The sequence below is a fragment of the Azolla caroliniana genome, unplaced genomic scaffold (genome assembly GCF_043228905.1).
Source record: "Azolla caroliniana isolate FFs.n. ecotype wild unplaced genomic scaffold, voAzoCaro1.0.p SCAF_13, whole genome shotgun sequence".
Classification (NCBI taxonomy): domain Eukaryota; kingdom Viridiplantae; phylum Streptophyta; class Polypodiopsida; order Salviniales; family Salviniaceae; genus Azolla; species Azolla caroliniana.
In genome coordinates this window covers 15,354,962-15,407,096 of record NW_028230448.1, presented here as the reverse complement: position 1 = coordinate 15,407,096, position 52,135 = coordinate 15,354,962, and the positions used below count along the sequence as shown (strand labels likewise).

Below are 52,135 nucleotides of genomic sequence, written 5' to 3'. Positions count from 1 at the left end.
AGGAAAAGGAAAAGGAAAGGGATGTCTCTCTGTCTGTCTTGTCTGTTGGGCGAATGAGAAGCAGGGCAGCCGTTTTTTCAGTTGGAGGAAAAAAAGGGGCAGAGAGAAGAAGCACACACACACACACACACACACATGAATGCCCCATGGCCACCATCCTTTGTCCTCGATCAGACTCTTACCTCTGCATTAGCTGCCTCGTCATTCCGCTGTTCCTGGACTAGGCAGCGCCATGGTGGCGGCAGCTTCTGGAAGGGAGGAGACTACGATGATGATCCTCGATTCCGGATGGGTAGCTGCCAGAGCGAGTGACTTGCCCTTCCGCTCCGGGATCCAACTCACCACCACGCACCCCCCGCCGTCCTCTGCTGCTGCGGAGCTCCCATGGATGCAAGCAGATGTGCCAGGAACGTATGCACCCTACATTTCTCTCTCTCTCTCTATATATATCTATCTATCTATCTATCTATATATTTAACTCCGTTAAAAGTTTTCTGCTAATCCTATTAGTGTTGTCCATGTTACATAAATAATCACCTACATACATTAACATATATTGGCATACATATCCATACAACAGACATTGACTTATTGTTGTAGATACATTGATATATAAGTAGTACACATTGATAGACGTATAGATACATTGATATTATATGCATGCATCTCCTTAAATTTTTGTTTAATCACTCGGATAAAGTAGGGTATGTTAAATTGGTACGTACAATGCATCGAAAGAAAGAAACATGGAACCCCGAACACAGAAAAGACACGTTTTTCTGTTTAATGGCACTGATTAAACCTTCCAACCTACAAAACCCTAGAAATGAAACCCCAATGATACCCTAAAACAGGATACTCTGAAATAGAAAACCCTAACATAATCTAGTGCCGCTTTGTGGATAATTCATGTCTTTTCTCCTGACACATGACACACATAATTTTATCTGCTATATTGGCACTAGCTGACATTGCTTACCTCTTATTTCTTCAAACAGTACCACACATTTTCAAGTAATGTCCACAATTCAAAGTGTACATTGCGGAGAGCTTTCAGAAATCTTCACCACATCTATTTTATTGTGTGCTATCATTGCCTCTGGAAAAATAAGATACTCCAAATAGTATATTTTCACACTCGTACTCTAATCAATCGATATGATATTCATAGTTCTGGTCTAACTTGAATGCGAGTCTCTCCCTCTCTCTCTCTAATTGGTTTCTAAAATTTAATTTATCATAACATACAAAATAGAGGCAAGGCATCAAATTGCGCTTTGCATATATCAATGGCTTGTTTGCAGAGTTTTGGGAACCCTTTTGAAAAACAACATAATCCCAGATCCCTTTTATGGAATGGAAAATGAAAACATTATTGATATTGCGGATTCTGGACGAGAGTATTACACTTTTTGGTTCTGTAAAGAGTTCGATTTACTGCTGGTAAGCTTCTCTTTTTTGTGAAAATCATTAGGTTTATTGGGAATCAAAATAAAAGGTCAATAGTATTATAAATGGAGCATGCTTTTCTCTCACAAAAAATCAATAATGATTTTGTTTTTCAACCTCTCAAGTTTCCATTAAAGAACATGTTTCTGATTTCCTGAATTTTTTTCACTAAGAAACATGATTGCTATGGGAATTTCAGGGAACAAATGAACATGCTTGGATTCAGTTTAGAGGGATTAATTACCAAGGTGATGTGTTTCTAAATGGGCATCGAAAACAGCTGCAAAAGGGCATGTTTTTGCGTCATATATTGGATGTTACCGATTGGATCAATCCAGATGGACACAATTATCTGGCTGTGTGCGTGCATCCACCAGATCATCCTGGCCAAATTCCTCCTCAAGGTGGGCAAGGAGGAGACCATGAAGTAAGCAGAGCTTTCAGTTGTGTGTTACTTATAGTTATATAGGCTCCTAAACTCTTCAACATCTCATGTAAATTGTTATCACTTTATGCTAGTATTTTGAGGTATAGGAGTAGGATGTGTACATGAACTACACCCTAGGAACTTGAAACATATGTGTATGAGTATCTGTGAAAATCTAAATGAAGTGTGGAGTGGGGCCTTCCCTCTAAATAGAGGGTGAGAACTGAGGAAGTCCCATTTGCTAGATGAACACTATACAAGCAATATCTTATACACATGAAGTATTTGTTTACACCCATGTGCATTTCCTTCTGTTACTCTCTGGTACAGTAGGATGTGCATGTGAACCACACCCTAGGAACTTGAGGCTTACGTGTGAATCTTTGAAACTTAAAATGAGGTGTGGAGTGGAGCCTTGTATCTTAACTATAAATGAAGGCTGAAGACTGACGAGGTTCCGTTTGCAAAATGAACTCTATATGAGAAATATCTAATAAATATGAAATATTTGGTTACATCAATGTGCATTCCCTTCTGTCTGTTACTCGCCGCTCATTGTCACTCGATGCCTCATACATAAATGAAGGATGAGGACTGAGGAGGTTCTGTTTGCAAGATGAACACTATATGAGAAATACCTATTAAATATGAAATAGTTGGTTACATCAATGTGCATTCCCTTCTGTCTGTTACTCTCCGCTCATTGTCACTCGATGCCTCATACAAGGATGGTCTTCATCTATGCTCGTCATTATCCTTTTTAAAAGAACTTAGCCCAACCAATAATTCCATTAAACTAAAATAAGTTTGCATCCGATAGTTTGGCCCAGAACACTTTGCACTCTAGAACTTAGCCGATAAGAATTTGCTCTGATGTGAAAATTGGAGTCTCTCCCAAGCATATCTGTTCTTATAAATAGATAGTTAGATATTAATCATAGAATAGGTTGTGAAGATGTAATTATATGTACAAACGTCAATTCTTAATGTATGTGCCATGTAAGCTTACGATTTGAAGATCCTACTATAATTTAAAAAAATTTGCAGTGATCTTTTGCATTAGATGATTAGAAAATATACATCAGTTTTTTGTAGTTGTGAAGTTTTAAAGCTACCTGGCACAGATTGCAAAGGATGTGGCAACACAGTATGTAGAAGGCTGGGACTGGATGGTACCTGTAAGGTGTCTATTTCCTTCTTTCATGCATTCTCTCTACTCTCCAAGACAATAATAAATGAAAATTGTTATGCAAATGCATATTTACAATATATTTATGGAAACATCCCCACAACATACATTTATACATGTTGACACATATTCAAATGATGTCCTATTGATGTATACTAAAGTTTTCATTTTAAATGGTTTATACATCTGTTATGTGTGTTCTGAAATGCATTTAGCTAATTTTTTCAGGGATAGGAATACAGGAATTTGGGATGAAGTTTCTATCACAACAACTGGAGTGAGTTCATTCGACAGTAGTTGGAATTTCTCAATATAGATAACTTCATTAAAATTCTAAATAGAGTCTAACTTTGTTCCACATGCCAATAGCCAGTAAAGATATCTGATCCACATTTGGTGAGCACCTTTGAGACCTATGAGAGGGTATATCTACACTCCACTGTGGAACTTACAAATGCAAGCGACCAGCCAAAGCAATGCACTATCAAGCTCATTGTTCAAGAAGAGTCTGAGAAGTCTCCCAATCAAGTAAATGAGCAGAATCTGATAGTACCTGGAGCAGAAACTATTTCATTCACATTCTCTCCAGTAATAAAAACTTCCCATTCATTTTTGAACTTAGTAGCTCAACACATCATCACAATGATTATACATTACTTTAACTGAACATAGTTAACATTCTCCTACAGATTTTCTTCTACAGACCTGAATTATGGTGGCCTAATGGTATGGGGCAACAAACGTTACACAAAGTTGACATAATCATTGATGTGGAGGACTTTGGGGAATCTGATTCATGGACACATCTTTTTGGATTTCGGAAAATCGAGAGCCACGTTGATCAAGCCACTGGTGGAAGGTATGATGGAAGCCTTGAAAATAATGTCAAAAGCCACAGGTGGAAGGTATGTTGAAAGCCTTGAAAATAATGTTAAAAGCCACAAGTGGAAGGTACTATGGGTGTAGTCAGCATTTGATACAGATTTAAATTTCCATTATTTCATACCCTTGCTTACATTAGTAATTCTTTGTGCAACTTCTTGATGTTGTGACCTATATCTGGAAATGGTTCACTCTTACATGGCAGGTTATTCAAAGTGAATGGAGAACCAGTCTTTATCCGTGGTGGGAACTGGATTGTTTCAGATGGTTTGCTCAGATTGTCTGAAAAGAGATACAAATCAGACATTGATTTTCATGGTGACATGAATCTTAACATGATTCGCTGCTGGGCTGGTGGAATAACAGAAAGACCCGAATTCTATAAGAATTGTGATCGTCGGGGTATATTGGTTAGTTCCTCTACATTCTCAGAGTTCTCTGCTTCAATGCTTCAAATGTTAACAGAAAGAATGAAGAATGATTGTCTTTGCAACTGCAGGTATGGCAAGAGTTCTGGATAACTGGAGATAATAATGGGCGAGGTACCGATCCGCCATCAAATCCTGACTGGCCTCTGGATCACCCCCTTTTCTTAGAGTGTGCTAGAGATACAATCAAACTTCTCCGCAACTTTGCAAGTTTAGCTTTATGGGTAGGGGGTAATGAACAACATCCTGCAGATGATCTCAATGCAACCCTGAAAGATTACTTACAGCTCCATCCACATTTTCAGTTTCCACCCAAAATAACAGATTTAGGTTCACATTCTAAATCAATAGATCCTAGTTGTTACTTAGATGGAAGTCGCATTTATATTGAAGGCTCCCTTTGGGATGGATTCGCCAAAGGAAACGGGGATTTAAGTGATGGACCATATGGAATACAAAATCCTGAAGATTTCTTCAAAGAGACATTTTATTCCTATGGTTTTAACCCGGAAGTTGGGTCAGTTGGCGTTCCCGTAGCAGCTACCATGAAGATAACTTTGCCCCATGAAGCATGGAAAATACCTGACTTTGTCAAGCAAGAAAATGGTTTTATTGCTGAAGTACCTAATCCTACATGGAAATACCATAAATTCTTGGCTTATTCAAACCCTGGGAAGGTCCATGATCAGATAGAATCATATGGAGAACCTACAAATCTCGATGACTTTTGTCTAAAGGTACTATTGGGTTTTTTCCTTCTTCAGCGGAGCATGTGCAATAATTGAACATTGTTAAGATTTAGTTTTAACACTTCTACAGGCACAGCTTGTGAACTATGTGCAATATCGTGCTCTAATGGAAGGGTGGACATCACATATGTGGACGAAGTATACAGGGGTTCTCATTTGGAAGAACCAGAATCCATGGACAGGGTTACGTGGCCAACTTTACGATCATCTACATGATCAAACAGGTGGTTTTTTCGGAGTTCGCATAGCATGTGAACCTATACATGTTCAGTTGAATCTCAACACTTACTTTGTGGAGGCAAGTCCTTCTGTTTTAGTAGTATAAGCTGTGTTGATGGTGTGCATGGTGGCACATCACTACACACAATTACTAATGTTATGTTTATTACAAACAAACTTGCCTCGCTCAAAAATATGCATTTCAGGTGGTTAACACTACGGCACATAACTTGGAAAGTATGAGTGTGGAAGCGAGTGTATGGGACTTGGATGGTAATGTTCAATATCACCATCTTGAACATGGTATTTGTGTCACTTCAAAGAAAACTCAAACTACTTTCCAAATGACCTATCCAACATTAAAGAATGCTCAACCGGTATATTTTCTTCTCCTCAAGCTTATAGATACTTCAAGGAAAACTTTGTCTAGGAACTTCTATTGGCTCCATCTTCGTGGTGAAAATTACAAACTATTGGAAAGTTTAAGGTCCAAAAAAGCAGCAATTCACATGGAGGTGAAGAGCAGTTTGACAGGCAGAGATTGGCGATTAAAGGTCCTTGTTGAGAATAAATTGACAGGGCTATGCAATACAAGTATCTCTAAAGAAGGGGAATGCTGTTACAAGAAAGATAAAGATGTCATATCTTCTTCATTCATATGGTCAAGAATTTGTCCTTGTCTTACATCAAAAGAAGTGTCAAAGCTTTTCCCAGATGAAGATAAACAAAATGTCAGAAAAAACCCCAAGCGTGTTCCTATAGCTTTCTGGCTGCAATTATCGGTCATTTACCGGGGTGATGATGATCAGGAGATACGCATTCTTCCAGTAAATTATTCAGAAAACTACTTTTCTCTCACACCAGGAGAGAAAATGGAGATAGATGTATCATTTGAAAATCCAGAGAAAGCAAGCTCTAATCCTACTCTAGTACTTTCAGGATGGAACATCAATCAGAGAAACATTATCTTGTCATTTCCATAACAGTATTTCTTTGCCACTACAAATGATTTTCCTACACACAGAAAAAAGCTTGTTGTGATCGTAAATTTGATGTTATTGTAGTATATGTTTCTCTCTTTGGGAATGGTCTTGCTTTTAGTTTTCTACATGGCTTCATGCCTGTTTGTTAATTTTAACTTTTGTAATATATCTTCATCTGGAGGGGATATTTTTGCTTTTACGTTTTTTGCGGTGGAAAGAACATGAATCAATGGTTCATCCAAAATTTGATCTCTGTATGAGAGGGCATTTGGTTTGGTGTTCTAATAGTGGATTATATACAAGAAAATGTATAGTTTTGAGTTTGATAGAATGGGCGTTTACAACCACCTTAGTGTTTTGTTTGCTGAAATCATACAAGAAACGTTGAATAAATGACCAACTCGTCTGGCTCACAACTTGGAGAGTGCAAGATAGGTAATTGACATGTGATAATGTAACCTCTTGAAAGTCATGAAAGTTTACTTCTTGCATTGAGGCTGCAATATTTATCCATGACATCTTTGTGAGATCCGTTCATGCTTCAATTTCATACAATTGCAATAACAATAAATATTGTTTTGATACACGTCATTGGCCAAGCAATTGGTGTCTTTCAATCTTTAAAAATGTTCGTGACTTTCTTATTTTCATGATGTTTACAATCATTACATGCTTATAGTATTTGATCACCTATTGAATGATCCAATAATGAAGCCAATGCGAAATATTATTGTCATCGCTAATGAAGAAACTTCAGGAAGAAAAATGGTAAAGTTAAACTTTTACTTGGAGTACTCTTTTGAGATGTGATATTTATTCGATGAATAGAATGTGACAAATAAATATGCAAAGTGTGACAGTGCCGACTTTATATTGTCTGTTAGAAATTATAATTACAAATTTTAAATGTGTACACGTAATGATTATGTTGCAGAGAGGTAGAGATGATGATGTTTAACGTCCTATAAAGCCTCCTGGAAACATCACCTATGCCCCCCCCAAAACAGCGTTACAGGAGTGCTACAATAGAGCTGATGGTAACATATTAACGTCCACAACATAAGACAATCGTTACAAAAAGAACATAGAAATCATTGAGACCAAAATAACCATACCACCCAATGGCACCACTCTTTCCAGATGTCTTGTAATTACTACTAAATGTGTTGAACATTGAATTTTTGCTCCATAAACATTTTGTTATGCACATCAATGTCGGGTATTTTCATACTGGAAATTAGGGAGATTTGTGAATGTTATCTGTACATTTGAGATCCTAGTAAATTGTCACATAATGGTAGCCATAATTGTGATTTAGTAGGGAGGAATATCAGAAGGTAGATTTAGAAATGAATCATGGTTGCATTATTCTTCCATCAAAGCTTGAAGGTAATTGATGTTGGGTCTCCACAGTGTTTTTGGCTTGTTTTATCTACGACATATCGAGACAATGATTCAAAATGCAATAATAAACTGCTAATAATGAGAAACAAAGAAATAAAAGGATTTAAGTGTATTATAGAAGTCCACATATATATGTTCAAAAGTACAATAATTTATTTGCGTATGTTCTATAAATGCCAAACATATGGTTTTCTTCCTCGTATACCTTTTTAACCATTCACAATTAACGTAAGTCTTGTTTCAGATTTCACCACAACACTGAAGCATTGCTTTCGAACATGATTTTCAGCACAAAATAGAGTGGAAAACACAATGATTCATTTCAATAATACAATGTATTCGCACCTTAATTACACTAAAATTTACAAATCATATAAATACTCAAGGCTGATTTACTCAAGCCATAATTTGATTCCTTTGAAGGATGTCATCATCCTACTCTTTACCTAAATTTAGCTCATGTGGATGCACTAGAATAGAACTAAATATACATTCATGATGACAAATCTTTGTTACTTCATGATAGAATATATATTTGACAGGGCTACTTACATGTTAAAGAGCATTGATTTTCTTCAGGCTAGGACACCAGGAGCCAACCATCACCATCCTCAATATCCGAATGATTAGTATCCTTGGTTGACTTATCAAGCGCTATTAAATGTTCTCCCACATCCAACCACTCACCCTTACCATCGACGATAAGATCCCCCATAGCTTCTAGGCGTACATCATCATTCTCAAAATCATCACAAGCTGCAATAACTATCAATGAACCATGAAGTGGTGACAATGGTGGTGCAATGACCTCATAATCTTGTGTATTTGTACAAGGTACAACACCTTGATTACTAGGAGAAGGGGATGGGCATTGTGCAATAATACGGCTTGGTAAAATTGGAATGCAAGATAATTTGGCAGCAAGTGTAGGAGGATCTCTGTATTCTTGGTCATCACCGCAGTGGACATAGCTCTCCATCTCATTGGCATACTTAATCTCATCATAATCTTCATCATTTCGATACATTGAATCATAGCTGCATTCAATCAGAGTCTTCTTCGGTCTTGGAAGCGATTGTGTTATATTGATGTGATATGTTCGGTGAGGCGGATGGCGAGCATGGAGAACCCAATCATCGAGGGCATTGTCAATCATGCCACGGCCCTTGTGTTTGCCTTTGTTTCCTTTCGATTTTCTCGTGCGGTTCTTTTGGACATTCACATTCGGTGTTTTTGCGACACAACCACCTGATCCACGAAGGGCCCATACGGATGTCATCCGACACTTGTCATCTTTTCGACTCCTCTGTCGATCCAGATAGCAACTGGTATTGCTAATCAAGTCTGTATTTCGCTGCCTACTACTAATCTTATATTCAAGACAACTAGTATTGCTAATCAGGTCTGTATTTCGCTGCCTACTACTAATCTTATATTCGCGACGCCGTTTTCTTGTACTCCGGTCATTATCGGATGGTTGCATTATGGTTGCATAAGTTTGCAATCCCTTGGTACAACTACTACTATTACTATAATGATGCTTTTTATGAACATATTTCTTCTCATGTTGCTTATGTCCATGGCTAGATTGAAACATGTTCGTGGCTTTCACCTCATTTCTCCTCATAGCAACAGCCCTTCCACCCAACATAAGATGACAATCTATAGTTTGCCTTTCCTTTACTGTCTTCAGGGCTCTGCTCTGTTTGCAAGGGCCTGCCAAAAAAGAGATAGAGAAGTGAGTGTATGAACCAACACAGCAGATTGACAAAAAAGACGCAGAGAAGGGGGAGAGAGAGAGAGAGAGAATCTGAGAGAGAGACCTTGTGGTTGGTCTGTCGTCGTCATGGTGGTGTGTAATATGGGAGGATTTTATGACAGAGCAGAGGACGAGGAGGTAACCGGAAAGAGGCGTCCCTTCACACCCCCTCGGCCCCTTTCACACTTGTCCGGACACTCCCTTTCATACTTTGTCTCATGCATACATATATATATACATATCATACATACATACATATATAAATACATACATATCATACATACATACATATATAAATACATACATACATATATACATACATATCATACATACATACATATATACATACATATCATACATACATACATATATACATACACACGTATACACCGATGTGTCTACTTGCTACCAAATAATAAAGAGGGTTGGCGAGGGAATCATGGCCACGGACAGTGTAGGTCGCTTGGCTGAGGGCACATGCGATCTGTACCGTCCGATGTGGATAAAAGAAAAGCACGCTAGTGAAAATGCACACTAGAGACCCGACCCGTTACTATTAGTATCCAGACACCATGCTCATAATTGTTAGACACCTTGCTCATAATTGTCAGATACTCTGCTCATAATTGTCATACACCTTGCTCATCATTGTTAGACACCCTTCTCAAATAAGACACCTGACGTAGAAGGGTTTAGGGTGTAAAAGCAAGTGCTTGTCGATTTTTTGACATTTTTCAAATCGAAGGTTGAGCTATTTGGAGGAATTTCCAAATCAGAGATTTTTTGACATTACATTCAAATTCACCACCTACATTACGATCAACAACACCACCTGCAAATCATTCAGGTATGTATTTTATTGTAACCTATTGGTTTTTTCTATTTGTAAAAGTGTGTTTTTGAATAAGGGTTTAGGGTTTTCCGAAAAATGGGACCATAATGCTAAAATGAATAAGGGTTTTGTACATATTGTATATGACTCGGGGTTTTGTGTATTCAGAATCGAAGAATGGGATTGTAGTTTCTTAATAATGTTAATATGGATTGTAAAAATGGGTTTAGGGTTTTTGGAATAAAAAAAATGGGATCACAATGTTAAAATGAATCAAGGTCATGTAAAGATTTGTATATGTCTCCGGGTTTTGTGTTTTCATGATTTGTAGTTTCTTAATAATGTTAATATGGATTGTTAAAATTGGTTTAGGGTTTACATATTTGGTTATATATTGCTTTTCAAAGATGGTTACGAAGTCCAAACACTTTGAAACAAAAGATGTTGACTGGGGTGATGCATATCACTCTTAAGGGAGGTATGTCACTTTTGAATACTTTCTTTTGAATAACAATTCTACATGTGTGCTAACCTTTGTTTTGAATGCAAGGTTTTTGTTAGAAGGGGTGACTCATACATTTAAGGAAACAACCACGAAGATGGAGGCTCAAAACAACATGGGCACGACAATACTGGACCCTATACCGGAACAGACCCCAATAGAGGAAGATGCTCTTCCTAAAGGTGAGCCATATTCCTAGTTTAGTAGTTGTTTATATACCATCATATAATGATTCTAATGCATTGGTCCTATAAGATGTACTTCACCCACTCTCGCTCTTTAAGTGTGGGCGAGATTCAACGGGCATCAAACCTCGATCATGTATAGTGCATGATGCATGCCGATGACAAGAACAATGGTTTAGGAAGAAATAACAGATGGAGGCACACTTGTGGAAGGTTCATGGCATTGATGTAGCGCTTCCAAGAGGCTTTCAAACAGAGGACAACGAGTAGGAAACTTTGGGGAAGTTAAGTGAAGTGATGTGACATGGTTTAGCAACTATGAGCGTCTGTGGTCAATAAAGCGGTTTAGGGACCGTTGTCGTGAGGATTTTCGGCCATGTGAGAAAACCCGAGCGGAACGAATAAAACGAGATGTGCAACATTGCACATATACTTAGGAAAATTGTAACATATGAGTAAATAAACAAATGTAAGAAGGAAAAGTAAAGTGTGGGGTGTAAATGTGATGTGCACTTTGTAGACTAGAGGAAAGTACATGAAGAATGGGTGTAGGGAGTAGTGGGCATTGAGTGTGAATGTGAGAGGAGAGAGAGTTAAAGGCCCACCTATTTAAGATCAAGGAAAAATATTCCCCATTGAAAGAAGGGGATTTTACCTCTCCTTTTGTAATGTGCCTCACCCCTTACTACTATAAAAGGGAGTGAGGGGTCTCTTTTGAAGGGGTTGCCTATTTTGAGTGAGGAGGGGCTTCCACTTTTGGGGTTTTCTTTGGGGAGTCACCATTTTGTTGTTTCGGGGTAAGACCATTAGGGTTTTAATGATCCCTATTTTGTTTTAGGGTTTGGGGTTTGGGGTTTTAGGATCTCGTTTTAGGGTTTCATTCATTCTTCTTCTTCTTTTTTACCTATCCGGTTAGGGTTTCTTCTAGGGTTTTGATTTGGCCTATGCGGCCATGGTTGTAATCATATAGTGGGTTCTTAATATAGTTTGTTGATGTATCTTGTCTCTATTTTCTCTACCATGCTAACCTCTTATTCTTTCTCCTTTCATCTTGACCTCAAAGGTCGACAGTTAAGCTCCCATTCCCCCTCTACAACCTAGTCTAAGACACCCGTGGTCCCGCCTAAGATCCTACACGTACCCGCGGAATTCCGCGACATCGTGAGGTCAAATACATCAGAAATCGGCAAGAATTCATGAGGAGGCTTACGATATAGGTGGTCACACGCTTCCAATGGACTCCACTAGAACTCTGAAGGTGCACGAAGTCAAAATTTGTGGCGTGGTTCATTGCGGGCAAGATGGCCATATATGACTCGATGCACGAAGAATGGATGGAGAAGTTGAAGACCCACGCTGCAGCTAGATATGAGTTGTATCAGTATGTAAGTACACATCCTGAAAGATTGGTTGGATTGTGGCTGATAAAATCTCATGTATTTGTAATATGGGTGGATTTGACTTTAGTAGTGTGAAATGTATGAAAAATGGTATGATCTAGATCATGCATAACAACCATTTGATCAAAACTTAGTATGACATATATTATGCACAACAAACATTTGATCACAAGTATGAAAAAATGTATGACATAGATCATGCACAACAAACATTTGATCACATTCAATACATATATGGACCTCATAGTGGTCATGTACTAGGTAGTAGACCGGATGTGTACCATTTGCCGACACACCCAAATGTCATAAATTGTTGCAAAGATGACCTATTTGATGTTGGGTGTGTAAGGCATGTTGCATGAATGAGCATGCACAAAGAGGCATATTACAAGTCCAAGGTTAGTCTATTAGAACTTGTTAGTTATATTTCTTTATGTCAGGTCGGTTTCTGGTGACAACTTTTTCACTGGCCCGCTTTTTTTATCCACATCACAAGGTGCGGATCGCGCCTCGGCCAAGTGTCCTACACCATCCGTGGCCACGATTCCCTTGCCATCTCTCTTTATTATTTGGTAGCAATTAGACATGAACCTCACACATACACATACACACACAATGAATGCCACATAAACACAATTTACCAACCCACTTGTCCTCCCGCCTGACCGAAACACAATTTACCAATCCACTTGCCCGCCCAACCGGCCGAAAGAAATTTAGCAATCCGCTTGCTTGACCAACCGTTACATTCTCACGACATTGGATTGCCCGAGTCGACATTCTCACTTCCCCTTCTAATCACACTTGCTTCCCGTGATTGAAACTAGAACTGGATTGAGCACCACCAACCATACTCTGTGACATCAAGAAAACGGAACTCCTCTCTCTCCCCCCCCCCCCCCCCCCCTCTTCCCCTCTTTCCCTTCAGGTTTCAGTTCCTTTGAAAACATTCACCCCCTACTATTGCCCCTTGGTTACAAAAACTCCTTCCCTACCAAATTCCCCTCTTCACAAATACTCTCTCCCAATGTTTGCCTCCACAAACTCGTTGAAAACATCCTCATAGAAACTCCTTTCCTACAAAATTCTTTCTTCCCCATCCCTCTTTCACAAATACTCTCTCCCAATATCAACCTCCACAAACTCTTTGGCTAGAAATTGTAGCAAGAGAGACATCCAAATGCACAAAGATGGAGAATTTTTTTAGCTTGACAGACATGAATACTTTGAGATTTGTGTATCAATGCCTTACAACAATAGTAATATCACAGACTTCTTGATGGTGGAAAAAACTACCAATGACTTCTAGCTAACCATTAAAAGTTGTGCAGTTGAAACAGGACAAATGTACAAGCCATGCTACCTTTTATCATCAAGGACAAATATTTTTGGTTTCACATCACAATGTCCCAAATATAAGAAGATTTTTAAGGAGTAAAGAGCTTGGCGCTTTCTTCATTAAATATGCAGTTCCCTAAACTACCTAGTATAACAAGTAAAACAAAAGGCTGTGCAAGTGAATCTAACAGTATGGCATAACCTAAATGTGAACTTGAATATGCCTAGTGAACACAAAGAAACATCATATTGTTAAGATCCACAACGAGAGTTGGACAACTAGGTATGATAAATGCTGACCATTTAGCAAATCAGGAATGACCTGTCTCTTTCCCCATCAGGCAAGTGAAAACAGAGCTCCATAGATCAAAATCGTACATTTTAGAAACAAAAACCCCTCAATTTGCTTTCCCTGATATGCTCTATTTAATGCTTTTTCTAATAAGACATCTTTCCTTAAATTATAATATGTACAGCAAACATGAATATGACGTAATCCTCATTGGAAAAAATATCCTTCAAACAAACTAGCTTTGCAATAGAACATTGTGAAAATCCAAAATTCTCAAATTGTTCTTCCACCAATTGTTTAATAATTTTCTTTAAAAAGAAGTGAGATGAGACACCAAATTCATGCACAAACAGTCAACATGGAGTATGATGTATAACCCTCACTGAGAAAAACATTAATGACTCCTATGCCATGCACATCCAAATGACACCTTTGCAATCAGCGTAATTGACAACAATTAAATTTATGCATCCTACACCTAGTTAAATCAAAGAACTTATAGTGAGGATGAAATATGAAGTGAATGAAAGCATGAAGATGGAAACAGTGATAGTGACCATTTCTGTGAGAAAACAAGTATGGCTTTTGTTACAGCTAATAGCTTCAGACCTGCCAGTCTGGATGTTATAATCATGTACATGAAAACTACATCATATTGATTTAATGTATATATACCGAACCATTAGAAAAGAATATGACAGCTCTGTCCTCGCTCTTTGGTCTAGAGATTGATGAGCAGAAATCACACCAAAACAAGAAGCCTTGAAACAATACAACTTTCACAGAGTAAGGAGTCCTCTCCCTAGGTAATAAAATGGAGAGGTGAAAGGACTCTTCTAAGCATTTAACACCCTCAAGCCTTTCTTAGGTCAAGTCATCTTCAATTTCCTTAGCTTTCAAAGCATTCTTTGCTCGGAGTAGAAGAGTAGTTTTCCACTGATCCTGCAGAAAGGAAGAAAGACAAGTTAATGTCTTTGAAGAGGCCAAAATGGCATCTTACCAAACACTATTTATAGTTAGAATGCATTATATCCATTCAGCTAGTGATGGAAATTTTTAAATGCATTACTGAGTTTTGCTGGCGATTCAATAGCTACAGACAAAGAGTTGAAAAATAGATTCAGTTTAAATACAACAAATAAGAAACTTCATTAGCATACTTATCAGGCAAAATATGAAGTATACTTCAGTTTTGTCTAGGCAAGTTTGAAAACTTCCCCTCTATAAAGAAGTCCACATCCATATTTGGGTCTACATTAAAGTAATCAGCTGCATCTATAAATGGTTTCATATGTAATACAGGCTATGTTTTATATGATGCAAGTTCAAGGGGGATTTGTTGGATAAACTCTGGACGTAAGTTGCAAATTCCACTTGTATGTAGCTAACGTGATAAAAAACCAGCATTAAGGAAACAAATTACAGGATTAAAGAAAATACTAAAATGGAAAAGTCAAAAGCTAAGCATTACAAGGACTTTTTGATATAGTGTGCCCGTCCATTACATCCAATATAGCAGCTTTCAATGTCAAATAGATGTCAAATTCCAAAAACAGAAACAATTCCTTTTTGTATCAATGAAACTCAGATATCCTAACATTGTATGTAAACAACTTGATGTAACTTTATTCTGTCTTCAAATCCTACTTGGATGGTGCAGCTAGAATAGCAGATATTCATGGGTCTAAAAGGCACGACAGTTACTGAAAGTGATATGTTGACTGGCAATGTGGCAAACTGCAAGTCCAAAATGTCAACCCATTCACAATGCAATTCTAGATAAGCCTGTATTTTCCTGTAAAAAGTTATATTATTTGGTTTTGATTTGGTTTAGTAAAAGTTTAGCATATTCTAACATTGCAATGTTGAGACTTCCAACCTGTCATAACTGTCTTGGTTTTTAACATTGTTTTGGCATTCATCCTTCTGTCCATTTCATTCTGGTCATTTTTGGATTGCACACACATTTGAAATTGTGGTATTGTCCAAGGAGCAAGGTCGAAACTATAAAATGATCCATTTCTGCCATTATTAGCATTGACCACATGGTCTGGATGAACAATCCTCCCGTGCGAGAAGTTGCATGATGGGAGAAGCTAGAACATGGGTGGTCATTAATATCTTCTCTAGGACTATCAAAATTACCAATTAGATCAGTTCCAAGACTCAAAGCATGAAGTTTCAAAGAGAGATGCATCTTCCAACGGAGAGTCAGGTGAGAATGGAGTCAAAGTTACCAGTTCAGCGCATCAAAGTTACCAACAAAATCAGTTCCAAACTCAAATGCTTAGATATATGACGAGGGGTACATCCTAATCAGGATTCAAAGTGGGGTACATCCTCCTCACTTTAAGCATATGTAGACTAGATACACAAATAGAACAAAACGGGGTCAAGAGAAATTATATGCTATGGTGTTCTATTTATACTAGAATTCCTATCAAACAGCTACCTTCTATTTAAATGTCTACTTATTTCCAAATAAGAAAATACATACCAAACGAGTCATACTATCAAACTCCTTGACAGCATCAGTAAACTTCACTGTATCCTCTTCCTCAATAGCCACTGCCAAGTCCTGAATGATAACATGCAGGATTAATACCAAAATGTTTCCCGTTTTCTTATTAACAATGTGTTTAAATGTTACCGATAAAAGTTTGCATTCTCGACTGCCTGAGAAAGATGGATCCAGTTCCTGAAGTATTAAAAATTTATCAAATCCATCCAAGAAAAAGAACAAATCACAGTTTGAAAGCAAGCCTTTATACATCCCCACTGCCCAGCAGAGGACAATAGAAAACACACCTGATACTTTTCAAGAGCATTTGATATAGCTACACTGTCACACCCACACAAATGACAGAGACCTGCATTAAGTAGGTGCCCTTTAACGCCATATCTTAAAAGGTTGTTTCCAATAGACTGGTTTGCAACCAGCTCAAATATTCCAATGGCTTTTGGATATCTATAAACAGAAAAGAAAAGATGGCACGCCCATAAGCACAGGATTTTGTGCATTAGTTGGGAAGTTCAGGATAACATAACATACTGTTCGAGTACACCGGCAAACTGAGCTACTTTCAACTTGCATTGATTCCCCTGACTTGTGGCTTCTTCCCCCTCGTACAGTTCGGCAGCTTTCTCATAGAACTCCATGGACTCTGCGATCTCTTCTTCTTTCTCATATATTTCTGCAATTTCCTGATAAGAACATCAAAATGACACTGAATCACATAAAAAACAACTACATTGAAATACTGTAATTTTAATGTGAAAGAAAGTCAATAGATGACTTGACATAGATGGACAGGTATGGTGACATTTAGAAACATTTCTGATGATTGAGATAAAAAAAATTATACAGTTGAAAGAAAATTTATGGAAATAATAGGATGACTATATTGTTCTCTGTCAATCCAATTAGCCATGGGAACAATTTTAGTCACAAAGATTTAAAGTGGAAATAATTACTATTGTTCCAATGACGATGTAAACCCCTTAGTTAAGATGCATACAACCTTATAAGGCACTTTATGGTTGATTCTAGAGGTATACCTAGTGGTTTGTGCAGTTAAGTTGTTTTAGTAACACAGCTATAAACTACTAACTGACATAACAGTTAAAACTACTTCGGGAAATTTCATAGATTACATTTTACCACAAATCATTCACCACCAAGTGGTATTAAAAGTGTTTCTGTCGGTCTCATATATGTGAAACGGCTGGCTGAAACATTGCAGGCCAGCCAGCTGCTTTGGGATTTCTCAAATGTTTCAGCCAAATGGTCAAATCATTATCCAATGAAGAAATTTCCCCATTCCTGACCACCATGGATTCCCTTTCCAGTAACTTGGACCAGGGAAATTCATCTCAATGAATATTGATTTTGACAGACACTTTTTAGCAATATTATAATGAAAATAAAGAAAGACCTTTCAACCATGACACCACTGACTTTTGTGAGGGATCATCCTCCTCAAACTGCCGTTTACCCTAAAAATTCTGATCACATGAATGGCATGCTCTATATCGACTACCCTACAATCTAGACATTATAAACAAGAAGCTTTACCACCACTTTGAGAACTATTTCTATTACATGGAAAATGTATTGTGTATTTGAACCCAAATAACATAATCAACAAAATGCAAATAAATAATACAGCCTAGCATATATCAATTTTTCACAACTAACTAATGTGAAGTTCACAACCAACTTGCTGAGTGACAAGTTACTCCCAAATAGCTATTATATATATGAAAGCTGCTCGTGTATAGATACAGAAGTGATCTCCATGGAGTGCATATTTCCATTACTATTATATAATTATACATATGATAATATTGAAACTTGAAGAATTACAGACCTTGTAATACTTGGCAGCCATTGATAACCTTCCAATGTCCATGAACATTTGGACTGCTTGATTCAGATATGTGACCGCTTCTATACACACAATCCACCTTCAGCCTGTTTTCACACATATATTATAAGGATGATCAATGCAACTATACCTTTGGCATTGAACTTCTTGAAACAATTTGCAGCATCAACAAATGCAGAGGCTGCTTCATGTTTGCTTTCAAGCTGGAAATAACCACAGATTTGGATGTCAAATCAAATTCCTATAATGTACATTTTATATTTTCTTTACGTGTGTACATGTTTATACAGGTGCAAATGCACATATAGAGATCCAAAGATAACAGAATGAAGAAGAAACATTACAATGTCATATAAAGAACACAATGCGAAATTAAATGTATGTATAAATGAATTTCTTGGCCAGAAAAAACATGCAAATTTGACGTGCATGAATTTTTTTTAAGAGATATATTATCAGGAATGGCAAAAGAAATACCTTTAAATGGCAGTTTGCAAGTTGGAGATATGCATTTGCTGCTTTATCCCCTGAAATGAAACTTGGATCTCAACATGATTTAAAGATCGGTAACCATATAATCAATGAACAAAATATACAGTGGCATCTAAATCTCCCTTTCCAACTCAATAGCAGATGATGGCAGATGATCTTCTCTATGTGGAAAAATTGAAGAAAACGTGAATAATTTTACAGATAAAATACTGAAATTGAAGCATATGTGGCTACCCTTACAGCTAGTGTGATGGCATTTAAGAAAATTAATTACCTCTATAGATAACTGTGACAAAATGAACAAAAACACATGGTTACCTTTGTAAATATATGTGAAGAAATTGAAGCAAAACGGCCAAAGCTAGATAAATGTGATAAATCAAAGCAAAGGATTCTACTTTGAGACAACAATATTTGAAGCATTGATCAATGGTTATTTTTATTACAGTCAAATTTTTTATATAAAGATGTTCTTCAGTGTTAACAGTGATAAAATTGAAGCGAAATTAGAATCAGATGTCAGTTCTTTTCAGATTAAAAAATGATAGAATGTCCTACCGATCCTTTTACTTTCAACATATGGATCATTAATCTGTGTTAAATGACTATCAACCTTTTATCCGTATTCAGTAAAAACACTATTTTTTTCTATTTTGTTGTCCGCTTTGTTTCATTTTCTATTTTTCCTGAAAATAGCTAAGAAATACAAGCACGCGTTTACAGAAAAGTAAGAGATCTACAATAATTATTTCGAAAAACACAGAAAAAAGGCTTACATGATTTCGCGAGTTTGTAGCAATTCGAAGCTTTATCATAAAGCTCGGCTGCATCGTCGTACTTGGAGCCGAAGATCCCCCATCCTTTCAGTTTCTTCTCTGCTTTCTTCTCGAATTCTTCTCCTTTGGCTACCTGATCGGCCATGGCGCGAGCAGAGGGGGGGAGACGTTTCTCTGCTGAGAGGAAATAGAATCAACACGTTCTATATGTTTCAAAGAAGATACATACATACACTGCAGCGTTATGGAAATGAGCCTCTAGTTCCACAAATTTGCAAAAATGCCCTACATTTTAAACCATGCCATGGTATGGAAACCCAACATCTATCTATTTATCTATCTATCTCTCATAACTCTTAGTGGTATTGATTAGTATGTTATACAAATGTCATTATAGAACTAGTGTTCCCCAAGCATTGATTCTATTGGTTAACAAGCTTTGATAACCATGTTCGGCAAACTAAAGAGATGATAACAAGCTTTGATTCAATTGGTTAAAGTCAAATGTTTGTTGCAATAAAGGTTGTAGGTTTCATGTTCCAATTTGGCCAAGGGTGTCCATTAGAGTGAAAGGGGTGGTGGCCCGTGGGGGCAAAATTAAGACATTAGATTACACCATCGACTCTCTCTATCTTTTTTTATTATTGTAATTAGCTTACCGTAGTGGTAAGTTGTTACACTAATTGCACTACATTTTGGGTTAAAACCCCAATTTTCTCACTTCTCTATTATTTCAAATATATCTCTTAATTCACTAGATGCCACTGTGGAATGTAACCCGTGACCTCCTTGTCTCCATTGGGCAACCTTCAAACCCCAATTTTCTCACTTCTCTATTACTTCAAATATCACTAGATGCCAATGTGGAATATGGGGATTGAACGCATGTCTCAACCCATGACCTCCTTGTCTCCATTGGCAACCTTACCAATTGAGTTACATCCATTTAGGCTCTTCGTCTTTCTTTCTCTCTTATAATGAAAACATGGACTTATATTAATAAATGTGTGTGAAAAACACTACTTACAGTGGATGCCACAATGGATTATGGTCACCCACTTACTTCATGGGTAGTGGAACATGTTGAATTGCCAATAGGAAAGACAAACACTCCACTGAGGAAAGAATTTCCTCTTGCTCCAATAAAGAAAATTGTCACATTAGTACTCCTTTCAACTTTCATAGATATGCTTTGACCCCATTGCCTACCATCAAATATAAAAGCATTGCGGATATCCCAATTATGATACAAACTCCAATGCCTAAAAAATAAGAAAATGATATCCATCTCTGATTTTTGGTCAACGTGTGTGAATTGTACAAACACCCATTGTATAGGCATCAAATAACAACATGAACTTGCCAATTTTGAGAAATATAACTCCAAATATGACAAGCAATCGGAAATTATATGAAATGATGAGTATTATTTCCATTAAAATAGTGTAAAAGAATCAAGTGTTGTTGCTAGTCCACGTCACTTTAGAGAAACTCCCAAAGGCAAACCCCCAATCAAAAGTCTTCGAATGAAGACCTTCGCTACAAGTGGCAATTTAGAATGCCAACTATGTTTTAAGATTTGTCACCATCCATGATTAGAGTTATGTATTTTCCATTCTTCTTCAACCTTAGATGATAGCTATCCAAGAGGTTCAACAGAGCAATGCCACAAAATATTAGTAGACACTTGTAAAAATGATATCTAACCCCATAAACACCAATCAATCCACAATTGTTCTTTCATTTGTAAAGGTAAAGGACCTTGCATCAAGGCAATATTTTTTAGTTGTTGCCAGATAAACCCATAATTAGGTGGGATGTGTACAATTTGCCGCGCTTCAACAAACTCTAAAATTCGTTGAGATGAAGCCTCAACTATATATCCTCTCTCTTTGAGCCCCAAACAATTAAACTGAGAGCGCAATCTTTCCTTTCCATACCAACATAATAACTGAAAAGGCAAAAGTAACTCTTTTTGCAATGAATTACAATGCTCTGTATTAGATGATGGTTTCCATACACATAACAAGAGTGTGTCTCACCATGAGATAAGGAAGTGTTGAACACATGAAGAGCTAGGAATCTTAAGTGAAATACATTTGTTCAAATTTGCCACCATGAAGCCTTAATCGTTGTCCTCCCATGTGTTGAACCCTTGTTCTCAATGAAATATTGAACAATAGAAATCCATGGTTGTGAGTCTGAACACATGTCTTGTAATTATGAAAATCCATGACTCATCATACGGATAGATAAGTCCAATATTTCAGCCCCCAACAACCCCCCTCCACCCAAGTGCTTTGGGTTGGTAGATGGTTCCACACAAACCATGTGATTCCCATCTTATCCCTCTTCCTCCACAACAAATATCGAAGAGGTTGCAAAACATAATGCAAAGCCTTCTTTGTCCATGGCAACAATGGCAACTAATATAATGTCATGGGTTCCATAATACAGTGTACAACCTTTAAGTGACACCCAAATTGGGCATTCTTGTTTCAACAAAGCATGATAGTCCACTACGGGTTGCATTAAATGCACTAATCGTTTATAAAAAAATATGGGAACTTTATCCAACTATTATCTCTTCTTTCGGAGATACACCTTCGATTACTTCCTCGTGTAATCGGGTCAAGAGGTCGTGGTTACTTAGGAGAGAATTATAGGGTTGATCAAGCCGGTAAGTTACGAAGTGGCCGGCCACAACCGGTCTTATGACTTACGATTTATGCACAAGAATAGAACCCAACCGTACAAATGAATATTGAAGGACATTGGAATTTGACCCGAAACAAAGTATGTATTATAGAATTACTTTATAGATCGGTTACACGAATCATGACCGAAATTTCTATTCACTTTCTTACAACAACAGACATACATATAAAATCCTCTCTTTCTAGCATAACAATTATAACTCTTTATCCCCGCCCCCCCCTCCTATTTTGTTGTTGCTCCCCACTTTATATAGCTTATGAATCCCCTTGACGCGCTTCCAATCGCTCCTCTGATTTTCGGCCTCTATTCTCTGTTGCACATATTACGTTCAGCTACTCCTTCACACTCGATCATTTCTCCTTTTCACCTACTTTACCTACTCGTCTCTTTAGGTTTGTTTCACACCTCGTGCCTTTTGGCCCACAGATAAGACCAACAATGTACTTCGATGTTCAAGGGAACAAAATACTACATCATAAAACCCTTGTGTCCTGCATAAATATTCTCAACACAATTTAGTGACACGATTGTGTTCAACCATTGTTTAATCCAATTTATGTACGAGAGTTTCCTAGTAAAAAATAATATAGTCGCACGATCATAAAATACATCAAAAGATTGCAAAAACTGCCTTAGCATCAACTTCCACATCATGCAAATCCTCATGGATGCATTCTTTTGTTGCATTTTCATTTCATCCCCATAAATTATCCCAATTATGATTATCATTGTCAACCTCATCTACATTTATTGCCTTAGCATGTCAATTTCTTCTCATTGAATTCCTCAATACCCTAAACCCTCTCTCTCTCTCTCTCTCTCTCTCTCATAATTGTTAACGGTATTGATTAGTTGTTCAACAAAGAAACCTAAGAGACGATACCATACAAAGGAGTCGAAACATCCTTCGTAATGAGAGTTGCATAGGTGATGGTAATCTCAATCAACTTATATGATTATGCACTCCCAAATGGGAATCCAAAGATGAATGCATTTGTAATGGTCTGACATCCCCAATAATACAAAAGTGGAAGACAATCTTCACATGTTGTTGCAAAAAATGAATCTCATGAATATGTCTCCCTCTCTCTAAGTCCACTTGGAAAGAGTTTGAAAATATTGTGAAATGCACATAAATGGAATCCAAACCAGCTTGCTTAGCTTCTTACTTCCTATTCAATTCATAGTTCTACAAAGGTACCCATTTGGGTTGGCTTTACTTAGCTACATGCGGCCTAACAAGGGTATGCTAAAAGGGTGGTTCAACGGAACACATGTACACCATAGCAGGAAGGCATGCATGCTAAACAAGGGTATGCTAAAAGGGGCACAAAGGAACACATGCACACCCAACATGAAGGCATGCACTTGCATCCAAGGGACACCACATTTCCCCCCTGAGAGAAACAAGGAGTTTAACGACATGGGGAAAGGACGAGCGCTAGTAGATGGGCTTGATGCGGACAACATGGGCGGAGGTGAATCGACCATTGGAATCGCGTTGGAGCCAGTAAGTCGTGGATTTGATTGCACAAACCACGATGAATGGGCCGATCCATCGGTGCATGAGTGATTTGCAGAGACCGCGCCACCGGACCGGGAAGTAAACAAGGACTTTGGTTCCATCATCATAAGTCGGGGTAATTCGACCCACGTCGTAGTGTCGCTTTTGGTGTTGTTGTGCGACTTGTAGGTTTCAAGAGCTTGCTTGTCGAAGGAGAGGTAGCAGTTGTTGGAGATAGAGCCCCTAAGTGGCGCCATCCATGTTGGTAGGTTTGGAATGGACGTCAATGGACGATTCTGGTGGGAGCCGAGGGTCACGCCCATAGAGTGCTCGAAAAGTGTTGATTCGTGTTGACTCCTGAACGGATGTATTGTAGGCGTGGGTGACGAAAGGCAAGATTTGATCCCAGGTTTTGTGGCATGGATCGATGTAAGCGGCAATCTCTTGCTTGAGGGTCTTGTTGAGGCGTTCGGTGTGGCCATTTGTTTGCGGATGGTACGGGGATGTAAACACCTGCTGGACACCTAGTTGAGTTGCAACCGCGTTGAGGACGCCCCCATGGAACTGGCGGGCCTGATCAGATAAGAGTTGGACAGGGAAACCATGCTCAAAAATTACCTTGTGCAAAAGTTGGGATGCGATTGTTGGCGCAGTGACGTCAGGGATGGCAACAGTTTCAGCCCATCTGGTGAGGTATTCTATTATGACCAGGATATACTTGTTGCCACTGGGGGTTTCGAGAAAAGGTCCCATGAAATCCCATCTGACGAGCTCGAAAGGCGATGTGATGGTGATGGGTTGGAGCGTTCTGGCGGCCTTGCTCTCGGGTTTGATGTGTTGACACAAAGCACATTGGTTGATGTAGGTAGAGACAGAGTGTCACATGTTGGGCCAATAATACTTGAGACGTAATTTTTCAAGAACCCTGTGGAAACCCAGATGGCCCGACAATGGGTGGTCATGATAAAATTGGAGATACGTCTATTGTAGGGCATGAGGGATGTAGAGACCCGGCTCGTGATGCGCCTGAATGAAGAACACCAAGTTATCGCAGAGCATGAACTGTCGTTGTGAGGGAAATGGTTGGAGAGAGCGCAACTGATGGGTTATCTCTCGGATGGTGGGGTCGTGTTGCTGAAGTGTAGCGAGTTTTGGTAGTGGCAATGGAAGGTCAGACATCGCAGGTAGAAATTGGACAGCTTGGAAATCGGAGCGAGAGAGACTATCGGCAACCAAATTGGTTACACCTTTTCAATAGGAGAGGGTAAGCTGATAATCTTGAAGTGCCAACATCCATCGCAACAAGCAGCCCAGGGGGTGAGGGCAATGAATAAGAGAAAGTAAGGGTTGGTGGTCAATCTCAACCGTAACCTGCCCGCCATGAAGGTATGGGTGAAGACGTTGGAAAGACCAGGCGATCGCAAGTAGTTCCTTCTCAGTGGTTGAGTAGTTCCGTTCAGTTGGCGTGAGAGTTCGGCTAATGAAGGCGACCACCTTCTCTTGCCCGTGGCAATCGGTTTGCAGGAGGACGGCTCCTAACCCATGGTTAGAGGCATCTGTCTGCAACGTAAACGGTTGGTCAAAGTTAGGATGGGCGAGCAACCCTGATTCTTGGACCATTGTTTTGAAGTGACAAAAGTTGTCTTCGTAAGCAAGATCCCAAACGAATGACACACCTTTCTTCAGGAGATGACGAAGGGGGAAAGTGACCAAGGCGAGGTTCGGGATGAAGCGAAGGGAAAAGGTGATCATGCCCAAAAAACATTGCAATGTTTTTATTGAGGTGGGGCGGAGGTAGTTGGTGATGGCAACTACCTTTGCAGGGTCCATACAGATTCCATTGCCAAAGATGATGAAGCCGAGAAAACGGAGGTTGGTGCTTCCCCATCGACACTTTTTCCATTGGAGTTGCAAGTTATGCTTAGTTATGCAAGTGAGGACTTCAGCGAGAGTTTGTAGATGATCCTCCCAAGTGGTAGTGTAGATAAGGATGTCGTCGAGATTAACGAGGAGGACGCCTTTACTGATAAGGCCGACAAAGATGGAGTTTGCCATGCGTTGGAATGTACTACCGGCATCAGACAGGCCAAACGGCATGCGGGTGAATTGGAACAGCCCGCGTCGTGTGCGGAATGTGTTCTTGTGGGCATCAGACGGCTTTAAGGGGATTTGCCAATATCCTGAGGCCAAGTCAAGGGAGGTGAAATAAATAGGAGCCCCCGAGCTGGTCCAAGAGGTTGTCCACGCGAGGGAGTGGGTAGCGGTCATGGATCGTCACTTTGTTGAGAGGCCTAAAGTCGATGCAGAAGCGAAGGTGCCATCATCCTTCTCAACGAGGTGGGGTTCCAAAACCCAATCGTTGGTGGAAGGAATGATAATACCTTTGGTGAGCATATCGGTGACAGCAGCATCGATGCGATCGTGGTCGAGGGGGGAACGTCAGTGTGTAGCCATGCGGATGGGAGCGACGTCCCCGGTATGAATGACATGTTGTACCAGGAAAGAGACAGTAGCGGCATGCGTGGGTTGGGGGGCTAGTGACAGAAAACGAGCTAACAATTGGCAGACGGAGATTAACCGCTCCTTTGGACTGAGGGCCACCTGGACTTGGCTGAGGTGGGGGACATGGGGGCTATCGTGTAGGAGGGGGATAGGGGGAGCTCGTGGGACAATCAGTTTGTGAGCATCGAAATCAATCATAGTGTGACGCTTGAGGAGCCAATCGCAACCTAAGGTGAGGGGGAAGAGTTGGTGGGGCAAGACATAAAAGTGGTGTGAGAATGTGAGAGTGCCTAAGGTAACGGTGCAGTGGGCTTGTGTGCGAAAGTGGTATAGATGTTGGTGATCACCAAAAAGGACTTGGATGGAAGGAGCGGTGGTTGTGGGGAGGCCTAATTGGTGAACTAAGGCGGTGCTAATTGAAGAGATACTACTACCAAAGTCTAATAGGATGGTGTGTGTGGAGTGATTAATGGTGGCGAGAGCGGTGCATACCTATGAACTAGAAGAGGCGGATGCTTGGACGTGGGGGGTTGGCTCTTCCATCAGTACCCCGGAAGTGAGTTTCCCGGAAGCTCAGCCAACAATGTTGCGTCAGCCATGGTTATCTAGGCTTGCTACTTGTGAGATTGTTGTTGCAATTTCCGGCAATAACGTCGGACGTGTCCATAATTGTGGTAGTAGAAACACTTTGGGCATCCTTGCGCATCACGATTAGGAAGGTTTCAACGAGTCTGCATCTGCACGTTTTGGACGTCAATGTCCATGGGGGTCGCTCCTTAGTACTGCGCGCACAAGTCGGTCGATGGTGGAGGGGGCCATCGTGGTTGGGAGTCAGATAGCGTACAAGCTTCGATGTGTTGGGCAATGAGTATCGCATCAATGAAGGTCTTGGGACCTTGGTCCAGGGCACGACGAATGGTGTCAAGTCGCAGACGGGGCCATAAGAAGAAAAGCTTGAGATGCTCGGGCATGGTTGGATCGGCATGGATGAGGAGTTGATTTAGGCGAACACCAAATTGGCCTACTGGTTCGTGTGCTTGTTGTTGCAACGTCTCGAGTTGTTGCAATGCCGTATGGGCCGAATTTTGATGGGCGAAGTTTTGCACGAGGAGATCCCAGAGGATCACCCAGTTCTCTATCACTTTGCTGGCTTGTTGTACGTACCAAGTGGTGGAGACATTTTCGAGCAAGGTGCGAACTTCCAAATCCTTGCGCTCGTCAGACCATCTGTGGTAACTTGAGATCATCTCAAAGTGATCCAACCATGCTAAGACATCCTCAGAGGGCAAGCCAAAGAAGGACTTTGGGCAAACCTTGGAATCTGGCCAATCTAGAGACCGATCGTTGGTAGCGGAGAGGAAGGAGAGCATAGTTTGGTTCGTGTGGCTGATTTGAAGCATGGCGTTGGAGAGGACTTGTAGGAGTTGCTCCATTTGGAAGGGGGGTGGCCTCTCATGAGGTTGCGGTAACTCAAATTGCATAGGGGTATCGACTTCAACGACGACGGGAGGGAATTGGGACGCCATGAACGAGGTGATAGTGGCTAAAACTTTACGCCGCTTCTCCACCAATTATGTGAAATGCACATAAATGGAATCCAAACCAGCTTGCTTAACTTCTTACTTCCTATTCAATTTATAGTCGTACAATGGTACCCATTTGGGTTGGCTTTACTTAGCTACATGCGTCCTAACAAGGGTATGCTAAAAGGGTGGCTCAACGGAACACATATACACCATAGCATGAAGGCATGCATGCTAAACAAGGGTATGCTAAAAGGGGCACAAAGGAACACATGCACACCCAACATGAAGGCATGCACTTGCATCCAAGGGACACCACAATATCATAAAAGCAAATTTTTGTTACAAAAAATAAATAAATCAAGAAACAAACACTAGACAAACTCATCTATTTTGAGAATGGATCACTTTCCATTGAGATCATGGCCATGGAAAGTTTATGAGTATATATGCTTAAGGTTCAAAAAAGTCCCTCATATGGACTTCCTGTAATCTCATGGGAAACAAGCAAAAAGATATAAAGGCACATAAAAGGAAATTTGTGTGTTTTGGTTCAATGCAAGATGTGGAAAATTGATTTGGAAGATGGGATACAACACATGTGCTTCATGATACATCAAAATTCAACAACTAGATTTATGAAAGAGGTCATTTTGCAATGCCAATATATGATAATATGGGTAAAATGCGGAGGTTCAATAAACTACATATATTGCATCTAACAATAGAACCATCTTGTCAACCAAACGAGTAAGCTACAACACTAGTACACTTTAAAAGTCATTCTCGTTGTCATCACATTTAATCCAACTAGTTGACGGTTCACATTTTCCCTAAAAAAGTTTGGGAGTTTAAGTATCAAGCTTTGATACAATGCTCTCCTTTTGATCAAATTTGACTATTCATTCCACTCATCTTCAATCAAACCCAATCCTTGTACAAATTTCTCTCAATTGTGTTGTTTATAAGTAAAATTATTGAACATTGAGAGTTGTCATTCATTTTCTTATGTACATTAAAATGTTATATTTTTTGTCTTAAAGGTCCTTTTTTAACCTTTAAAGACGATAATAAAATTTATATATCTCATGAAACAGTAATATAAGTATTAAAACTACATAACAATATAAAAACCCATGTTAACAATCCTCTTCTAGAAGCTAGAATATTTAAGGTTAAACAATATAAGATGTTGTAAGACTTAGTTGTGATAAATGTAACTATTTTGTGTACAATGTACATATAAAAGTCACTTCCAAGAATCACCAATCAATTTTCCTTTCGACTTAAGTACATGTTGTGGACTCCATGAAGCCCAACACCTAAGGAGTCAAACACTACCTTTTACAGTTGGGGACGTAAATCTTAAACTTTCAAAGTAAAGACCCATTGAAAGGGGAACAAGAACTATCCAAGTTCATAATGCTCACAATTATCGCATACAACCCAAGGCGTTTCATTACTCATACTAAATATGACAGTCTTTAAAACCTATGAATGGAAACACACCCAATTTGCCCATCAAACAATGGAATTTAGGATTTCTAGCAATCGAGTGAAGTTATTTAGATTTGTTATTAATTCTAACTACATAAATTTGATGAATTTTATCAAATTATAAGTTCATTAAATCACAAGATTCAAAGATTATGAGAGAGGGGGGAGGGAGATTATTAAGGAATACAAATAGCCAAAAGCATTCCTCCAAATTGGATTAGTTTACACAGTTCCCAATTTCACAAATCTCTCTCGGAACCCTATTTTTTTTATTTCTCTTTTTTCTACTATTCTCACTTCTTTTGTGATTTGGAATATTCCCTTTTGGAAGCTCAATTCCCCTTTCTTAAGAGAAGAAATTTGATGTTTTTCAATCATTTGTTTTTTTCTCTATTTCATAATGACTCTATTTAGTTGTTTTTATTCTTTTTCTTTCTAATTTTCTTGTTTCTCTTTATTGTCATCAAATTTCTCTAACTTTACCTTGTGACCTTAATCTAGTGAGAAGAGATGTCAACGTTGGACGACGTTGCATACACGTGGCAATGCCCGAGGATTTCATTAGATCTATCACCATTTTACATCCAATGCATGATGACACCATTTGTACAAATAAGGTAATGTGGCATGTAACTCACAATTCACCACCACCCAATTTATGTCTTTAATAAATAAAAATGCCATGTGTGCACAATGAATATATTGTTTTGCTACAATAACCAAACTTTACATGGTTCCTCTATTAATAAATTTGGAATAGAGAACCGAACAAATAATGAGTTGCAAATATGATCACATCTAAGAGGTAAATGAAATTGATCCCATGTGGTTCTCATCAATGCAATGATCTACGTGTCAAGAAATAAAACAACAATATATATATTTATCAAACCAAGTTTCATCATGCATATCACAACTTGAGAGAGATGGCAAAGCTCTTGCTTCAGGCATTATATACACTTTATTTGAATTTTCTTTTCCCACATATTCAACGATGAGCTAACCCCACACACATTTCTCTCATATTCACAATGTGCACTATCATGTACAATTTTCATTTGGAAAAGTCTCAAATATATAAACACCAACAAAATGGCCAAAATAAGGAGGACGGATGAAGTATTGAAAGTCGTAGATAACGAAAGATATAGATCTATCCAAACACAAGCAATTGTCATGGAACAAATATAAATGATTATGAGGACAAGCCATCCATTGGGCTTCCTCTAAATACCAATGCAAGTTTTCATCATAGCCAACCCATGACATTGATCAATGTGAATAAATAGATTGACATTTTTTAAGATCACAAGAGATCAATTGTGATCTATGAGATAGGATCCAACCTATGGCATGGATAAGACTAGAGATCTCTCAAAATGATGACTTTGATGCTACATATTGGGAACCCAAAGTAGAAAGAACTAGACGTGACAAGAATGTAGCTATCCAAACCAAAGCAATCGCCTTGAGCATACCCTAAATAAAACATACGCCTATAACAACGTAATATGTCTTCAAGACCAAATAAAAAAACTAGTTATTAACAAGCACACCATGCCACTCAAGATCAATTGTGAGAAGATCACCTTAGAACTAGTGGACAAGTGTACATAAGCATGCATGCCTTTTTAGCACAAATATGCATTCAAGACAACAACATCGTAATTGTGCTTGAGAGGCAATCCCATTCTATGAGTTTTGTGTCTATTAATTGTGTGTGCATATTAATGTCTCCTTAGCAAAAGACATGTCAATGACACAAACAATTACCATGAAGTACTTGCTACTCCAATGGATATTGGCCAACCATCTTTCTAGCCAACATCTCATCCTTATAAACCCCAATCTATGGATAGAAGAAATGGCCATTGCATTTAGTGATAATTATTGTTCTATTAGTTTGCAAGTACAAGTGATTAACACCTACATGGTCGTCACTAGTAAAAACAACACTCGTTTATTGCAGTGTTAAGTTTAAGTGTTTACTACCATTGTTAAGGGTTTATTCCTATGTACATGGTCAAGCAAAGGTTATTGACATTATCATGAAATAAAATACTAACCACTAACGAAAAACAACTTTGGACAAAAGTAGAAACCATAATGACCCTCAGATTCTACAATTGTGTTGGTAGTGCATGAATTTTTTATGCAAAGGGGTTTGAATGTTAGTGAGTTGTAAGTAGTAACTTCGTTATGGTAAATATTCATCCAACATGAGTTCAACTATATTCAAATGAATGAACATTAAGGATGATAGCAAGAATGATTATAAAGCATGGACTGCAATCATAAGATGGGAAAGGACAAAAAGCTAATGGACATCCTTTTGATTTACAGAGCTAAGATGGTTGAATGAACCAACTCAATTAGAGGATGACACATGTGATTTTGTTACTTATTCTAGATTGGACATTGTTTATTACCAGACATTGAAAATGACCATATGGGAGTGGTCTATCCTCTTTAGGAACTCTAGTCATTTCAAAACATCTACATTGCTTTGAATGATTGGCCTAAAAAAGTATTTGTGTCTTCTCTAAAGATGTTTGGAAAACGGGAGTACTCATGACTATGAAATTTAAGAAGTTAGAGCAAAGTGCCAATAATTTTCATGCTAACACAAATGCAAACTTTTTTTTCCCTCTAGTCTTAAAGTAGTGAAATTATTTTCGATTGGAACAACTTTGGATAAAGAGGCTATAATAATGCAAAAGACATTCTTTACAAAATATGCTAATGTTTTCTAAACAATGAATTTCACAAAAAGATGAGGAACCCAACACATATCAATCGGTTTTATGTCACCTAACTATAGTACATCGATGTTAGAGACACACGAGGGAATGAAATCTAGACTATTGCAAAGAGATGTTGTGGACACCATATTTTACATTTTATGTAGTCTAGTATTCATTTTTCACACACAATTCTTACTCTTCTATATTGAATGCAAGTCGTGGATACCATCTTAATCTTACCTCTGAACGATGCATTAGTCAGATTTTTGAGTGTGCTTACTAGTTTAATATGTTTTAATATGTGGTTGTAGGTAGTATCCAAAGTAATTTCTGATTCCAAACAATTTAAGTAATTAATATTAGAATAATATTCCACAACGAAATTACAACTATGTACTCATTCCAAAATATGAACATTATATGCATATTTAAGAAATCAAAGAAAGATCCTTGTGGGCACATAATTCATTTCCTTTTCTAAGACAAGCCCATTGTTTCTTTTATTTTTTTCCAAACAAGCCCATTGTTTCCTATATTAGTCGTGGATACCATCTTAATCGTACTTTTGTAAGACACGTTACTTAGCGTGTGCTTATAAGTTAAATATGTTTTGATATGTGGTTTGTAGTTAATATCCAAACAAATATAAAGATTTAATAGTAAAATATTCCACAACGAAATTACAGCTAATGATTCCAAAATATGAGCATTATTTGCATACTTTAGAAATTGAAGAAAGATTGTCGTGTACACATTCTCCATTTGCTTTACCAAGGCAAGCCCAATGTTCCCTATGCTTACTGTACTTCATTCCACTATTATGTATTTTAAGCTAACATTCGTCAAGAGTTCCAACCTCAAATGCTTGCCCATGTGAATGTCACTTGCTCTAAAAGTTATGCTTCCCCTCATTCAGTTTGCCATGATACAATTATTGTACAACAAGAATTCTTGCACCACATGTTAACATGATCTCACCTTATAGTTATAACCATACCCTCTTTCCAATGTACCACTTAAACTTTACGATTCCCTTATACTTTCAGTCAATGATGTCCCCTTGTTGTGTGTACATTACATTGCCCCTACTACATACATACTCTCACAAAAAATGAAACAAGTACATAAATCTTTGTAGCAACATATGCCAGTGAGTTGAAGGGAATCAATATTTTGTTTAGTGTGGTGATAAGGGATGAATTTGTCACCCATAAACTATAAACATTGCATAGTAACCACATAGATTTCCACTACTTTTGATGATTTATTGTACAATTATAATAAGTTAGCTTGTTCCTTACCTCCAAAGCGTAACCCACATCCACGATGTGATGAAAATAAGTGTACATGATAATCAATATCTTTTCATTGTTGTGTAGTTGTGCCCATTTTATTCCAATTGGAAGCTTCTGTAGCAACCCACAATTTATACGTAGAGAGGGAAGTTTCTTACAATGGGTAAAAACTAGCAACAAAAAAAGTATCGTTCAACCAATGAACATGACATAATGACGAGTTGGACATGAGATTTCTTTGATTCCCTAAGTGTTCTTTGACTATTGAAGTTGTCAAAAATGCATTTGGTTCTACACTTTTGAAATGTACATTTTTTTACAAAATCTATTTACACAATATCTTAAATTCTTACGTTATGGAAAGGGTCCCAAAGTTAGAAGCCTCTCTCTTCTCTATCTCTAATATATGTACATGCTTGTTAGGGCGTACCCTCTAGATATTATTTGCTCATGATAGTGCTCCCCAAACTTCATTTAAATTTCATGATAATGACTACCAAATGCGGAGCAGAATGAATTCCCTTCTCATGTAAAATGGCACGGGGTTGAGAACATGTCATTGAGTGTGTTTCATCATTTTCTTGATGTTTTTGCATGTGGGGTTGATGTGAGCGTAATAGTCTTGTGTTTCTCTATTTTCGGCATCTAATGACATTTGGACTAAGTGCATTTATTAAGCATGCATGATTAAATGTGAGCATATCATCAATGGATAACTTAAGGTCTTGCTAGATTCCAATTTGAGAATGTCATATTCTCCTTGAGAGATGATTCCAAAGAGTGCCATAAGAACATATTCTTTAACCTTCTTAAAGAGTGCAAGAGATGAAACACCACACATCCTTACATAGTTTTTAAGTAATAGTTCCACAACAGTTCGTTACATAAACATTTAGTTATTATCTAATAAGAAGCCACATCTATTTTTTCATCTATGAAATAGGACTTTACCAAGAGGCTCCAGAGTACATAATTGTCTCTTTAGAGATCCAAAGTCTTATTTTAAGTTGTCGTCGTAAGAAACAATGGGTCCATCTCTTCCAATGATGTTCTCGTGGTTGGTGGCAAAAATCGTTTTTTTTATTATAACCCTTTTGAGGTTGGAAAGTTGTTTCGGCCAACACAACATTACACAAACATTAGGCAAAAAAAAGGTGGACACGAGCATATGGTATTGTCGAGTGCTTAATGCCAGATGGACAAAGAGCACAGAAAAGAGAAGAGAATCGTGATTTGGGTGCCCGCCCGGAAGGTGTCTAGGAAGAACAGGGAGGCTACCACTCCTAGTAATGGGATAAGAGGAGAGCTTCCTCATGAGAAGAGGAAGACCCGCCCAACGAGAGAGAGAGAGAGAGAGAGAGAGAGAGAGAGAGAGAGAGAGACTAAGAAGTGGAATGGGTACCAATGAGTGCTAGCCACGTGGCTCCACGTGTCATGTGCTTTTGCCTTGGCCACGAAGAAAGGGAACAGCGAATCATCGGCCGCCGCGTGGCGGAGGCCCAGAATTTCCCCAACTTTCCCTCTCTAGAAATTTGAACACCCAGAGATCCTCTCTCTCTCTCTCTCTCTCTCTCTCTCTCCTTGACTTCTCTCTCTCTCTCTCTCTCTCTCTCTCTCTCTCTCTCTCTGTCTCTCTCTCTGTCCCTCGCGTGTTTGTACTCGGCGATGGCGGCGGGAAGAACAGACAGGGAGACAGCGGGACAGGTGGACTACACCCGCTTCTGATCACCATTTTCATCTACTTTGAGAGAACAGCTTCTTTCTCTGCATATAGCTTACAGATCCACCCGATCTCTCCATCTCCATCTCCATCTCCATCTCCATCTTCGTCATGCGTCCCTCTGCACATGCTGCAACAATGATCAGCAGCCATGGCCAGCGAATCGCTTCATCGACCACAGATCAATACCCCCTCCTCTCTTCCTCGCCTTCGCCTTCATTAGATCAGAGTTGCGTGGACAATCCTGACGATCCTTCACCCCCATCCCGTGACTCCGGTCACCATCAGGTCCCTGCTAGTACGGACTCGGCTCGAGTTAAGCTTCTGTGTAGCTATGGCGGACGCATTATTTCTCGCCCTCATAACAACCAGCTAGGTTACACAGGCGGAGAAAGCCGAATAATTGTAGTCCCTCGCTTCATCTCTTTCTCTGATTTCGTCTCCAAGCTCTCCCGCGTCGCCTTTAAAGATGACCACTGCCATATTTCTGTGAAATACCAACTTCCTTCGGAGGATCTGGATGCCCTTATCTCTATCACCTGCGATGAAGATCTGGAGAATATGATGGAAGAGTTCGATAAGATGCAACTTAATAATCAGATCAATCGTCCTTCTTCTGCAGGGATGAATCGGTCTTCTCCGTCGTCTACTTCATCGCCATTGGTTTCTTCCTCGTCGAGTTCATCTTCATCTGTTTCTCCATCTCGAATTCGTCTGTTTCTTTTTCCTGCCAAGAACGCCGGGAGGAGCCAGTCTGACTCTATTCCAGATGCCAAATTTGGACGCAGTCATCAGCAGCCACGCGATGCTTTGAATCAAGGACCGAGTCCCGCTGCTGCAGAAATCGCTCCAGCTATACCTGCAAAGCAGTCTCATTTCGCGATCCCAGATTATGGTAATGCCGACAAAGAAGATGGTAATCTACATTTACTGCGGGAAACATCCGCCAATGCTTTTGAAGTTTGGGCTTCTGCAAGAAGCTACGGCAACGCTACCAAAGGCGATAGCAAATCATTCAAATATGGTCTTCAAGGGGAGAAGATGAACGGAAACAAAGTATTTTCGCCTCAGGAGAACGTTATTAATCAGGTCGCTGGCACTAGTCTCGGCAGCCACGGCGGTGTCAACATAGAAGTTGAATCTGATATTCAAGATTTGAATGAGGACAATAAAGGAATGCCTGATTTTGAGAAGAAGACATTAAATCTGCAGAAGATCACCAGAGACAGCCATGGCAGAAACGTCAATAAATTAGTTGAATTTGATCATAAAACCATGAATGGCGCAGAGATGGAAGGTCCTGGTTTTACAGGAGACCCTATCTTTGATGAAGAGATCCCTTCTCTGCGGAATGATCTTGGAATACTAGATCACCTGGAAAGTAAGGTAGTCCTAGACAAATCCTCAGCAATTTCTTCGAGACAGTTCCAGACAAGTCCTGCGATGACGATCTCAGATCAATCTCATCATGTGCCGGCGGTACAACCAAAGGATCGATCCAACAGTACTTATTCCACTTCCAAAGTCAAAATTTCAGCAGAGAATGATGCGATTCCATCCAATGCTGTTCAAGACGCAGCCACGAAGCCATGGACACAAGTGCCTGATCCTTCACAATCACGTGGCAAAGGAGTAGCCAGTGCGGGTTCAGGGAAGTTGCCTCCTAATACCGCACCGACAGTATACAGCTTGAATCATGGATTCTCCACCATTCCTTCTAGAAATTCGGCTATGATGGATCCGTTACCTACGCAGAAGGTATTATCAGAAGGTGTTAATACTCTACAGGTTCAACCTCTCCAAGATTCGGAGAAGAAGAAGAAGCAGCAGCAGCTACCAGTTATCAGTCATGTTCTTCACAAGGATGTAGCAGCACCACCATGGAATACAGGTAGGAAACTTCCTTCTACCACTCCATTAACACATGAAATTTGCTTTGGTTTAGACACCATGTCAAGATCCACAGCTATGGATCACCAACACATTCCTGTGCAAAATAATGTATCGCCAGAAGGACCTATAATTGATCTCCATCAACAGGTGCAATATGAGCCTACTCTCCGAGATGTTCCTGCAAAGATGATGAAGAAGAGTAACGCAACGCCACCTGTTTATAATATGCCTGTGCAGTGTTCGGTCGCAGATCAGGATCAACGTCCTCCATTCACACTGTTTAGCAACTTATACACTAACATGCTGGATCATCCAGGGAATGTGGTGGAGCCACCATATCCAAATGCTTCGAATGTTGGGTCACATACTCATGAAGATGTTACGGCACTGCAGCAACCTGTGAAAATCAATCCTTTTATGGACGATTTCCGCCCTTATAAACTAGAAGAACATAATCATAATAACATTGCAGTTGAATTAGCCAATGCTATGCTTCCTTCTTCTTCATCTAGTCAGAGAAGCCGACCATATATCCTCTGAATCCATTTCAAATACCATACTCCATCTGCATCCTGGAATATCCATAGAAAAATATCCATACTCTACATGATCTTCAAATTGATAAACAATAAAGAAAAGAAGCAATCTTAAACAATTGGAGATGGTGATTTGCCGCAGTTGTTGCTGATATCTCCGCCATTTTCCTTCTCTCATGCTTTTCAGAATTGGTGCTTTGAAGCTCACCGCATTAGCTCTGTACATACCTGCAAAGTCCACCCATAGCTATGGTACAGGTCTCTCCGTTCAAAGGGTGTTACAGCAAAGATTTAGGGTTCATGTGTTGGATTCGATCAGATGATTGTATATTCCCTGTATGCAATGGATGGATCAGAGGCCATCATATATCGTGGCCTGCACCGTCAAATCCATGGCCGCCACAGGCAATCCTATGCTTCCCCTTTCTTCCATGATCCCTTCCTTTGTAGGATCCATTTTACACAACATAGCTGTGCTCCTGTCCTGTTTCACGAATTCATCATCACTCTGCATACTGTCCAATTTATTCATTGTTATTATAAATCCTTGAGATTGAATATAGAAGAAGAAGAAAATGTGTTCTTATCCCTTTCTTACATCAAAAACTAGTTCCCATTTTCATTCTGCATTGTTATTATATATAGTGTGGAGCAAATTAATAAGTGGAGGCTTTATAATCATCATTCCAATGTTTGTTCTTGTGGGACTTAAATTGACACTAAGGGTTTTTCGAGGCCGGACTTGAAGTTTAAACCCCGTAAAGGGGTCCGATTACGTAATTACTTCATGAGATTTCTCAGATCTTTTCAAGACACTACCTAGAGTCATTACGTGAGATTCCTTGAGATTCAATGTGATGGTTCTGGTGAGATAACAAGCTTATTAGCCACACATATTAGAAGTGCTGACCATGAACTTTATAATGAATAGCATATGCCTTTGCATTGAATGAAGTGGATCGTGTTATTGATGGGCCACAATGTCACTCCAAAAAACATGGGCGAGATTGTATCATTGTTAGATTTAGCGAGTGAATTCAGCAATCATGCACCAAAAAGTCAGAGCAGCTCTCAACCATAGAATAGTTTGAAAATTTATGTCACAAAAGCCTCTCTTAATATCCAAAGGGTGTCTAGGAATTGTTAATAGCCCCAAGCTACCATTCTCAGGGATCATACTAGTAAAAGAGGCATTGGTAAGTCCCAAAACATAAAGAAAGAAAGAAACCATCCCACTTTGAAAACCATTTATCATGTGAGGATTCCGCACTTACAATGGCTGGAATGCATGATTTGGTATATGATGAGAAGCTCGTTTCTCGAAGGGAAGATAATGACAACTCAAAACTTGAGGGTATAATGCATAATTTGGGAAGAACTCAGCAAGAGATACTTGGTTTTGAGAAATGGTCAATTGTTGCCTCAAAAGTGCACACATTACTTGTTATTAGCTATTGATGCAATATGAAGTTTTTTTATTAGGATATGAATAACATTGTTAGTGAGTAAGTCTTGGGCCACTAAGGGGATATGCTTTCCTTGTTAAAGAGGTGGATGGAGAGTGGTTTGCCAAACTTCGCATCAATATGTATATTTCATTTTCTGGTATAAATATGTTGTTGATTGTGAAATATTAAATCATGTACTTGAAATGAAAATTGACAAATTGTTTATAGGGGAAATTGAACATAAACCAAGACAAATTTCAAAGTAGCTTGAGTTTGAAATGTTACTACAATTTCTTTATATTCTAGTGGACTTTGAATGGTCGTTCATCGTTTGGACTCTCATGTCAATTTGATTTTGATTGATCATGGCCTATGATTAATGAGGAACCAAAGTAGAGCAATCTTCTGATGTTATGTGTAGAGGTTGCTTCTAGAAACTACATGCCACCATCATAGTAATAATAAGCTATAGTGAAACTTGTAAGTTGATATTCTACGAGAAATTCGTCACTCAAATGGAAGAGAATGAGGACGTAGAACTTGAGGAGATAATGGATTATATGGTCTGCAACGAGACAAAAGAGACCTAGCTAGAAGTGTTCATGCGGTTATTATGTACATGTAGACATTTGCGGTTGTTACCTTTTACTTTATTACATGAAATCATGGCCTATGATTAATGAGGAATCAAAGTAGAGCAATCTTCTGATGTTATGTGTAGGGGTTGCTTCTAGAAACTACATGCCACCATCATAGAAAGCTATGGTGAAACTTGTAAGCTGATATTGTGCGAGAAATTCGCCTCTCAAATGGAAGAGAACGAGGACGTAGAACTTGAGGAGATAATGGATTATATGGTTTGCAATGAGACAAAAGAGACTTAGCTAGAAGTGTTCATGTGGTTATTATGTACATGTAGACATTTGCGGTTGTTACCTTTTACTTTATTACATGAAATGATTTATATTTTGGATACCAATAACACCAAGCAATAAATCTTTGTCCACTCACCAGATATACTAAGAAGTGCCTATGCATAATTATTTGTCAATCATAACATGGATTTTGTTGTTCATGTAAAAAGGAAAAACCCCTCCTAAATTCTAATATAAATTGAGAGAATTTCCAATTACCTTGATTATGAAATGTTGTTATTATTTTGTGATGCTTAGGTATAGTGACTAGTCTATTGGATTTTCTACGCTCATGAGTTGTGAAACTCAATTGTGCGTAGAGACCTTTATTAAAGTGGCACCAAGTAACATCAAGAATCTACATGTCACAGTCAGAATATCTATGTGAAGCCTCAAAATAGGATATATCAACCACATGGAAATTAAAGCAACCTCCAACCTCCATCACTCCCCCTGTTTGTCAATCCATTTTTTGACCATTTTATGGTTTTCGTAATACAATCATATCAATATTAGAAATTCTAGTCATACAAGTCGTAACAAGTTGACAAACATAGAGAAAAGTGGCAAACGTTGATTAAAGAAACAAAGAGTAAATGAACATGGGTTTCATTTCTTGTCCACATATTTTTTTTCCAAAACAAAATATTCTTCCATTAGCTTAAAAAAAAGTCATAACAGCTCGAATATACAAAAGATTTTTTCCCAACCCGTATTGTGTAAGACAATGGCTGAGGAAACAAATCTATGTACTCCAAAGTAGAGGAAAATAGTCAACTAATTTGCAAGCTATTCCATAGACACATTCCAAGCTATAAAATAGACAACAACAAAAGTAGTTGCATGATCTAGAGACACATTTCTTGTCCACATTACTTGTCATTAGCCAAAGAAGTTTTCCTTAGTTGAAGGAATACACCCATATAGAAGACCTCATTGCCATAAAATACAAGGTCCTTACGAGGCAAGGCATTCTTCCACACCAATTTGGCTTGTTTTCTCCCCCAATAACCCAAACAATGCACGGAAAACTTAAAATGACGACTAAGATAATAATACATAAAGAGAAGCCTACTAGAAGAATCTTGCAAATGGAATAAGAACGCATGCAAAGAAAGGAAAATAATAAACCAATATAAAACTCTTCAAAATCAGGGATCTCCAATAGTAGCCAAAGTTGCTTGGAAAGTGTTAATTCAACCTAAAAGCAATAGAGGGTTCGGTCTGATAGATCCTTTGATGTAGTCAAGAGCCCTCTTGACTAAGTTTGTGATTAGAGGATTGCTGCCAAGATCAAAAGCTTGGAAAGTAATATTTCTAAATCAGTTGATGCAGTTAACTCCTAAGATGGGAGGAGTTTGGTCACCCTCTTTAAAGTGATTGTTCGTGAATGATGTGCAAACACCAAGGCGGGATCTTGCATCCAATAGATTTTTGCTAGGAATCATAAGGGCATGGGATGTGATTAAGTCATTCTTGCTTAAGGACAAGACGTACGTGGGATGCATTACTTAATCAACCTCTTCTTGCCAATTCTCTATTTTGAGATAATGCAGGAAAAGTGTTGGACATGAGAACTCACCTTGCCTGGGTAAATTGGATAATGGCCTGCTGCTTTTGTAAGAACTTAGACTCAATTTTAGTAAATGTCACAAGAAGATCGTCTTGCACATTTACAATCTATTCATGGTGCTAAGATAATGACTCCTAGCATATTAACAACATATTATTCGTTTTCTACAACCTTCCAACCTAGGCAAGAACATTTGTGGTTTGGATGCTTCATAAATGACACAATGATGGTTGTTAAGGGTGTTGCACCTAACGGGTGCGCTTCTTATTTTTAGGTCCTTGACAACCATAGATTACAACCTTATACCTTTGATTGAAATTATCTACAACACTTGCAAAGTGCACCAACCAGAGTGGTTGCTAAAACTGGAAAGAAATGGATGCTTGATCCTTATCCCTCAATTGCTCATATGTGTGATATGTTGTGGTTATACGCGAGAGACCTTGTTGCAAGATTAACATGGGATCCGAGGGGTTGGTTTTGGTCACATTCCTTAGGGGAACAGATCATAAAGGTTCCCTTCTTTCAATACTTAGTCAAACTTGGAAGATCATTACTACTCTCTTGGAATGCAATGATACCAACAACTTAGAAACATTGGACCACCTAGGGGGTCTCAACTTTGCATTTGAAAACCTACTAGAGATGAATTTGGTCATTTAAGGGGTTCACTAAATTTATTCTCTTCAGATGGCAATAAGTGCATACGACATTACCAGTTGGTCATTCATTGAAAGGGAATGAATACCCAATCTTCGGTGATGTGGCTTTTGTCATGAAGCTCAGGAGACTGCCAAGCATGTCCTCTGGTCCTATCCCTTGGCTCAACAAGTATGGAATAAAGTCCTTTCGTTATTCTTAACAATCAATGTTTGCTGCCTATTTTCATGGGGATCAACGACGTGGGGAGTGTTACATTCGAACTTGATGTTGTATGAGGTAGACGATGTTCAAGAGGCAATGATGGTACATTATAAAGGATTGATATTAGTTAGTCCCTTTCACTAACCGCGAAAGCAGGTGCGATCTGTCCAGGTTTGGAAAACAGTGACTATGATAACGTTATGGGCATTATGGAAATGGCGATGCAACCGACTTTATGATGCGGTAGATCAACGTCTCTCAAATGTCTTGCTTGAGATATGGGAGAACTTTTTAGTAGTAGTCTGTGGCCAATATGACAATATGCATGGTTCCCCAAAGACTGTGAATAAGAGAAGGAATAAGCTTCTTCACTTATGGAAAAAGTTGCCCATGTTTACAGAGTCAACTCAAGGGCCTCAATGGCACTATCGACTTCCATGGATCCTTTCTTGAATATTAGTAAATCATGGTAGTGTGCAACAACAAATTCTAACACCTTCCACAAAGTTTTGTCTTTGGTCTTAACTTTGGTCTTATGATTACTGTACAAACATCATTGTACATAAAAAATTGTAAGCTAATCGAAAAGAAGGAGAATTCAATAAGTTTGGTCATCTCCTATCATGTTGGATGCATGCACTGATGTTAAGTGGACGTAGCTAAGAACATGAGTTAAGATGGAGGAGGTGGTTGCGGTATATAGGAATGGAGACGATTTTTGAGGTTACCGTAATCTCTAAGATGGTTGATGTGGACAATGAAGCATATTTTTAGTTTCGATAAGGATGAGTGATGATGTTGGTAGGGGTTGAAGCAAATTTTCATGAGGAGAGGTAGACAATACACTCATGTTGTTTTTGTAGGTACAAGATTTTGGTGATAATTAGCGACAACGAGATGGTTGATGTGGACTTGAGGAAGCTGATTTTTTGTTTTTTGATCAGGATGAGTGATGATGGTGTGGGGGTTGAAGCATATTACATGAGGAGGTGAGGAAAAGTTTTTTTAGACTCATTTATTGTTGTCAATACAAGATTTTGGTGGTAAACAGCGAGATGGCGAGACTATTGATGTAAGAGGATTTTTAGCGGTAATCTCCGAGATGGTTGATGCAGACAACGAATCACATTTTTAGTTTAGATAAGGATGAGTGATGATATTGGTGGGGTTGAAGCATATTTTCATGAGGAGAGGTAGAGAGTACACATGTTTTTGTAGGTACAAGATTTCGGTGATAATCGGCGACAACGAGATGGTTGATGTGGACTTGAGGAAGCTGAATTTTGTTTTTTGATCAAGATGAGTGATGATGGTATGGGGGTTGAAGCATATTATCATGAGGAGCTGAGGAAAAAAAAAAAAAGATTCATTTGTTGTTGTAAATACAGGATTTTGGTGGTAAGCGGCGAGATGGCGAGACTATTGATGTAAGATGATTTTGGTGGTAATCTTCGAGATGTTTGATGTAGACAATGAAGCATATTTTTAGTTTAGATAAGGATGAGGGATGATGTTGGCGGGGGTTGAAGCATATTTTCATGAGGAGAGGTAGAGGTTACACAAGATTTTGGTGATAATCGGCGACAACGAGATGGTTGATGTGGACTTGAGGAAGCTGACATTTTGTTTTTTTATTAGGATGAGTGATGATGGTGTGGGGGTTGAAGCATATTATCATGAGGAGGTGAGGAAATATTTTTTTAGACTCGTTTGTTGTTGTTAGTACAGGATTTTGGTGGTAATTGGCGAGATGGTGAGATGGTCGGCCTCACGTATGCTATCACGAGTTGTATTGAGGATCTACAAAGTCAAGATGGGATCTTTATATCTTTAGTACATGCTAAACCAGATGCAAATAGAAAAAACTGTATTGACAACTTCAATCGGAAAAATGTTGCTCAATATGCTTATGGCTTGGTTGCCTTAGGTCATTAGTTATTCTCCTTGGGACTGTCAGATATTCCCAAGGTTGATCCACACAACAATATAGCAGATGCTCTGAGGGATATGTATCAAAATATGGGAGATGCATTGGCATTACAATATGGTGGATCTACAACTCATAATACTGTTTTTCTTGAGAGGTATGGAAGGGAAACCCTCACTTTGGGAGCTGGATTCTAATTAATCCTTACATGTTGGGAGTACGGTGATGATTCACATGCATATGATGCTTGGTATAAGAAGTTGCTTTCAAGTGTGGACTTAACTAAGGACTTTGTTTTAGCCGCACGTACCCAATTATGTAAAGCTTACAAAGGAATATGCTTGTTGATGAGGCTGAGAGGATGCCATATGAAAACATGTTTGTTTGGATTTTTTTGTATGATTGTAGCTAATATGCCTTTGTAAAACTAATGAAAGTATATTTTGTTTTGGAAATAAAATAAAATAAATTGTAAGCTTCTGGGCAGACAAGCTCAAGTTGTAGCCTTTGAGTGTTTTTCCTTAATACTACTGAAGAAAATCTTTGAAGAAAAAAAAAACTTTAATAGTAAGAGGTTGGCATGAACCTTTTGTTCCTAATGCACTGTGCTTAACTTGGCAAATATGTTCCTTGAGAACGATGGGTGTGCATGTGAAATTTCAAAAGTTTGTGTTTGGTTGAGTGACCATAGACTTTGGAAGTTAGGATGAGATGCAATGCATGATCATACACGCATATACTAGCACTATACACTACAATAGTAACCATCCATTACATTTATAACAATAAATTTATATGTTCTACAAAGAGATGTATAACCATGTTATGCCATTGATGAGATTTATGATTAAAGGGATTATGAGGTGAACATTGAAGCATTGTCAAGGTTGCTAGTATGCTCCCAAAGCTATATTAGAAACTCTCTGGAGCAATGGAGTCTGATCTTTACCTTTTCTCTATTCATTTCCATTGTGTGAAACATAGGCATATCTTCCAATGATATGTTTTGCATATATAAACTCTAAGTTGACAAGTGTCACTATGGCAAGTTTGGTCTATAATGTTGAAGGGTAATCAATTAGATGCATGTTTGCTTTGTCGGCAAGGTTCTAGGTGATAGAATAAAGGGCTCACCTATATGGTGAATCAAACTCTCTTGAATGCACACATGAACAAACCATTAATCAAGTGGTATCATCTAAGAGGGTACTACTTTAACTAGACTTTGCATTATATCTAGCTTTTCCATAGTTGCCTCATGTTTCTTATGAACATGACACACTTTTCACTAACAATCGGCAACGTTTTGGTTTGAACTGAACCAAACCAAACCGTGAAACCGTGACTTAACGGTTTCAATGGTTCGGTTCAACTTTAGGTTTTTTAAAACGGTTCGGTTCGGTTTCAAAAGTCAGTAACCGTGGTTTAAACGATTTAACGGGTTTTTATTTTTATATATATATATATATATATTTTTTAAAATTTTAAAATTTTGTTTTTAAATAATCTTTTCATTTTTAGACCTTATTCTCACATTTTAGGAACATCTTTAAAAATTTAAAAATTTAAAAAAATGAAATACTATAAATTTAAAATTTGACCTAAGTTGAAAACCGAAACCACGGTCTTAACGGTTGGAAAAAGTTTAACGGTTCGGTTTTGACCCTCTCGAACTGAACCAAACTGTTGCCGATTATTACTTTTCACTAGTTCTAATAAATAAATAATACACAAGTTTCCGTCCCCAAGGAGTATGAATCTCATTTCTTAACAATTTGCATGAGCACAAAACAAGGATTTTGCATGTGATTGATTACCATTGGAAATGGAGACATTGCCTATTGAAGTGGTAATTCTAAATTTGTGAACAAATGTATATCTGTGGATGGAATGCATTGCATTTGGCTTCTTACTAGACATTCTCAACATGTATCTCTTGGAGTTTTGTTCTTTGTTCATTCTAACTTAGTATCGAAGAGTAACTCATAATCACGTTCCACCAATTGTGTATGGTAGATTGACAATCTACCAATGTATTCTTTAAGCAAGAGCTAGTCACTGACTTGAGTAAACAAACATGGATATAACTGAGAATAAGGAGAGTTTAGGAGTTATTAGAGAATGAGGTTGCTTTATAATTATGTTACATATCAAGATGAGCAATGTGATTAAAAGAGAGATTAGAAATTACAAGGATCACAATCTATCTTCCTAATTAGTATGACTATGATAATATGTATAATGTTCTAAAGAGAATGTGTCATGTAAAACATATGCTTTTAGAAAGATGAATGCAAAACGAAATGATGAAATTGTAATTGTAATTTGCACACATGGATAGACAATCTTGGCATTTTTTGCAAATACCAAGTAATTTCTAGTTTCCTTAATAGTATATATGGCACCCATTGTGCTTATTGCCTGCAATCTTTACTTTGGTTCCACAAAGAGTCATTTTCTTGCATTCCCCATACATAGGTTAATGTGAGACAAGCATAATGAAGACAAGTTGGAGAGGATATGTGTACAATTGAGATGAATATGAAACTCCTTTAGTGGGCAAACCATGTTTGAATGGTGGACATGAAATGACAATTAGATAAACAAAAAAAAAGACAAAAAGGAAAAGAAAGGATATTTGTTTTTACATAGTATGAGTCTTGAGATGTATCATGCACAAGTGTGTTTATGCTCTAGGTATCTAAAAAACGACAAGATAACAATATCTAAAGGAGAATGATAGAAAAATAGAGAGTTAAAGGGTTGATAGAGAATCGGGATATCTAAACTTAGAGAATCAAACACACAATTATGGTACATGAGGATGTAGCACATGAGATGATTCTATTATTTGTGGGTTGGAATTGATGTACATGAACTTATCCCCCATAGAATTATCATTAGGAGCCCCAATAAATTATGCCATGCTCTAAAAAAGCAGCCCTCTAATAAGTCTTGGTATATTTTGGAATATAGAGAAATGATAAAATTTTCTATATCTATATGTTGCATACATCCAAACAATATAATAGAATCATATATGAAGTATAAGGAAGAGAGTACATTGTGAAAATTGGTCAATTTTACAATCATATAAAGTTGTGTCATTTTTATTGGAAAGCAAGTTTATGTTAACTTTTTTCCCTAATTTCATTGGTTCTCCCTAATTTTTCTTGTGCATAAAAAGTTTACATGGTTCTTTTCTCTTCCAAGGCTCTAGTTGGTGTGGAGACATAAATGCCATCTAAACCTCTCTAGGGACAAATGTGTCAATATGTATGTTGCTAATTTGTACCTAAACTTCTACAAGGAAAATCCCAACTCATAAGGTGTATCGATTACTAAATGAGGTTGGGTGTTGAGTTTTAAGGGTTAAATGTATCAATATCATGATGGAATCAACAAATATATTGAATTTACTCTATCTTAATATCAATATCAATCTTAATATCAATATCAAGATGGCATCACGGACTCTCGAAGTTGTCCAATCACAACTTTCATCCTATGTGGCACACCGTTAATATTTATATCCTAGTCTCTAAATGAGCTTGCCTATTTGGCACATACGAAACCATTTGTGTATATTACATCATCTCAATTGACTGATATTGTGATCCATGTTTCCTTGACTTTGTGATTTTGTATGTCGTGTCTTACTAGCCCTTACTCTTGTGCCTTTGCAAGCAAGTGTATTTATCTAAGTAGCTTTTGTTCCTCCTTCTCTGGAATTGGCTACTAGTCATCATGATAAGGTAATCACATGATATTAATTTAATTCTAATGGAAACAATGATTGCAATTGTAAGATCAATGTTTCATTCCAAATTTGTGAGTAGCTAGTTTTTCTTGATAATAATGAATTAGACAGTAATTTAGCTAGCTCAATTGCATAATTCTACCATGAGGGATGTAGATATGGAGTTCAAAGAGAATAAAAAGAAACTAATATTTTTTGTCAAGACTTGCAAAAGTAGTCTCTAATACAATGTTTGACAACAAATACAAAAAAACAAGTCCCATGTGCATGTTCCTCCTCTTAGGGGGGTTGTGTGTATTGAATTCGGAGCAAGAGGAAATGGGAATCAAGATTACATGTTCCAAACAAGAGAAATGTTGAGGGTGCATTGAGGAAAGTAGCAACTAAAATTTAAGGAAGAGATCAAATTCATAAGAAAAATTATTAAATGTGCTTATATGTCTAGTAATCAGTGATCACTAGAGGCAATGGGTTCATGGGAGTCACGACCACGGAAGACAATATTGTAAACGATGGTAGCAAGGGCAGCGCCGATGAGGGGGCCCACCCAGTAGACCCAATGGTCACTCCAATCACCGCTAACGAATGCAGGGCCGAAGGAGCGTGCGGGGTTCATGGAGCCACCAGAGAAGGGGCCGGCTGCCAATATGTTGGCACCTACCACAAACCCAATGGCCAAGGGTGCCACTTTTGATATGTCACCCGACTTTGGATCAATTGCGGTTGCATATACCGTGTACACCAAACCAAATGTTATGATGATCTCAAATACTACCCCTGCAAAGCTTGTCACTCCCGTTCCCAATGCATGGACAGGTGTCTCCTACGCAAATACACACATGACATAAGTATTCTTCCTTTCATTTGTGCATAAAAATAAATCCAACAAAATGTGTTTTATATAACCATTGGGAAGGAAATTTTGAATTGTTGTTATCGGGGACACAAAACAAGCATTCATTCACAATGAAACACTAGTACACAATGCTAATTCAAGTTTGTTTGTCACACCCAAAATTATGCTTCAAATCTAAAAGCTCAATCATGTCCTTGGAATGATGAGTTAAATGGTCTGAGGTTCCCATGTACTTCACGATATTGAAGTGTGTATGCATTAACACGGACATATGCACAAAAGGAAGGTCAATCACATGCTTTCATATGTGTGCATTAATATGGACATACACACTTGTCATCGTGTCAAATTTTCAGCCTCCCTAGAAAAGCATTCTGAATAAGTAATTTTGAGTAAATTTCTTGTTCAGTTTTTAAAAATTAACGTGGCCTAGATCCACTAAATATAGGCACATAATTGTTGACATTATTTAGCCCACGCGATGTATGAGGGAAAGAGCATGAGAGGGTTAAAGTTCCCTATTTTTTCTAGGGAGGGTATTCATTAGCAACTTGATGGCTTCTCACAAGATTAAAGGGGATAAAGTAGAGCTCTTAGAAATTATAGCAACAAAATGGCCACAACATAACGTTAAGTTCTGGTAAAAATGTTGAGGGTACCATAACATAATTATTCACAACAATCTAAAAGCTATTTGTGATGCCTACATTTGACACAATGAGAAATAATTGTGTTTTGACTATACATTTAATTGGGCTTTTTAATTAAAGAGTTTGTTTTTACTAAGAGGTTGTGAATCACATTGTGCTTTTGCATTGTGCTTTTGCTTTTTACCTGGCCATTAGTGACAAAGGTGAGGAGGTAGGAAGCAACCACAGCACCAAGGAGCTGAACGATCCAGTAGATGAGACCCTTGAGGATGGTGATATGGCCTCCGATGGCGAGTCCGAAGGTGACAGCTGGGTTTACATGGCCGCCTGAGATGTTTGCAGCAATGGATACTGCGACGAACAAGGCGAAGGCATGTGTCAACGCTACCGCGACCAAACCCGACGGCGTGAGATCACCATCATAGAGAGCACCTATACCCAAAATCACTGTTATTATTGTTGCAAATGTTGGTTGTTGGTGGTGGTTTGTTCTGGTTCTTGTTCTTGTTAAAGCCCATGTTTAACTTAAAGAACAAATTACAAACTTTAGAATGTGAAATGAACTTGGGTCAATATAGATGTATTACCAAATGCTATCACTGCTCCCACTCCTGCAAAAACGAACAAGAGGGTGGAGATGAATTCGGCTACATAAGCTTTGAAACTTTCAAGTTTAAATGTTTCATCAAAACGCCCGAATGCAATGGCCATCTCTCTCAATGAAATATCTCTTACTTTCTCTTTCTCACTCTCACCACCTCACCACCTATGCTCCTCTTCATCTCTTATATACACAAACCTTTCAATTAGGCATTGGGTCTGAAATTGCTATTCTATTTTGTAGTTTAGTTTAAAAAAGCATCTTTGATCCATACCTCCTTATCTTTTTATGTGTACAACAACTACACGTGTCCTTTCCTTGTTGGTTTGCCTTTTAGAAAATAAAGTTTTGCCAGCTCACTCCCACCCACCCTTCACATGACTTGATTCTATCTCTCATCAATCAACTTTTGAATACTCACTTTCGAACAATCACTTTTCAACATCCCCCTCCCCCCCTTTCACCATGGTCTTCATTTTCACAAGTAGTTCAAATTTCACACATCACTATTTATTCCTTCCCACTATTCCACCACTGATGAGCACTATTTGTACAAAAATGTTAGCGTTGCCAGAGAGTAGTGGATGATCCCTCAATGACTTCACGTTGCCACACAATTTATTTTCCATATATTGTACATCTCTCCTCACCTTGGTACATGCTTTGTACGTAATTGTGTGACCACAATAGCAATCCATCTTGTGTAAACACATAATGGTGGAAAATCTATTTGTATCATGATGTGAAGGTACTCAAATGGAAATTCATACGATGTGGTAAGACTATAAAAGTGAAATTGAAAGGATGAGGTTAATACTTCATTAAAAACATGTACTTTTTAAGTTACGGCCTTATATTGGACATATTTGAAGAGGTAAAGACAATTTACACGAATACCCTGTGAAAAATTGGTGTTTTGCAGGTTATGTACCGTGTGAACCTGGTACCCCTATTTGGAATGTCACACATCTTGATTTCATTGGATCACCAACAAACTTGTTTCATCTTCCTTATTTACATTAAGTTGCTTATTTGGGCTCCATTGTTCACATCGAAACATAGTATAACTATCTCATATATGAATATTAATACTCTCTCTCTCTCTCTCTCTCTCTCTCTCTCTCTCTCTCTCTCTCTCTCTCTCTCTCTCTCTCTTCTCCTTATCTATTAAAATACAAGGATGTAGACACGATCAATAAACCTTAGAGTATGACCGTAACACTCAAGGTAATTGTGTTTTTATCTCTCGTTGGTCTTTTGGGGTTTTAGGTATTGATATGACTACCTTCAATAGAATCATGTGGATCAAATAAAACTTTCTTATAGTTTTCTTTCGTATTATATCCCGACGTGTCATATTTCGAATTCGTAGTTCGCTAAACATGTCTCACACATTGATTATTATTAAGATATCCATTCAGGCCTTTACACCTTAGTGTCACTAAGACTGCAATATTGATTTATTTTAGAGGTATGCATTTTTTATGCAATATCCTCTAGGGTCATCTTGATCAAATTATCATGATGTTGGGAAGTTTTCAACATTTCTTTGTTTCATGCCACTCTAACAGATTTCAATTGCATTATGACATAAAACGATTTTTTTTTTTTCCAAAAAAAAAACTACTTCCATTAGTTAAGGCAATTTACAAGGGATAATTTACAACTCATATCTTACAAGCCATCTTGCATGTCAAAAGAAAATAATGTGTAGATGAAACAACAAAAGAAAAATTCCAAAACACCACAACATTCGATGTGCATAGCATTACCCGAACGCATACTCTACAAAACAGAATTCAGCATAGATGTCCTCCATTCGCTTCATCACATGCATACATGTTCTCAATGCACAACAAAAGCATGTTACCATCTTTCAAGCTAAGTTCTTTTGGATTTACACACTAAATATATGC

At 38.2% G+C, this 52,135-nt stretch overlaps 5 protein-coding genes across 10 annotated transcripts; 2 read left to right on the top strand and 3 right to left on the bottom strand.

Moving 5' to 3' along the window:
• The first annotated feature begins 217 nt into the window (after positions 1-217).
• Positions 218-6,449, top strand: LOC147856311 (glycoside hydrolase family 2 protein). Of its 2 annotated transcripts, XM_087329188.1 has the most exons (11): positions 218-411; positions 1,305-1,443; positions 1,649-1,876; positions 3,001-3,059; positions 3,294-3,342; positions 3,435-3,653; positions 3,755-3,924; positions 4,153-4,357; positions 4,447-5,112; positions 5,195-5,422; positions 5,550-6,449. In XM_087329188.1, exons 1-11 carry the CDS (start codon positions 233-235, stop codon positions 6,324-6,326), a joined length of 2,919 nt encoding a protein of 972 aa, XP_087185314.1. In that variant the 5' UTR covers positions 218-232; the 3' UTR covers positions 6,327-6,449. The 2 variants fall into 2 exon arrangements, with proteins under 2 accessions (XP_087185314.1, XP_087185315.1); XM_087329189.1 differs by lacking the exon at positions 1,305-1,443 and having other exon boundaries at positions 251-411.
• Positions 6,450-6,766: 317 nt separating this feature from the next.
• LOC147856310 (uncharacterized) lies at positions 6,767-9,657 on the bottom strand. 4 transcript variants are annotated; one of them, XM_087329010.1, is made up of 3 exons: positions 9,554-9,657; positions 8,283-9,446; positions 6,767-6,785 (listed from the first exon to the last, which is right to left on the bottom strand). In XM_087329010.1, exons 1-2 carry the CDS (start codon positions 9,576-9,578, stop codon positions 8,311-8,313), a joined length of 1,161 nt encoding a protein of 386 aa, XP_087185136.1. In that variant the 5' UTR covers positions 9,579-9,657; the 3' UTR covers positions 6,767-6,785; positions 8,283-8,310. The 4 variants fall into 4 exon arrangements, with proteins under 4 accessions (XP_087185136.1, XP_087185135.1, XP_087185138.1 ...); XM_087329009.1 differs by lacking the exon at positions 6,767-6,785 and adding an exon at positions 7,179-7,758; XM_087329012.1 differs by lacking the exon at positions 6,767-6,785 and having other exon boundaries at positions 8,029-9,072; positions 9,133-9,446.
• Positions 9,658-14,574: 4,917 nt separating this feature from the next.
• LOC147856309 (alpha-soluble NSF attachment protein 2-like) lies at positions 14,575-19,909 on the bottom strand. The gene is made up of 9 exons (XM_087329077.1): positions 19,695-19,909; positions 18,904-18,953; positions 18,557-18,629; positions 18,409-18,488; positions 17,091-17,242; positions 16,847-17,006; positions 16,689-16,736; positions 16,536-16,616; positions 14,575-14,980 (listed from the first exon to the last, which is right to left on the bottom strand). The coding sequence occupies exons 1-9, from the start codon at positions 19,837-19,839 to the stop codon at positions 14,903-14,905; spliced, it is 867 nt and encodes a 288-aa protein (XP_087185203.1). The 5' UTR covers positions 19,840-19,909; the 3' UTR covers positions 14,575-14,902.
• A 15,168-nt stretch (positions 19,910-35,077) lies between these two features.
• Positions 35,078-38,194, top strand: LOC147856308 (uncharacterized). Of its 2 annotated transcripts, XM_087329463.1 has the most exons (2): positions 35,078-37,088; positions 37,814-38,194. In XM_087329463.1, exons 1-2 carry the CDS (start codon positions 35,309-35,311, stop codon positions 37,825-37,827), a joined length of 1,794 nt encoding a protein of 597 aa, XP_087185589.1. In that variant the 5' UTR covers positions 35,078-35,308; the 3' UTR covers positions 37,828-38,194. The 2 variants fall into 2 exon arrangements, with proteins under 2 accessions (XP_087185589.1, XP_087185588.1); XM_087329462.1 differs by having other exon boundaries at positions 35,079-38,194.
• A 10,082-nt stretch (positions 38,195-48,276) lies between these two features.
• On the bottom strand, positions 48,277-50,407 carry LOC147856307 (aquaporin TIP2-1-like). Its single transcript, XM_087329239.1, has 3 exons — positions 50,206-50,407; positions 49,803-50,050; positions 48,277-48,935 (listed from the first exon to the last, which is right to left on the bottom strand). Exons 1-3 carry the CDS (start codon positions 50,327-50,329, stop codon positions 48,561-48,563), a joined length of 747 nt encoding a protein of 248 aa, XP_087185365.1. The 5' UTR covers positions 50,330-50,407; the 3' UTR covers positions 48,277-48,560.
• Positions 50,408-52,135: the final 1,728 nt, after the last annotated feature.

Coding starts and splice junctions, on each gene's coding strand:
- LOC147856307 (XM_087329239.1), bottom strand. CDS start 50,329: ATGGCCATTGCATTCGGGCGTTTTGATGAAACATTTAAACTTGAAAGT. Junction 50,051..50,205: donor GGGAGCAGTGATAGCATTTG/GTAATACATCTA, acceptor TTTTGGGTATAG/GTGCTCTCTATGATGGTGAT. Junction 48,936..49,802: donor CCTTTGTCACTAATGGCCAG/GTAAAAAGCAAA, acceptor GTATTTGCGTAG/GAGACACCTGTCCATGCATT.
- LOC147856309 (XM_087329077.1), bottom strand. CDS start 19,839: ATGGCCGATCAGGTAGCCAAAGGAGAAGAATTCGAGAAGAAAGCAGAG. Junction 17,243..18,408: donor TGGCTGCCAAGTATTACAAG/GTCTGTAATTCT, acceptor TGTTCTTATCAG/GAAATTGCAGAAATATATGA. Junction 16,617..16,688: donor GAGAATGCAAACTTTTATCG/GTAACATTTAAA, acceptor GTTATCATTCAG/GACTTGGCAGTGGCTATTGA.
- LOC147856308 (XM_087329462.1), top strand. CDS start 35,309: ATGCGTCCCTCTGCACATGCTGCAACAATGATCAGCAGCCATGGCCAG.
- LOC147856311 (XM_087329188.1), top strand. CDS start 233: ATGGTGGCGGCAGCTTCTGGAAGGGAGGAGACTACGATGATGATCCTC. Junction 3,654..3,754: donor TTTCATTCACATTCTCTCCA/GTAATAAAAACT, acceptor ATTCTCCTACAG/ATTTTCTTCTACAGACCTGA. Junction 4,358..4,446: donor GTGATCGTCGGGGTATATTG/GTTAGTTCCTCT, acceptor TTGCAACTGCAG/GTATGGCAAGAGTTCTGGAT.
- LOC147856310 (XM_087329010.1), bottom strand. CDS start 9,578: ATGACGACGACAGACCAACCACAAG. Junction 9,447..9,553: donor GACGACAGACCAACCACAAG/GTCTCTCTCTCA, acceptor CTTTTTTGGCAG/GCCCTTGCAAACAGAGCAGA.